The sequence below is a fragment of the Gordionus sp. m RMFG-2023 genome, chromosome 2 (genome assembly GCF_954871325.1).
Source record: "Gordionus sp. m RMFG-2023 chromosome 2, tfGorSpeb1-WG-v2, whole genome shotgun sequence".
Taxonomy (NCBI): domain Eukaryota; kingdom Metazoa; phylum Nematomorpha; class Gordioida; order Chordodea; family Parachordodidae; genus Gordionus; species Gordionus sp. m RMFG-2023.
Window position 1 is genome coordinate 52,906,323 of NC_088776.1, and position 72,089 is coordinate 52,978,411.

Sequence of the window (72,089 nt, forward strand, 5' to 3'; positions counted from 1 at the left end):
ACTAAGACTAAAATAATTAATTTTATTATATTTATTTTATATAATTTTAATAAATATACAAAATATTAGATTTGGTGCCAGCCAGGCGCTAAAAATAAACAAATATAATAAAAAATAAAGTTATAAGCAAATCCACGAAATTAGTGGATTAATTTAATCGCTAAAGTTTTTAGTCGATTTCCACGATTACGACTATTAGTCATAGTCGGAAGAAGTCGACTAATTAACACAACTTTTCACTATGAATCCAGACTTATAAAGTTGTGTCGATATATCTCTTCGAATTATAGTTATTTATTATCTAAATAACTATACCTCAATGATACTTATATAATACTCATCCTATTCCCCTTTCATAAATAAATATTTCGACTTTACATATAAAAAACATTTCGTGTAAATATAAAATTGTTCAATAATGGAATGCAGTTAAGTCAGATTTATCCCGTTTCTATAATAATCCATATTTTATTATTCAAAGGTATACGTATATAATGAATGGTGTATAATATAAATCATAATTTATATTTTAAAAAAATTTAAGTATGTATGATATCAATAAAGATAAAAAAAAGTGATTAATATCAAAATATAAGCTATTTCATTTCGGGTTTTTATATATTTATTCAAATAATTGTTATAATTTAAAAGATACGAATATAAATGAGTGTATTCAATAATGTTGACATAAAAAGATTGAATAATATATATAAATATTTTTTTGAGTTCACAGAGCCACAAATAAGCGATACAAAATTAAGATTTTTTAATTTAGTGAGAAAAAAAGAAATTAAATATGTCTTTATTTTATTACATCTATATATAATTTTATTAGCTAGTACGATTTATAACCACAAAAAAACAAAATTCAGTTTTGTGGCCCTTACAACTTTAAAATCGTTTTTAAAAAAATGTCCGTATACCAAAATTATATTTATTTATATAAAAAGATAATTATTTTAAGTAATTTTAAAATATATGTTTAATTTATTTTAAAACAGACTCAAGCGATTTATCAACGATTATTTATCAAAATATTTAAATTTTTTTAAAAAAATGTGTCTGAATGGAAAAAAAGTATGTATAATTGTAAAAAAAAATTATCCTAAAAGGTGCTAAAAAGTATCAAAAAAACATGATTGTGTGTAATAAAATAATACATCAATGCTCCCAAAAAGAAATATTGTTACAAGTGAAATGTAGGGAAAAATGATTCCGATTAATATTGATATTCTTTGCAGAAACAAAATTTTTAATTTAAAAAAAGGAATGTGTGAAAGAGGCAAAAAGAAATTATTATCTTGGTGCTATTTAATATTGTACGATGTACTTTTATTGTATGTGATGAAGCATCGAATTTAAAATCTTAAAACGACATTAATAAAACCATCATAGTTTTCGATATATCGTACAATAATTTTAGGTAGGTCCATACTTCCATCGATTTTTCATTAATAAAATAGTATTCGATATATTGTACAATAAATAATTTTAGGTAAGTTTCTATACTTATAAAGATATGAATATAGTTGTAAAACCACAAAAACGAACATTTTTTTAAAAAACTTTTCATTTAAAAAAAAGAGGGAGGCACAGATTATAATAAGAATGGGTTTTAAAAATTTTTATTATAAAAGCGTTTTTTACATTGTTTTTTTTCTAACCAAAATTTTAATATCAGCAAAAGCTTTTGTTGGTGATAAGCCCATTGGGCGATTTTATATGGCCATTACAAGCTGCCCCAGGGTTTGGGTTAATTTCTTCCTCGGACCCCTCTTCGAAACTATCGCCCTCGTAACTATTAGAGCCATTTTTGCCTATCCAAGACGATAAATCTTTGCTCTCCTTCGCTACCGTACTGCTCGCCATGGTATCCCCGTTAATGACACTATTGAGAATGGGACTTTTTTTAAGAGGCGAGGAGTATTTGACTCCCTCTAGTCTTAAATTGAAATCATCTTTCACGTCGCCAGGCTCGTTATTTTCGCTGACATCATCGATTTCCGAGTTAAAGGTCTCGTGATAAATATTTTGAATCTCTAATTGGCTCACTTTAACATCTTCGCTCTTATTATCTTTTGGCATTTCGATCTCGTTGTTTTGGTCGAAGCTATCATTCAAAGGCGATTCATAAGTTTTATCTCTCCCGTGAACAATAGAAGCCGGACTGTCTCGAGGGCTAAGATGGTCAGAGGAGCTAGTCGGGGTAGGAGTCTTAGTATCTCTTGTATAAGAATTTGTGCTGCTACCCAAATTGGAAAAATTTGTGGTGGCATTATTTGTGATGTTATTTTGAGAGAATGAGGCAAGAGGAGGTTGGGGCGATACCGGAGAAGCGATGGGGGATGAATGGTTAGAAGACGAACTGTACACTACGCGATGAAGATTCTGAAGACCAGGGCCAGCTAAACGACTGTTAAAATTGCTGACCACGTTGCGATTGGTAACATTACAATTGGGAGGAGAGTTGGAGTGAGAGTTTGAGAAAGAAGTGGGAGAGAACCGGGCTGGGCTAGGACTTTTTCCCTTTTCAACAACTTTAGGAATGAAGGGGGGATTATATTCTTTCAAGGGAGAAGAAGTAGGAGAGAGACGAGGCGATGAATAAGTGGAAACATTTATTTTGACGCATTTTTCATCCTGCTTACTTTCGCAGTCGTTAGAAGCTCCATTGCAATGAATAGTATTTCCTATATTCCCTAGATGGGAGGCCTGTATATTATTGAAATCTCGACCCATGAGACAGGCGAAAACAGTCATAACCATTTTGGGATTAACCTCGACTATGTCGTCGGGGAGGGCGTATATCTTGGCTCCCAACTTGCGGGACATGGATATGGCATATTTAGCGTTCTCTAGTTTTGCCTGCGGATTTTTAAAAAATATTTATGGCATTAATAAATAAAATATTTATAAAAAAAAGGTGAATAATAAAGATTTAAAGGGTACAAAATATAAACGAAAAAACGTGTTAGGTTTGAAATAAAAAGGTCCACAACAAGAGTAGGAGTTTTAACCCGAGGGCCCATTGTTTAAAAAAATTAACCGGCTCGCCCGCCTATAATTGTTGAAAAGGTAATCTGCACTGCTGGGATACATATCTGATGAAATTAAGAAATTTCAAATTTAAAAATCTCTGTCCTTCCAATATGACATATATAGCAATTTAAGAAAAAAAAGAAATAACACAAAAAACATTTGTAAATAAACAATAATGATATTTTACTTCGTCACTTGTTCCATCTTTGACTTGGCTATAATCTATGCTTCCCCTCTTTATAGAGTCTATCAAATCTATGATAACTTTGCCATTCGATATCGAGGAATCTTGGAACGAATTGATTTTTGATGTTTTGTTGTTGGATTTAAGCTTAGCGGAGAAAAATAAATGGAAAATTGTTTAATAACCCTAATAATCATTTCAAACAGGGTCAGTTAATTAACTTTAAGAGTGTAGACTTTGCTTAATTTTGTGCATTAGGTCAATTTGAAAATGATATGCAAATTCAGCTAATTATTAAGGAGGGAATAATCTTATGGGTTGTAATATTTTATTTATAAATGAATAAACTAATAAGTTAAAAATAAAATAATACTATAAATCTCAACCTTTTACATCGATTCAATCAATGTTATAAATGGTAAAAAAATAAACTTAAAACGTTTATTTATATATAAAAAAAACTTGATTCGAAGAAATAAGTATTTTTAATATAAAAATATTTTCAAAATACAATTCTAAAAAATTCAATTATATTTTGAATTTTTTTAAAAATGATTTTGGGATTGGGATGAACGTAAATATAACAAAATCTATATTCATTAAATTATGGCGAATTTCGTTTTATACTGAAATATCAACAAGATAAGATTTTACTTTATAAAATATTTCCTTTTCTTAAAGAAATACATGGTATATTAAATTTTGTAATTTATTAATTTCTAATCCCGGAAAAAATTAGATTGTTTTCAAATTTTATTTTTCATAATTAAGATTTTTATTTGAACTTAAAAATCGACTAAATATATTGACAAAAATATATTTAAAATTAAAAAGACTATTTATATTATGGAGCTGGAAATTTAGTAGGCATCGATTCATGAATAGAAATGTTTGGATCTGCAGATTTATATTTTATGTCCAAGATATGGATTTTCACTTGGGTCGTCCCCCGTGATATTTAATTGTTTGCCTAATATTTTTAAAAATAGGTCGTTTCTTCGAAATTTCCTAGCTATATTTTCTAAAACAGAATGTTTACCGCGTTCAATGTCAGCAGTGGCAATTGATAACCTTTATTAAAATGACGAGCTAGATTGATATCTTCTTTTCCAAATTTGATATAATTAAGATACTCACTGAACAATTTATGATAGTGTAGTTGAGAATATTTTGGTCTCTTCTACACCAATAGTGGGAACATTTCATATATGAGGTATAATAAGATCAAGATAATATAATTATTAAGAGTTATTTGTGAACGTATTGCGTGAAAATGTTTTACCTAATTAAATAAAATGTTATCTTATTACCATTTTTTTTTTCAAGTTATACATCTTGTATATTTGCCCAATAAAAATGAAAGATCAGAAGATAGTAATTTTTAAATGTCCAAAATTTAATAAATGATCATTTTTTGGCATAATATTGTGTGAAAGCAAAAAAAAGGTTAAGCATATCTTTCGATTTGAATCTTGTAAATCTAAGAATGAATTTACCGAATAACGTATTCATCGTTTAATACTCGATTTAACAAAGTAAATGTTTAATTATATCTTTTAAATTATCTGCCTGTAAAAAAAAATATGGGCCTTTTAGAATTATTTGTTAAACCTACATATTTTTAACCGAGTATATTAGTTAACTCAAGCAACATTCAGTTTATTATAAAATATCTACATTTCTCTACTAATTAAAGCAAATTAATTTAAAAAAAACTTAAATTTTTATAAGTTATTTAATTTAATTATATATATAACAAACTATAATAAAAATTAAATTTTACTTCTACAATATAGTCAACTTTATTTAATAGATCTCACTCCTATTAACACCGAAAATTACTTATCGTATTCTAAAAGAATTATATTTATCTAAGCTAGCTAAAAAAGAACAGAATGAATTTCATATCTGCTTATTTTTTTTCATTATTAGTTTATTGAGAATTAAGTTTTTTCCCCACTGGGATATTTTTTTTCCAAAAGGCTCTTTCCCAATATTAATTAAAAAAACACAAGAAATAAGCAAATACTTTATTGTTGACCCAATCGATGATTTCACGTTCAATCTTAGGGGTCCCACTGTGATTATTACTTGTCAGATTGCAGAGCAGGCTAAGAGTATAGGCCCTCATCAATTGCCACACCAGAGCTGAGAAAAAATGTTTATTATGTAAATTAATATAAATATATATTTTTTATAAATTTTGAGAATATTTTAGGCGTTTAGTATGTTTTTCACCTTTCCTTAGACCTCATTTATAGTAAATGCGCACTTCATATATATAAATTATACTAATTTATTCTTGATTATAAATAACGCACCGCGTGAACATAACGTTTACTATAAATGAGATCCTAGCGATGCCACTGGATTAACATTGAGAAATTACGTAATCATTCTTTTTTGTGTTATACTAAAGAAGGCTTATGATTGGAATGGAAGTACTATTATATACTTTAAAAAAAAAGATTATTAAAACTTTCATATTTATCTAATAAAAAGAATAAACCTTCATAAATTGATTTTATTTAATTTAGCGTATATATTTTATTGGAATAAGAGTATCACCTCTGATGGCGATACTCTGAGATAAAATTTTGTTAACTTTCTCTTTATATTTTTTTTATTATTATAAAATTAAATGTTTATATAAAATGAAAAAGTGATTTTTACAATTTCGTTAATGTAATAAATATCATCAGTCATTTACATAAAAATTAATACATCTGTTAAAATAAATCACTTTATCAAATAAAATATACATTAAAAAAGTGTACAATACAACAAAAACAATTTCTATTATCGTTCAAATTGTGTTTGATCTATTGACATTATTTGAAGATTTTAATATAGGCGTAACTATGATTTTGCCAAGGAGGGGGTACTATTAGCTGAAGTTTTCTCACAAAAATTTTATTGTATTTTTTTTCTAAAAAATTTTAAAAAATTATCAACTTTTTCTTTTAAATTCTTGTTTATAGGATTGCGTGTATTTTTTTCGTAGGAGGGGGGTGGGGGAGTGTGTAGGGGCATTTTTTTTATTAGTTTAAAATGGACAGGCAAATTTCGGGAGGATTTCCCATTGCCCCCACCATTGGCTATGCATATGGTACCCATAGATACAAATAAAAACATGAACATGGTTGAAAATTAAGAAAGAAAGACACATTTAAAATGAGAATCCTATCATATATAAAAAAAAGTAGTTAGTTAACCTAATGTCAATGTAGTGTTTCCGTCATTAATATCTTGCCCGGCTATACCCACGAGAGAAAACCTGATCTTCTTCCCCAAAAATACGGCGTAATTGCAATTCTCTATCTTTTCCATAAAGGCCTTAAGCTTGGAGAACCGTTTATGAACCTTAGACCATTCCACTATACCCGGCTTTATGATGTCATACAACTTAAATGATTGAATGACAAGGATATATATTTTTTAAATCATTTATTCATAGCATATATTATTTAAACCGAATAAACCACCATTTTTCAAAATGTGCCTGCCTGATCTAGATCTTGTATATATATTTTTTAAAACAAGCGTTTATATCGGCAAATAAAGTGATATGCATACATCTTTGGTGGATTAAACAAAAATTTTCGATCTTTACTTCACGAGCAGATGCTTTTTTAATCTTAATTTTATTAACCCTGTATTCATAGTTATCGCGATTTGGCGGCAAAGTTTATACAAATTATGCTGTGTTTTTAAATACTTGAACATGAATTCGCCCCAACTGTGAATGCAGGGTAAGATAGACCTAATAAGGTTAAAATATCCATAGCATTCATTTTACCGATACAGTTTTTACGATAAAAAAACTATATATTTAGAGTAATGATGTAGTAACGACTAGTTAGTAAAATTTATTCATAAAAATAAATGTAGAATTAAAAAAGTGCTATAATAAATTTGACGGTATTTATGTTTTTAGTTAAAATATATATTCCAAATACTATCAAATCCTGCCCTTTAATTATTTTATTTTTTACAAGATAAAACTATGTTATTTTCCAACTATGTAGGAAATTATTCTTTCTCAAATCATAATAAATTAAACACTCAGGAATGTTTTCCCAAAACATAAGACATTTTCCTTTTATTTAACTTTCAAGTTTTTAAATTGTTGGTGATTTCGATATTTTAACCTTAAGACTTATCAAATAAAAGTAGAAAAAATAACGCAAAAATTATGGATTACTTGTAATATAACGAGGCCATCGCACAGATCGCTGTAAAGCCAGTAAACATGTGGCGATACGCCCATGCTATTCATCCAATTGCGGTAAGCTTTTTATATATAACATTTAATAAAAATAATATTTTTAATATAATTTAAAAGGAGTCTATAACTCTGGATCAATGTTGCGCATTATGCGCTTCCATTCCTTTACTTAGCTAACAAAACTAATAAAACAATAGATTTTCCATTTGATTATTAGTAACTTAAATGAAGAGAGATTCTTCGCTATTATAACTTATCTAGTTTTCCTTTCCATATGTTAACACCACTGAGAAACAGCTTCGCCATCAATTAAGTAATAATATTGCCACCTATTTAACTTAAAACAAAACTCAACCTAATAACATTAAATTAATTTCACATCTAAATTATTTAATTTTTCCTCCCGTATCAGGTCTTTTTGATGGTATGTTAACGTTGCTGTAAGTCAGATTTTAGGTAACAGATATATTAACTAGATCATAATAACTTAACGGTTATATCGACTATCAATTAAAAATTTGGTACAATACCTTCCCCACAAAAAAAAGCTTTAAAAACCACATAACTCTAGTGAAGCTCCAACCTTGTAGAATTTTTTTTTAAAAAAGGCATCGGGCCTCACTCAAAAAAAGTTAATATTTTTTTAAGTCGAAATTTAGATTTTCACGCTCTTACTTCTTTCCTCTCTGGTCTCTTCTATGGCATTAACGTCTTCTTGCAGCTCTAAAGAGGTCAGATCCTTTTCCGCCACCGAGAGGGCTGGGTGAGAATTGAACATGTTAGCGACGAAGGCCACGTTAAGTTTGTAATTTCCGTTAACCACGTCCCTAGGCGAAACAAAGGCCCGACATTTTATTTTATCGGCTTCCTTCAGCATAAGCTCGGCACGACGTTCAAGATCTGACTCCTTTTACAGTAAGACGATATATTTTTTTAAAAAAACATATAAAACAAATATAAGAATATAAGACAACGTAATTTTTTTATTAATGAACACTAAGGCCTAGCCCTATTACAAACCAAACATGTGAAAATAGTTATAACCAGTGCTGTAAATCAGAACCCTCGATATTTTACCCGAACCCTTTTAAAAAATTTCGGATTCAGAAATAGAAAACGTTCATTTATTTAAAAAATATATTAAAAATAACATATATAAAGACTATATTAAAATTAAATATAAAAATATGTATATTATTTAAACCATAATTTTTTATTTTATTTTTCAATTTTTGTGAATGGAATCCTTTTTATTATATTTTAAAGTACTCTATTTTATGTAAAAATTTTACCAGCATATTTTGTAAGTTTTTTTATAATAGATATTGCATAATATAATATATATATTTTATGAATATTTATTGTTTGTTGGAGATTGTTAAATTAAAAGCAAGACCAAAGCAAAGAATAAAATTAAGTTGCAATGCAAAGTTAGGCATAAAAAATCGATATTTTAATTTAACATCTCGATTTTGGAAAATATCATGATATAAAATTTTAAAAAACATATAGAATTATTATTTTTTTAAAATTATATTGTATTATTCTAATTATAATGATAGATTATTTTGTGCTAATTGTAGTAAAATAAATATTTTTTGCTAAATTTTTAAGTCTATATATTACTAATTTTCTGGATCACCTTAACCCCAACGTGGTTAAGAGATATTTCTTTGAACCAGAACCCTTTTCATAGAAGGAGGGTTCACAGCCCTGATTAAGACTAATTGAAGGGGAGGAGGGTTTACGAAAAAAAATTAATAGTTAAGAGATGCGCATAAGGAAACAGAGACATAATTGTTCTAATAAATTAGCGTTAGTTAATCTTCTCAAAATTATAAAGTACTATTTACCCTAAGTGCTAATAGGCTGACGGACTTATCTTTCGGCGCGATTTGGTGGATCAAATATATGTACGGTATAGAATCCTGTATGAAATAAATTGGGAAATAATAGTTTATTTTAAAATTTCAGATTATATATTTTTTTTTATAAGAATCTGTTTGTTAATAGCTTAAAAATTAAAACAAACAGAAGCACGTTTAAATTTATCACTCCCCCCAAAAAATCAAATTAGTGAAGTATTACTACTATATAATTACCATGATATCGGTAGTAAAATTTGATATCTGTTTCTCATAACCGGCATTTGCCAAATGGTAATTGACCCATCTTAAGAGAATAGCTTCGGTGGAAAGCTTCATCATGTCCTCCAACTTTTCTCCGTCCCTCAGAAGATTTATCAGACCAGGACAGTGCTGCAAATCCACCTGGTTAAATAGTCCTATCTGCAAGCCAATTAAAAAAGATATAATAATTACTCATATGCTAGGAATTATAAGGAGTACAAGTATATCTATTTAAATCTACATATTATTATTTTTTAGTGATTATTAAATAATATTTTCTATATTTGTCCTCATCCGTATCTAACAATCTCATTTACTTATTCCAATTAAATTTTAAATTAGGATTTTATAAACCCAATTAAAATAACTACCCAACCCCGAAACAAATAGAAAATGTATATTCATTATCTCCCCTTAATACAATCATCTATTTAAAAACGAATCGAATATTCGATTCGCTTCAATTAATTTCGAATCGAATAGTATCAAATACGTATAAACAATTATTCTATTCAAATAATTCATTTATTCGAATCATTAACATTTATTCTATTCAAATAATTCGTTTATTCGAATCATAAACAATTATTCTATTCAAATAATTCGTTTATTTGAATCATAAACAATTATTCTATTCAAATAATTCGTTTATTTGAATCATAAACAATTTGTATATCTATTGATAACCGGTCAACCTGCCAAGTGATGCGATTAATAGAGGCACATCAACTGCTTGCGAAAAGCTTTTCGCAGTTGTAACTAATTTAAACTAATATGCATCTTAATTTAGTCAATAAATTTAATCTTCATTATAAATTTTTTCTCTTTTAAAAGTTTGAATTTAATATAAATAGTAAACTTTAATATTATTTGAAATGAATTGAATACGAATAATACTATTTTCTATTTGTATTCGAAATAGGCCTGCAATATACCTACCCTTTCCTGCTAGCGCTAGGAATCTTTCCCTTATAACCGCCCTATTGGTAGTTATATTAAACCTCTTTTTTAAAAAAAAAATATATAGCTTAATTATATATTTATTAACCCTGATAATTTGCCAAAGAAGTCCCAGTACCAGATGAGGCTTTCCTTTGGTTAAATCATCAGCACCTATGTTAACAACATTGCAGCCTATGGCCAGGGACGAATTTATGGCCAACACCAGATTCTCGTGCATGGTGTAAACGTTTAGGTTCTTTTTATTGAGGGCTCTTTCATCGATGGTATCGGGACACGAAAAATTCAGGATTTTGCTAGTGAAAAATAAATATTATACATATGCGGAGAAGAGGCTTATGGGAAAGTTAAGTATCTAATTATCTAGGGCTGCGTAATTAGAGCCATACATAAATATGCCCATATTCAGTTGACTTAGAGTCGAATTAGATCAGGAAGGTGGTCCTGTTTTTTTCCTCCTGTCGAATCTTATTTTTAAAAAAAATTTATTTTTCGGGCAGGACTTCTTGCAAAAAAAAATAATATGTGAAATGCCAGGTTTTACAATTGAACATACGAAAATTTATTTTAAAATCTATACTAAATTTGATGATGAAAAAAAAAACAAATTTTAAAATACGAAATTATGATAATAATTAGTGAATTTTTTAAAAAAGAAGATAGAATTGAATAATAAATTTGACAAATATAGTTGTAAAATTTCGTTTAAAAAATTGCACCAACCATAAGAGAATTCCGTCTTTCACCTTATCGTATAAATCCATCCCTTCTTGTTCAATGGGTAGTAGGTGATTTAGATCTTTGTCTCCACCCAAATTCCTTAGATAATATATTAAGAAAAGGTTTTACAAATGGTGATATTTTCCGTGATGTAAATCAATAATATTCACTCTTTAAAAAACAACAATATTATTCTATATAATATAATTAAATAAGATAATATTTTGTGTGCAATTATTCATTCCAGCACTGTTGTAATTCCGACTACTTGGTCAGTATTTACCATAAATGAATACGATATCTATATTTAAAAAAATTAACCCAAATTCTAGATCGATTCATTCAAAATGCGCATTAAGATTAGTGTTTATTTTAAAAAAAAATCGATTTTCCATTTTGTAAGTAATAAAAATAAGAGCTTATGATTTAATAACTAACGTGTTAATCCAGTGGGAAAATGCCACCTGCTCCTCTTGCTTCACGGTATGGGTGGTACCCTCGCTGGACGTTTCAGACATTCCTCCGTGGGTAACCAAATTGTCCTTTTTGGAGACCATGGATTTAAAAGTAGTGGCAAATTCTTTCGATTTCAGGTCGCGGTAGAGCTATATAATAATATTAGCAGCTTATGAATAGTGCAGGTAACATGTAAAATATTATGTTTATATCTGAATGACGCTTAGAAAACAATTGCATTGTGGGTACGGATTTAGCTTAACCATTTCCATTTTGACTTAGTCGGTGCAGGATGGCCAGAAACCCTGGAATGTTTTTAAAGTTGATAATTAAAAATTGTTTCCCTTCTTAAAAAAATAATCAAGGGCCGGACCGAATAACTCAAACAAAATATGACGGGCCGGAAAATCCGATAAAAAATTTCCACGCGGTTCGGGTTCATCTTTATATACATTTGGGAATTATAAAAATTAGAAGAAATAAATAATTCAAAGGCTAATTTTCCAATATATATTGTAGCCTAGTTAAAGTTACTTTTAAAAATGTATCATTTCGAAAGACGATTAATCATCTAAGTGATCATATATTTAACAACCATATATTTTTCGGAATTCTGGACCCAAATTTTCTGGTTTATAAAATTTAAATTGTTTTGTCGCGGGAATTTTGTCAAAATATTTTTTCAGTGTTAGATTTTCCCTCCCCCGGTCCCAGATTACCCCGGGTTTGAGTGTCGGTCCCTGATTGGTCCGAATTCTCAAAATGTCTAACCAGACAATTTATAAACATAAAAAAGAATTCTTTTCTTATCGGCCTTTATAAATTATGTTGTTTTGAATTTACGATCTTCATTATTATATACGTTAACATAAGGGTTGTCAAAAAGTCAGATTAGATGGCAGAAAGGTTTGGACCTCTAGTTGCCAAATCTCGATGTTTACAGCTCAACTTAAAAAATGTTCAATTGAAGGAGATTATTTAATTGGATAAAATATATTTAAAATTAAGCATCCGAAGTAAGGAGTAAAATTAAAGGTTTTAATAATTTGGATTTCAATCAGTTAAAAAAAAATCAGTCCAACCCACCACCATATTTTTTATTTGTAATAGCCCAGGAGTTTGTTTTCAAAAGATACGAGTGGTTAAGGTTATTTATAGGTTTGAGAGATATGGGTTAGGGTTTCGATGAGAATTCAATAGAATTTAATCCTTTTTTTCCCATTAACCTGTCAAACATGACAAGTCATGTGATTATAAAATAAATAGACGAATAGAGATTTAAATGAATCAGCTGTAGTAAAGGAAATTTCCTTGAGTTGGACTATAATCTTGTTTAAAATAACATAAACTAAATAGAATGAAGGTTTTTTTAAAAAAAGAACAGAAATAAAATGGGGGAGAAGGGAAAGTTTGATAAAAAATTTTTTAAACATATAAAAGATATTTTCCATTTTTATTCTATTCAATTTCAAATTATCATTTTTATTTTATATATAATAAAAACAGATATTTATAACAATATGATTTTTTTTAAAAAAAATTTAACAATCAAAAGAAGGGAGAAAAAAAAAATTATATTTGACAAGTAGAAGACAGGCCATGGCTTGGCAAATATTTTAAAATTAATAAAAAAAAAATACAATTAAAATTTTTTGCGTATAAAAAATAGTCATTTTTTTTGTCACAAATGACTTAGTCGTGGTTTGTGTAATATAGTAACCTTGATAACGATAACTATACCAACCGCATAAATCTCTACTAAGCATGGCCGTGATCGTAATTATATTTATAATACAGTACTTTATAGCAATATCATTTCATAATCATAACTCGTAAGAGCGCGAAAGGAGCCGCGATTGGGTAGCCCGTCTTAAGAAAATAGGATAGGATAGGAGGATGGAAAGATTATAACGAATTTATGATAAAATATATAGGCTCAAGATATTAACAGGGATTTCTTACACCCTCCCTCCCATAAGCCCATAAAGTTTTCACCCCCCCCCCCCCCACCCCCTCCCTAACAAATCAAAACTACCCTCCTTAATTTCAATGGCGATCTTGCGTCATATCCCCTCCTCTGCGGGAGGTCGTGTAATGAGATAAACTAGAGCCCGCGCTGACATTCTCTCGGGTACGGTCAAATCTCGAACCTCGATTTAAAATTTTAATAGGGATAGGGTTGATTCCTAAAATAAGAATACCAACTATTTTTTTTAAAAATTATAGATGAGAATTCATTTTAAAATCGTTAATTATTTTTCAATTTTTTTTCGAAAAAAAGTAATTAAAATTTTTTAGTTTCAGGTGACAAAATATTTAAAAATAAGCACATTCATGTTGAAATTTAATAAGCTATTTTGGAATAAATTAATAGAATATTTTATAAAATTTATAAAATCTGAAAAAATATGTATCATCTTTCCCAATCACCATCATAATTTCTCGTTTAATCGCGACTCTCATTTTAAGGAAAAAAAATATATTTCGCAAACAGCGTATTAATGTAAATTTAAACGTTTAGGCTAAACATAATTTTTTTAATTGTGCTGACAGGCGGAAATCAAGTCCATTTTGTTTAGTATGAGTCAGTCCTAAAAGTAAGTAACATGTGTGACGAAATATGGAGATTTTGCGATATGAGTGATAGCGTATTAGAGAGCAATAGGTGCGTTGTCCAGGACTCTAAAGCATGAATTAACCTATTAGGAAGTTCTTATAATGAGAACAACTAGAGCCCGCGCTGACATTCTCCGGGTTCGGTCAAATCATTGAATCTTGATTTAAAATTTTAATTTGGAGAGGGTTGATTCCTAAAATAATTATTTTGCGCTTACAAGTTTTCTGTTTTTGTTGAAATATCGTACTCTTAACAACAGCAACAGATTTAAAAAAATCCATTAGATTGAAACTATGTTTAAGAAATTTCAGACACCATTTTTATATTTTACTAGGATCGGACCGGGCCTGAAAAAAAAATTAATCCGATGAAAGATTAACCATAACTAATAAATTTTTTTTGCCGTATACTTCTTCATTTCCATTCCTTCCTTCCTTCTTTCTTCCTCTCTCCCTCATAAGACCACATAAAAAAATTAATTTAATGTATCATTTTAATATATGAGACACTCCGCTCGGGGAATTACAAAAAAAAATTTATTACATGTGGAATTAATATAATAATGAAATAATGCGAACGGATATAAAATTATCTAATTAAATTAAAATAAATTTTTTATATAATCTAAGTAAATCCTCTTGGCGCGTTTACTCTTAAAAAAGGATGGACGAAGGAATCGCCTAGATTATGAATTGTATAATGAGAATTTTTTTTTAAAAAAAAATCTACATCTTATAATTTATGCTTAATATATAAACAACATATAGACCTATAAGGCGATTATATTAATTGATACAAATAAACGAGTTATCGATTGGGAAATTAGGAGCATCACCACCCTATTCTCTCATTTAAACCAAAAAATATATTTGATAGGTACATTATCGAAGAGAAATTAAGAGGTGGGCAATTAATATATAACACATCCTAAAAATATTATAATCAATTGAATGATTACATTTTACAAAAAAAATAAGGATAATCCTCTTCCTCCCAAAATCATTCTTTTTAAAGCGATTTATGGTAGGGTACATTTGGAATGAAAAGCATGAGCCTTTGTTGTTTTTTTTGGTATATTTTTAATTTAATTTTTTTTTTTTAAAATAACATGACATTTTAAAGTCATTTTTTAAAAAAATATAGGTTATAAAAATAATCATAATGTAAAAATTCAATTTCGTGATCGTTCCAAACAAGCAAATTGCTTTAAAATGACGAATTAACTAAAAACTAACTAAAAGTGTGAATGAATTAACTTTTCAAAACGGTTACCAACTTACTAATTCACACCTAAAATTGTATTTTAATATAAAAGGTATATTTTTATTGGTCCGTAGTTTATGTCCATGTTTAAGTTAACATTTTATTTCTTACTGCACCCAATTTTAAGTAATGGTATTAAAAAAATGGTACATTATTTTATCTGGTTTTCTTAATTTATGGCGAACTATGTTTTTGCAAAGTTTTATATAATAGCTTTGAATGTATATTTATCCAAAGAATTACGTCTTAATATATGATTGAGTATTAAAAGTATTGTACCCATATATATACAAGTTATTCAACCCCCAAAATAAACCAAATATGAGTGGTCGTGACCATTTTTTTCTCGATAGAATATTATTAAGAATTCTATTCGGAATTAAGGACAAAATTAAGAACAGTTAGATACCAACAATTTAAAAATGCTGGATAGCAATACCTCAACTAAGCTCTCGCGTCCTCATATATACGTTCCTGACCTCTAAAAATCAACGAAAAAAGAGTTTCCTCACCATTTTTTCGCAATATAAACTATTACGGATTAAGAACAGCTGGGTCACATCCTAGCTGTTTAAACGTAGTGACTAGCAATAACCCAACCTAGGCAGTAGGCACTGGTGTTATATTTTTTTTCACCTAGGGTTCATTCTTAAAGCTATAAACATAATACTATATCACTTTAATCTACTAATTTACTATATCTCTTTTTTGAAACAAAATCTAACAAGATAGTTACCCTTTTGGGTGTCTAATTAATAATTGTTGTATGGGGGAAATTTTTATAAAATTATTTTCTATCACTATATTTTTTTTAAAAAAATAGCAATTCGGTTTCTCTAAATAAACGAAACATTACCTTTTCGAATTCGCTAAACTGAAGTTTTCCATCCGGGATCTTGCTATTCTTTCGCTCCCAATCTGACGCCATTTTCCTAACTTCATACGGCGGGATTTTGATTCCCACCGCGTTAAATGCATCGCCCAGGTCCTTAAGGCTTATGTAACCTGTTCCTTTGGAGTCCACCTATCAATGATACATTATTAAAATAATTGTAAAAATAGAGTAAAATGTAAATAATTTTGAAAAAAATAGGGGGTCGGGTAAAATGATGTAAAGTGGCTATTTCTATTCGCCAGGATCAACCACATTAAATTAGTTAAGTCTTATTTTTCAAGCCCGGCCAGAATTTTTTTCAAGTCCGGCCCGATCACGAATTTTTTTTCATTTGTCCCAAAACGCCCGAGCCGAAATAAATAAACATTTATCCGTCCGATCTGACCCGAATTTATATCAAATACAGAAGAAATTAATTTTTAAAAAAAATCAATATAGTTTTTATATTTTTACAAAAAAAATAAATAGTTTATGATCATTCTACAAACACATAAAAAAATAATGGCGCCTTGTTTCCCACAAAAATGTTAAAATATATCAATTTTATTCCGAGATTTAAAGCCCGACCCGATCACAAAAAAAAATAAATAGGCTTCCTAATATGAAACCTTTTTATTTTACATGTCCGTAACGTATTATGCTTTCCGCTATGGTCTAAATAAAATGATTAACATATGTGTCAAATCGAGAGATAAAAAAACAAACTCGATAAGTTGTGAAATGTTGAGTCATTTTTAATTTATATGCTGACAATATATCCAAGATATTAATCAGTCAATTCGTATATAATTAGTACTATTGTTAAAAAGCCCAATTTGGATCGCTTAATAAAAACCAGATTAGGATTCTAGCCAAAATAATTTTATGTAAGCATCGAGATTTGGCAATTATATGTCCAAATCATTCTGTTACAATCTTAATTGGGCCATTTTTAAGAATAGAGCCGATTAGGGCTTTTAAACAACACTAATAGTTGGTTTTAATTCCGAATTCACTTCTAAAAATAAAATAAAGTAAAGAGATTACTTAAAATTTAACGCTTAACAAAGCCTAAAAATAAGGGGCAAAAAAACTTAAAATTTATTGATTTTTTTTCTTTCTTTCTTTATTGAGCCCCACTAAAACATAACATCCAAAATTAAAACTAAGTAATAATATGAAAGGTACCAAATTTGTTACTTTTTTTTTATTAGTAGTAATAATAATAAAATATTATTTATATAATAAATATTAAACTATTACCGGGGTATAATTAATAATTATAAGGTTAACGATTTTTGCACCTTCTACTCACCCCCCCCCCCCTTCTTTTAAAATAAATGAACTCAGGTGCATTTGGGAAGAAAAAAAAATGAAATTAAAATAAATGAACGTTTTAAAGCGGGGACAATAATTTCTTATATATAAAAAATGAAAATATTAATTACCATCCCTACATCTTACCCCTCTCATTCATATCATAGTTGGCACAAGTTCGGAGGGAAGAATACAAAAATATGTACTTATTTTGTCTATTTTTGCAAACTTCGCCGCGAATTCGCGCCAACTGAATGAAGGGTTAGGCCTATTCAAAAACGAATACGAATCGAATAGTCGAACAATTTACTATCCGTTTTCGTGGATTTGTATTTCGGTTTTTAAAATATAAAGCAATTTATAGGAAAATTATATCACCTTTTCTCTATTGGCCACGTCTAATATTTAAACAGATAAAATTATTCTAAATAATCTGATAATATTAAAGGAAATTAAAATGCATATTAATAATTTTATAATGCCAAGCCAATTTTTAAGGTAAATAGTTTTTTTTAAAATTTTTTTTCTTCTTTATGTATAAGACATGCAATTTTTTTGCCAACAAATAAGTTTAACCGAGAAAAGCTTTTCACAAGCAGGTGATGTACCTTGTTAATCGCATCACCTGTCATATTGACTGGTTATCAATAGAAATGAAAAACGATCATATTTTATATTAAATTCCAAAATTATTCGTTTTATTCGAATCGAATTATCGTTTATTCGTATTCGAACTACTCGTTACTATCCGATTCGTTTATGAATAGGCCTATCTTAAATAATACTTATTTTCTTTCAAAAATTAATGGTAAGAAAAAGGGAATTGTTATTGTTATATAGAGGAAAAAAACGATTTTCATAGTGCAATTTTAAATATAAGAAATTAAAATTATGCTCCAAACATAATCATGATCAATCAAAAAATGGGATTTAAATGAATGAGAATAGAGAGAAAAATGAAAATATATCCTCAAAAGTTAATTGAGGTAAGCAAAAAATAACTTAATAAATTTTTTTTTATAGAATAATGATGATGATTTGATTTTAATATTCATTCTTATTTGAAAATATCTTGGCGGAATAATACGGAAATTATTATAAGCTTTCTGCAAACTAATTACCATAATTTTTATTTTTTGAGGTGTAATTAGGATATAAAAAAAATTATCGTTATTATGATTATGCTATAATTTTATGTAATTTTCAAAAATTAAAATAAAACAAGAATTTTAAGTAGTACAAGAAAAAATTAGCAAAGCCAATAAAAAAGAATAAATCCAATCAATAATATTAAATCACAAAATTATTAATAGCTTACACAATATCGCTATTTTTTTGAGTTTTACATAATAAATCTAAGCCATCATTTATGTAATTTATGCGATTAATAAAAAGAAAAAATTATTAACAGAGGCATAATTCCATTCTTTATTTCCTTTACCGCAAAACAAATGGTTTTCGATTGAAAATCATTTTTATATTTATAAGAAAAAATTTAGAAATACAGTTATAATATTTATTCTATAAAATTAAACGACCGAACAAAGCCCCCAATAAAATATTGGCCCGTCCCCTTTGTAAATTATAATGATTATATTTTTCTAGACATTTAAATAAATTATACCATTAAAAGAAGAAGAAAAAATATTAAGACCGTGGATGAGAACCCATGAAGACAATATCCCAAACTAAGGACTCCAATTAATTAGTAAGCGAGCGCCGCCTTTGTATCATTTACTACTATTTATTTTGTAATTTAAGGAGCGTGATGCGATAACTATTTTAGTGGAGCTATAAATGAGGCGTGTTTTACTTGAGTGAGATATTTTCTCTATTCAAATTGACAAATTAAATGAGAGACGAGTCTGAGCCTCATGCTGTGCTAGAAATTATTTATTGTATCAAAGGATTCGGACCAAAAACGGGACTCAATGAGAGAGAAAGAAAAAAATTTAGGGAAAGTGAGGAACTCGAAAAAATAAGGAGTGATTTTAAAAGGCGTTCGTTTTGATGAAAAACAATCACAACACTGCATTTTCAAATGTTTCGGGGCTTGCAAAAGTGGATAAAGTAAAACCGGTATTGTAAATACAAATATTAATAATTTAATTAAGATTTTATAATATTTTCAAATTTCCGATAAAGTGAAGTATTAATATATTTTAAACAACTTAATTCATTTACGCCATTTTTAAAATTTATTCTTAAAGATTTCTATTGGAGTGTTAATAAATTTTAAACAATTAAATTCATTTACGCCATTTATTTTTAATTTTTAACTTTTTCCCAAAAATTATCAAATAGAGGAAAATGAAGGTGAACAACTCAAAGTAAAAATTATTATATTGGATATTGTTAATTTAAGGAATTCTCAAAATTTAACTTAAAATTGTTAAACAAGGATTTAGGGCAGTTTTTTTTAAATTTTTGTATTTTTAACTATATTTTGCCTATAAATAAAATAAAAAAATTTATTTTTTATATGTCTAGTTTTTTAATTATAATTTAATCATAGAATTTTTTTTATCAATTCAAAAATTCTTAAACCCTGACCCAAACCCGGATTCAAAAATATTTTCATGAACCGAATTGAGCCCACCTATAAACCGAACCGAACACGGAAAAATAAGATATTAACGCGATTTGACTGTAACATGTAATCTATTTGTTATAGTTAAAAAAGAGAAACTTTCAAAAAAAAAAATAAAGAATGGGAAAAATAGAAAGAAAGAAAAATAACAATAAAGGAAGAGAGAAAAGATAAATTAATTATAAGAATAATTTAAAAGTAGTAAAGAATCTTATTTTTTTATAGCGGGGAGGAAAAAAAGGTTTAAAATTAATTTCCTCTCGTATTATATATATTTTTTTGAAATAAAATTAATTACGAATTTTTTATTTTTAAAAAAGGGAATATGGAGATTTTTCTTAATTAAACAACATATGGGAAGAAATATTCTGAAGAGTTTGTTAATTTTTAAATTTATTATTTTGTATTAATTTAATTTTTATTTTACTGGTAGATTCAGATCACAAAATATCGTAGGCTATAATAACTGTGAAAAATATCTGAATAACGTTGTAGAAATGAAAAAAAAACCCATTTGTATTTACGTAGTGTTGTTAAACAACTTGATTTTTTATAAGGGCCCCAATATTTTAGCCAAAAATATTTGGTAAGCCTGGAGATTTGCCTCATAAAAGATAGAAAAGTTTGAACATCTATGAGATCTCGAGGCCTGTGGAATATTTTTGGCCGAAAATATTGGGTTAGCCATTTTCAAGAGCCGTTTAACAACGCTACATATATGAGTAGACAAAATATGTGCAAAGGATTTTAAATTTGAAAAACCTGACCCAAATATTTATAAATAATTTTTCAAATGAAATCTAAAATATGAGAATGGAGGTTAAAATTAGTCATGTTATAAAGCCCCATTTAGGTCGATTTTTTTTAAAAAGGGCCCGATTAAGATTTTAGCTAAAAATAATATTATGTAAAGCATGGGAGATTTTGCTCATAGATGGTAGAAATTGACATCTATTTGCCAAATCTCGAGGCTTAAATAATATTATTTTGGCTTAAATCGTAATCTTGCCGTTTTTAAAAATATACCAAAATTAGCGTTTAAATAACACATGGTAAATGGTCAATCAAATGATCCTTCAACTGGTAAATAGATAAATATTTAGAAACCAATAAAATTTATGGCGGAACACAACACCCCAACTAATAGTGTCTTAATATTTTATCAAATATTAATCTCCCTAGGAATAATTTCAAAATATTAATAAATCCAATAAGGTAATGTAATGAGGTCGAAATAACAAAATTATTATCATTATTTATATACTTTCTTCCCTTATTCATTTCTTGAAGGAAACCGTATGAGAACAGGGTCTTTGGATTAAAGAAAATCCAGGATTTAAAATTTTTTTTGAAAAAACGGGCAAATAATCTTTTAATAACTCGCACGCACGCGTTTTTATATTAAATCAGATAACGAAATTATAAGTAAACATGAATAAATTTTAGAGAGTGAAAAGCAAACGGTTTATTATGGAAAATGATAATATTAAAATCTTAAGTCATGGGAAAAGGGGGGATATCCTTGTTTTTTTACATTATAATAAAAGTTGATTTAAAATGATAAACGTGATTTTAAATATTTTTTAATTAGCATTTTTTTTAAAATGTAATGATCGGAACAGAATCTTTTAGAAACAATAATTTTATAACGAAAATTTAAATATTTATGTGCTGGAAAATAATTTGCGTCAATGTCAAATGAGTGAATGGGAAAGGCTAACCCTAGTTTTTATCCCAAAAAATTTTAATCTCTATCTCTAAGTTGGGACTTAAAATTTGAAAGGGCTAAAAACTTGGAGCGTATTTATTTAAAACATTAAGGGTGTGTCAATCGTCCGATTTTAGACCAGCCTATTCAGATTTTGAACTATTTCGTTTTGTTTTAGGTGTGTACTTAAATAAACCCTTTCTTTTTATTCTGTTTAGAAGTTATGCAGATGGCTAAACAGACTTCTGCTTAGAAGCGGTTAAGGGGAAGAGGGTTCATTTTCATGAATCGAATAGAAAGAATAAACAAAGCTCAATTGCATATGAATTCCCCAGTAAGAAAATATAAAAGTGCTCACCAAAATAATTTTACGTAAGCCTCGAGATATCGTTAATAGAGTCCAAACCTTTCTGTCATCTATGAACCAAATCAACAGGCTTGCATAAATTCCATGGCTAAAATATTGGGTTAACCGTAGAGCCGTTTAACAACACTATACGATGTAATCAAATATTAAGAAATTTAGGTTCAAATAATTAAAGATCCGATTCTCCAAAAAAATATGTTGAACAAAGAGGGCCTAGTTTCGCGTAAAAACTTATTTACAAGTGAACTCAGCTTTCGCGTTAAATAGATATCAAAAATCAAGTCAAATCAATAGGAAAAGCCATGCAATGCAAGTGAAAATATCAAAAAATGAAGCTTTAAAAATGAAAAAAAATATATAAGCCCTTTCAAAATTATTCTTTCAGGCAACTTTTGAATCGTTAATAGGTGTAAATAATCTCATTTTCAATTTAGGTAATAAAGATTTCTAAAACGTTTTTAAAATCTCATAAAATAAAAATAAAAGTTAACAAAGAGAAAGAAAAAGACGTGATGAAAAACTAATAAAAAAAACTTTCGAAACGAAAGTTTGAATATTGATACTGTGTATATTAATTCCATTCACCAGCCCAAATCTTTATTATTCCATTAAATAATAAAAAATTAATGCCTTTTTTTATAAAAAAAAATAATTTTATGCTCAGAAAATTATCGTAAATTTTTGCGCATAACAACATATGAATTATGAAACAGAACTCTCTCGGAGAGATCTGGCCTAAGTTTATTTTTCAACAAAAAATATATTTAAATTTAAAAATTATTATGAATTAGGGCTGTGCCGATATTTTTAAAAAACTGATCCGATATTTTTATTGTATACATAATTTCATAATATATTAATTAAAGGGCACCAAAATTCAATTTATTTGTATGGTTTAAAAAAAAATTGAATTATTTTAAAAGATAATGGTAGCTAAAAATTAGATATTATTTTTTGTTTTTAAATTTTCTTTATCTAGTTCCTGTTTAAAAAAGGTCCGAATCCCTCCATCACTCGAATTACTCCTAGTGAATGCCATTTTCAAAATCTAATCTCCTTTCTCGAATTCCTCCACGTTTTCGGTATCCTTCTTTATAAACCCCTAATTTTTTTTCCATTTCCAGGTGTCCATCCCTCATTATCATTTTCTATACTCGCAATCCCTAGATATACTTTCACAAAACTCTTTTTTAATCAGCTTAACATCCATCTCCTCTAATTTTCTGGCACCTACCATCCCGATCGACATAACAAAGCCAGACCTAGAATAATTTTATTAGATTACTAAACTTCAATTTAAGGAGATGATCATTTATCAGCCGCCAAAACTTCATTTGTCTCCCTTTGTTTCATCTCACAAAAAGGGGAAGTGTTAACAAAAAAACTGAGAAATTACAAAATTAAGATGTGAGGGGCCAGAAATAATACATCATTTAAACTCTGGTTTTTTTTCTAGGTTACTCTTTAGCGATGCCATATAAATGATAATGGGTATTTCTAAATAAATAAGCATATGTTATATACCAATTTTACCCCTACCCCGACTTGCAAAACTTTTTATACTAATAAATAGGCCTTAATGTTTCGGCTTCAGGTTCAGTGTAGAGATTTGAATCAATTTTTTACAACTAAAAGATTAACACTTTAATGCCTAACTGTGAAAGTTTGTGTAGGAGTTAGGTTATTTAAAAAATAAATCTAATTGCGATACGAAAATATCTGAAGGGATCCTCACTTACATAATTTTGAGTAAATGTATTGGGTCCCTGCCTCCCCAGCGGCCCTATGTTTCGCGCGGAATCGTGAAATTTTTCCTACAAAATTTGTATCACATTTTTATAATAAAATATTCATATATACACACAAAATATTATTTGATGCATAAAATTTAAAACAAAAAAAAATAACAATTTATTTTAAAAAAATTAGGCCAAATAACGAGATTCGTGAATTTTATTTTTAAAAAATAGAAAAGTTTATATTTATTCAATAAATCTTTAAAAAATATATATATGATTAACTATAAGATCGAATATCAAATCTCTTTTTTTTGAGATCAGAATCTTCCGATTATTCCCTATCATAAAAATAAATTTTGATTTATTAGCAAAAAAGGATAAATGCCGCAAAATTTTTTCAAGCTTTTTTTTAAATTATCGATTTGATTGAATAATTTTATTTGAATTAGGAGGGTTTTTTATTTCTTCATTTTTGTTTTTCTATGTTGATAATATATTTTTTTTAAAAAACTGAAAATTAATAACCTAATTAGGCGTGGTAATAAACAAAATTTGTTTCGTTTATTAAAAAGGAGCAAAGCATACAAAAGAAAAATATAAGAATGATGAATGATAAATAATGAATTTGATAATCCTTTTTGAAGGAGAATTTAAGTGTTATTTTGTGTGCGACTTTGATCTAATCGTCAATTTTGCTAATCATCTTTTTTATAAAACTACTTCAACCGAAAGTTTTATCATAACTAAATTATCTTGCAAAAAAAGATACAAGTTAAATTTGATGCCACTTAAGTTTGGTCGTGAGAACCAGGTTCTTCGATCTAACGGGTAGAAGTACGAATTAATCGCGTAATTAAATATCGCGTCTTCATAGTTAACATACATAGTCGTAATTCATTTTAATAATCTTCTAGGGGCTTTGGAGTTATTGGCTTAAGAGGTGGTGTCTAGAGGGCTATGGCCAGAACTCTTCAGTATCTTACGATTCTAATCAAATTTTTTTTTAACCATAATATACGCCTTTAAATAAATGGTCTAACCCTAGCCTCTTCTTTTTTTTTAAGCTTGGATCTTCCTAAGCATCAATAAATTTCGAGACTAATAAGTTATATGACATTGTCTGATTTGATAGGAATGGTAGGGGGGAAAATAAATAATTCCCCGGAATTATTTTCGATAAAAAAAATTTCGTGATTCAGTTGAAAGACCATTTTAAAAAATAATAATTATTACTAAATGAATGAATGCCAGCAATTTATTTTATCTACGACCCTAATTTTTAAACATTAGTAGTGGATCCTTTATCAGATATAGCACACACTAGTTATCATCATGTCTTATCCAACCATTTTACTCGAAAAATAAAATTATAGATTTTTTTAAACACTTTCAATATAGAATAGAAAAAAAATATAAAGATGGTATTTTTATAGAAAAATAACTAGCTTGAAACAGGGACAAATCCAGTATATCGATTCTTATTCTCTTACAAAATATAGGAATCGGATGCCATTTTTAAAAAAATATGAGTGAACATTGTTTAAAACATTTGTAATTTTTTTTTAAAAAAATTTCGCTCAAAAATAAAATCTTTAAAAAATCATAAAATTGAATTCTCTTTCTTTCTATGTTAATTTAATCAAGAAAAAAGTTTTACTTATAAAAGATTTAGAATTTCAGGTAAAATTAGATCCAAAAATTCTAGTATGAGCATTTTCAAAAATCTCTGAAGGATTTATTTTTTTTTATTTAGAAGAGCATTTCATCTGGTTCAAAATGGTGCTCTATTCATTTTTACAAGGTTAATTTCATTGTTAATTTTTGTTTTCATTTATTTGCTGATTAAGAAACGGAAACTTTGGGAATCCATTCAAATTGTAAAAAAACTGAAAATAAAACATAAAAAATGGAAATAGAACCTATGAAAATAGAATCTTAGGAAAAAACTGAAAATGGATATTAGAACCTTATAAAAAACTGAAGATAAAACCTTAAAAAAACTGAAAATAGATTCACATTTTTTGAAACATTTTTAGAGGTCGCTATTTTTTTTTTAAAAAAAAACATCCACAATTTAAAACATTTTTAGAGAGGGGCGGCGCACTTCATTTTTAATTACGAATTTAGCACAGGCTGGTTAAACTCGTGCTAACCCTGTGTTATATGTACTAATATAAGTATAATATAAAATATCCAACAATAACATAAAATACAATAATTATTTATAATAAAAAAAATATTGTTATTTTTTAAAAAAGATTTAAAAACATTATCATTAAGGATAAGATTATAGCATTAATTAAGATGTGATCATAAAAGATATTATATATATTTTTTTATAATTAATATTCAGGTATTTGAGGTATGCGGGCAAAAATAAATATTATTAATAAAGGCAAGAATATTGTTAATAAAAATTGCATTAATAAAACTTTCATTCTTTACTTACCTGCCTTTCTCGTGAATCGAGGTATCAAATATCCCCCCCCCCTTCCACCCCTCAATTTTATTCTAAGAAAAATTGATTGTTTTGAAAAATGTAAGTCAATAGAGTGAAGTTAAACAATACATAACATGCACATAATAATTATAACTTTTCCCTTAACAAGCCTATTATAAATCTACCATAAATACATATAAATTCACTCTATATTTTTATGGTTGGTGTAACATGTATGCGAAAAAATTTTTCGCGATTTTTCGGGTAAAAATTATACGAATTTTTTTTTAAATTGAGAAAGGAGCAACATTATTTATAATATATTTTTTTGCTAATTTTCCTTTTACACGCACTGAAAATGAGTATAAAAACTTTCAATAATAAATAAATAAGTTTTATTATTGTTATTTATTGTATTATTTATCATTATTATCTTATATATATTTTTTCCTAATTCATAATTTCGTAACAAATGAACTTTGATAATATGGAAAAAAAAAATTATATTGCATAGGCACATTAAAAAAATAAAAATTTCACCTGAGTTTTACCTATGGAAAAATTTTAAATAAAATGTGGAATCATAACAAAAAATAAAATATTATAATTGGCAATTCGATTTTTTAAAAAAAATTTTAAACAATAGTTTAAAAAATATATATGATCAATATTGAGAGATAATGATATTATAAATAGGATACATAATTAAATTATATTGGAGAATGAAAATATGTACCTTAAATTAAACTCATACAATGTTTTAGAAGCATTGATTAGGAGAAAAGCGAAATAATTCTTACTTTTCCTATCTATATTCTTTCACTAGTTAATTAATAAGACTTCACAAGAAGCACTTAAGGAACGATTATGCATATCACTATTTGTGAATATTCCAAATTTTAAAAGAAAAAGTTTGACATTTAGGGATGATAAGAATTTATACAATCATTTTTTTTTAAAAAAATTTAAACACATAAAAAACAATAATAAATGTAATATTTTCCGGTATTTTATATTTATTAATTATCTTATATATTAACTTTTATATTTTCTACATTATTTCCCCATAATTAAATTAGTTACTAAAGACCTAAAAGTCAATTGAGAATACTCATCCTTTCCGGCTATTTGCAATGCCGAAGCATAATACATGTAATACAATCTTTCCATGTTGAAAGAGTAAAGTGTAATAAAAATCGAATAGTTTCCCGGAAAACGGATGAGGGCCACTTACCTCGGTTGGCTAAAATAATTCAACCATAAAATGGATGTTGAAAATGTTGTATATTTTATTCATTGACTAAGTAAGAGGGTACCCCCTGAGTTATTTTGGAATTTTAAAATATTATCGGCAATATATTGACGGACTATCGAGTACAACAAATCAGTACTGCTTTACTATATTTTCCGACATAGAGAGATTAAGTCTTAGAGAAAAAGGTGTTAAATAATCAAACTTCACACTTTCTATTTTTAATCACTTATAATTAACTTCAAAATATTATATTCGCTAACTTTTGAAACCTTCGAAAAAGAAGAAATAAGCTTTTTTTTAATATAAAAATAAAAACATGTCCAAAATATAATTCTAAATAATTTCAAAAATTTAACATACGATTTCATTAAAATTTTAAAACTTTTCGAAATTTTCACAAAAGATTTTGGACATAGTCTAAAAGAAAAAATAGTAGCGAGTGTTAGGGCTATTCGCCTTTTGTTTACATAATATATTTGAAAAATATTTATATTTTATCCATTTTTTTTGAAAAAAAATTTATCATTATTACTATATTTTTTTAAGTTAAACAGCCCCCCCCCTTCCATTTTACAACAAAAGAAAGCAAGTTTTATAAAAAAAATAATAGCTCATCGTTTCCATGCCATTATATACATTATTAAGCTACGAAGTGTATCTTTTATAGTTAGCGTGGTAATAGGCCGTCATAGCTTCGCGACTCCTAAATTACAAACATAATAAAGCTGTGTCATGGTTTCGTGATCACAAGCGAGATGCCTATATTAAAAATAATACATCTGTGATATAGTTTAACGATCGAATCGCGAGGCCTAAATTTCAAAATAAATACAGCAGCTGCGTTATTGTTCTTGCGATCGTATCGCGATGTCTAAATTAAATAATATAGCTGCGTCATTGTTTGGCGATCTAATAGCTTTAATCATGATTGCGCTAAAAAAATGATGTAATCATTTAATCAGACTTTCGATAATCCGAGCGCAAAAGAAAAACAAATTAGCAACCAACAGTTATACAAAATGAGCAACTTATTGACTAAAAGTAATTTAAATATCCACGAAGAATTATTGGAACACTCTATAAGAGGTTAATCTGCTGGGCAATGCCCGTAAAAAAAATATTTAATGGGCAGGGATAAATTTTTTTAAAATATAAATTTGATGAATTCTGATATTTCATAATGGAAGTGATCATCCCTAAAGTACTGTGTTTTTTTAATTTAAAAAACTCCCCAAGATTATAAATATTTGCTTATGTTTCAGCAGCATATATTTTGGTTTAGGCCTTGTATATAAAAAATTACAATTAAAAAACTAGCCGGTTAATCTTAGTAAAAAATTGATACAGGGCCGGATTGAGTAAAAAAAATTCGGGACAGGGCTTGGCATGCCATTTACAGAACTATCCAAATTTTAGGATATGTAGGGTTATTATTTCCTCGCATCCGCCGCATAGTGGTGAAGAATGCAAAAATACAGCATATTTTTTATATTTCGCCGCGAATTCGCGCTAACTATGAATGCAGGGTAATAATTGATAGATTATTGACCACATAATTTTATTATAAAAAAAACAAAAATGGGGAATGGGGGGGGGGGTGGATATGGTGATTGGCCAAGGACGCTTAAAGACAATCGATTTAAATGAAAGATTAAAAAAAAATTATATATATACATAAAATGATTGTGTAAAATGCCTATAAAAAATTTCTTTAATCTTGATATCGAAATGAAAATCAAAAATAAATTATGTCAAACAGCTTAATGAATAAAAATGAAATGAATTGTATCAATAAATTCCATTAATTTGTCATAATATTATCTTTCTTTTTTTGTATATAAAAAAATTTGAATTAAAAATTGAGGTGAGTTTAGCTAATCCGTTCGAATTAAGAATATTATTTCAAAATTTTCAACACAAAATAAAATTTAAAAAAATCGTATAGAAATTGCACACGAAAAAAAAATGATACACCAAAAAAACTTTTTCATTTTATTTTTAAATTTGGAACCTTGGGAGATTAGAATTTGATGCTAAAATAAACGAGATTCATATGACTCACGATACAAAATTTTTTTTCTTGTCCCCAAAGGGGCTGATAACTTTTAAGGTGGTAAATTTTTTTTTAAAGCACAATACATTATGCGATATATTTATTGCAGGTAATGATGTATAACGTTGAACGACATTATTGACTTATTTTTTGTATTTTTTTATTAAAATACTAGACAACGTTATAAATTATCATTATAATATATTTTAAAAAAAATTGTTTTCTAGTTATAGGTCTAGATTGGGGAATCGCTTTTTAAACTCGACTAGTTCGAAAGATAGGATCGGTTTTTTTCGAAGCCAATCTACATGTTTGCCTCAGGGTATGACGTATACCGGAAGTGACCCCATAATTACGTTAATATATAGTTAAATAAAAATGGGACACAGCATTTTAATAAAATGATGACTGACAGCACATATCATTACCCAGAGTCCTTCTTCGGGTCGAGCAGGACCTCAGTAAAAATTTAAATTATTTTGTTATAAATGCCTTTATAAATATTCTTTCCCTTAAGGATTTATATACAATATTTCCGCTTTCTTAGAAAAAAATAAATAATTGGATTCAGGTCAGATCCATTTATGATAAATAATAAAACGGACCTGACCGGATATTTAAATCGGTCATATAAAAATATTCTTTTAAAACCGGAAAGAAGCGCGAAAACTGCATTGTAGCAGCCCCATACCAGCCGATTTAAACAATCCTTTTTTAAGGCTAAGTTCAAAATTAAAAAAACGATAGGAAAACTTTGGAAACTTACAAAAAAATATATAGGCTTTTTTCTAATATAAAAATAAACATGCTATAAGTATAATTCCAGAAAATTTAACATATAATTTCATTCAAATTTTAAAACTTCCTAAGTTTTAAAACAATTATTTTTTTAAAAGAGATTTTTGGATTTAATAAAAAAAAAAATTTAAGTTAAATTTAGTAAATAATAATTTTATCCTTTTTTTTTACAAATTTGAACAAAGAATTCTCTAATCATACAAACCGCGAGAAACCGATATTATTACAATTATTTTTTAAAAAATATAATCTTTTAGAAAATCAAATTTATATTTATAAAATTTTTTGCATCAAATAAATCTATTAATAAGATTTTAAAAGAAGGGGGAGGGGAGGGGGGTAAATATATTTTTCATCGTTTAGGAATGTGTTGCATTCCATTTATTAATCCTTTTGGTAAAAAAAAACAGTTTGGGAATAGGTAAAAGAGCTGTTTCGAAATAAATTGCCAAGGCTAAGGTGATTAATGTTGTTAAATGGCCTCGATTTAAGCCGATTTTTAAAAATAATTAACTCAATAATTTTAGCCAGAAAAAAATTGCCTAATCCTCGAAATCTCGCTAACAGATGTCCAAACTAGTGATCTGCATCGGGCTTAATTTTCAAGCCCGGCCCGGCCCGAAATTTTTTTTATAAAGTTTTGCCCGTCCCTAATTTATTTAAATATAGAAATTAATTCTTGTAATTACTCAAAATAAACGATATATGTCATATGGCGTTTATTTTCTATAAATAAAATGACATTTTTATTTTACATAAACATAAAATTGATAAATTTAGATATATTTAAAAAAAATTTAAAACCCGACCCGGCCCGAATTTTCTTACGGGCCTACTTTTGCAGATCTCTAGTCGAAACCTTTGTGCCATCTATGAGCAAAATCTTCAGTCCTGCGTAATATTCTTCCGAATAAAATATTAAGTTTGCCCATTTTTAAAATCGGCTCAAATCAAGCCGTTTAATAACACTAGAGGATTGCTTTGAGCTAAAAAAAACGAAGTTTAAATATTAGGTTTAACAGTTTCTCAGTAGGCCAAAATGAATGGATTTACAATAAAATTATTAAGAGAGTAACCAAAAGAAATAAAATCAAAATAGGATAAAATAGAGAAAGTAATCATTTTGGGCAGTTGCGTTGTTAAAAAACCCGATTGAGTCGATTTTTAAAAACGGCCTGAATAGTATTTTAGCCTAATCAATATTATGTAGCCTAGAGAGTTAGCAAATAAATGTCCAAACCTTTCTGCCATCTATGATCAAATTCTCCAAGCTAACATAATATTATTTTGGCAAATCGCATTTTTTAACATGACTATTGGACACCATGTTTTTTTTATTTATAGGGTTCGGGCCAGCAAAGCGAAAAAAAAATCGATTTTTCCATTAAAAAAATATCTTTGCTATTTTTTTTATTGAAATTTTTTTTTTGGGACATAATATAAAATATATTATTTACTGTTTTTAGACTTAAATTTAAATTGAGTAAATAAAAACATTTTGGCGTTATTTCCTTAAAAAAGGGGGGGGGGGGGCTTATTATATATGACGTTAGCCCACTTGCTAAACAAGGACCAAAATTTAAAATGCAATAAGATGCATATACATTATAGTATGTATTAATGAAATCATCTGGTCGAGTTCGATCTATTATATAGTCCTTTTAAGGATGGAGCTCCATAGTTGACTTTAGAAAAAAAGCATAATCCTTACTGGATTCGAGTCCAGAACTATCGGATTGTGATATAGACACTGAACCGACTAGACCACAGACACACAACTCAAAAGCGTCAATTTTTTTTGCACATAAGGATAAAAGTATAACGCTATCTAATATTTCAATAAAATAAATAAAAATCAATAACGTTTAATGCTACACATCATTACCCCAAAAAAATAAAAAATTTGCATATTTGGCAAGTTCCATTTTTTTTGGAAAACATGTGTCTGTGTCCAATTAATGCTTTTGTTTGTATTTAATTTAGTTAAAAATAACTAAATAATTGAAATTATATAATTGTATTTCATAAGTATTTTTTTTCTTTTTTTATATTTTATATATGAGTCATAATAAAAATATTTGAACAAATTTTTATTAAAAAAAAAATTTCAAAAAATAATCAATAAAAAATTTATGTAAAGAAAAGTTAAGTGAGGGTTTTAGATCTAAAGAAAAATTATAAAATAATTTGTAGAAGCATCTATATCAAATTTTTAGCATCTAACCAAACCAATACTAATGATATCAGCTGAACGCCAAAAATAATAGAGTATGTTAAAATTCATACCAAATCCACTGAAGATTCCAACCAGATCCCCTTTGATTTTTTAAAATAATTTGTACGATTATAATATACTTTAACTAATAAAAATATTAAATTATAATTTCTAACTTGGCTTACCTTCCTTGATATAAGGGAACCTTTTAAGCATTCTGTTTAATTTTAAATATCTTGACAAATAATTTAGCTAATGATTTAAATTTATTATTTATAAGCATGGAGTTTATATAATCAAACCTTAATTAAATGGAAATGAATACTCATCAATCTCTGAAAAATTTTGCAAATGAAGTTATGTTAATTCATAACCATTATTTTGTAAAAATCAAAAGGGATCATTCAAATTGTGAATGATTTGACATGGAAAGTCCCAGATTAATATCTTTTTATAAATTTATAGCATTATCTTGACTAAATTCTTCTAAATGAATGAAGGTATATTATTTTTATAGTATATTTATAAAATTTAAGGTATTGCCCTATAACCAATTACAAGGGGCATGACTAAAATACACCCCCCCCAAAACTACGTGCCGCCTATCAAAGAAGCTTAATTTAAATTATATTAATACAGAATCTTATTTAGTTTCATAAGATGAATTAGAAAATGTTTTTTTTTATTTTAAAAAAATGGCAACATAGTAAAAATTTTAAAAAAATTTAGTCAAAAAAGAAGAAATTAAGTAAATTTTCAAAATCTCAATAAGTTATAAATAATTTATAAACTTAGTACTAACATTTTTTGATTCCTTTTAATAAGTTATATATGATTCTGCATTTATTTTTTATATATTAAGCTACTTTGATCGGGAGCGCATAGTTTAGTCATGTAGAAAAATAATTTTTTAAAAATTTTTTATTATGTTAAAAAAACATTTTCTAACTCATCTTATGAAGCTAAATACGATTCTGCAATAATATAATTTAAATTAAGCTTCTTTGATAGGGGGCGCATAGTTTTTGGGGGTGTGTATTTAAGTCATGCCCACTTACAAGTATTGGTATCTGTGAATCTCCAATTTAAATCTAAAAAATTAATATAGTGCCAGATAATAATTACTTATGCAAAAATATAAACTATCAAGAATAATGTATAAGAAAATATTAATATTTATCATTACTCATAACTTTGCTTTTGATATTTTTATAATTTATATTAAAGAATACTTATTAAGTTATACAAACATTTTTATAAAAATATATCTAAAAGGGAATTTATCATAGCAATTTTTATACTAAGAAATATATGAACATCCAATTTTTAGGAACTTTGGGAATATTTATTACACCCTTTTAATTAATTTAAAATATTTTATTATAGATTAAGATATACATAAATAATTGATAGCATTAATATTGATACATATAACATTAATATTGTAATGCAAAAATAACATTATTAATATTATCGTTTGTAGAAAATTTCAGTTAATATTTTAATATCTTTAAAAAAAATTAATGTAGACTATATTATAAAAATTCCAGTTAATCCATGCTTAAAAATTTAGTAAATTTAATATAATTTTCTAACCGTTTTTAGGACATGAGATAATTCTTCCTTTTGTTCATGGTTAAGGCGAATATATTCTTTTTTAAAATCTCCCATCGTGAATGTTAAAAAGAAAATTTTAAAATATATCACGTGGTATTGGATAAGTGATATTCATGTGATATTAAAAATAAGAAAGTAATTAAAAAATATCAGGAGTTAGTTGTAAATATTTATAATCATTTTAGAATAAACTAATTATCAACATTAAATCACGAAAGATATTGCCAAATATTAAATTTAATGTAGATAAAATAAATATTTAAATTTAAAATTTCTTTCCTAAATTTTTTAAAATTTTGGTAAAATTTTTATATATTATTAAATGTTTATATAAACATTTTTAGAAGTATATGCCGAATTTTATTCTTACAATTTAAATGTTTATACTATTATTTATGGATCAATTCTAAAATATTGGTTATTATAAGGATAAATAAATTTTTATAGTAAAATAATAAAAGGAAAATTTTGTTTATAACTGTTGTTTCTTGACTCGAAAAATTAATGAACGAATTAATAAATACTACAGGCATTACACATTAACGCATACAGATATTTAGTGCTTCTATAATTTTTGTTCTAGTATGATGATGCCGATCATAGGCAGCTATTTTCTTATTTTTTCTATAATAAGTTTTTCTTTAAACTATCTATCAATCCGGCTGTTTAACTAAAATATACTTAATATGGATTAAGTTTGTTTCAGAGTTAAATTCCTGAAGTTTTGGTGACTTCACATGGCATGATATTAAAACTTCTATTTATCTTATTCCATTATCTTCCTGTAGCTATTTTCTTAAAAGTTATACATTAAATAACAACAAACTATTATTTATAACTTTTATATTATCCATTCTGGCCAGATATCAAATTAATATATTAAAATGTACTAAAAGCTTAGGCTTGGTATTAGTTTAGTGTTTTCAACTGATTGGCTTACTTCGCAAAAGTGTGAGTCTTTTTATAATTTCAATTTGCAAAACTGATTGAAAAATAAATAATTTCATATATTTAGTTTTCTATATCCTCAGTTTTTCTTATTCTGCTAATAACTTAATTTTTTTTTACTTTCTATAGTAATATCATATATTTATCATTTTGTATATTGTTTTGCCTCTATAAGTTAGAATAATGGAAAATTTATATATTAACTTTCTTTTTGTTAAATAATAATATACACTAAATTGATTTAATATAATTTATTTTAATGTTGAAATAATATTCAATGTTTTTTATATTTAATTAACTTTCCTAATATCTATATTTATATTTATATTTATATTTATATTTATATGTATATTTATATTTATATTTATATTTATATTTATATTTATATTAATATTTATATTAATATTTATATTTATTTTTTTATTTATATTAAAATTTATATTTATATTTATATGTATATTTATATGTATATTTATATGTATATTTATATGTATATTTATATGTATATTTATATTTATATTTATATTTGTATTTATATTTATATTTATATTTATATTTATATTTATATTTATATTTATATTTATATTTATATTTATATTTATATGTATATTTATATTTATATTAATATTTATATTTATTTTTTTATTTATATTAAAATTTATATTTATATTTATATTTATATGTATATTTATATGTATATTTATATTTATATTTATATTTATATTTGTATTTATATTTGTATTTATATTTGTATTTATATTTATATTTATATTTATATTTATATTTATATTTATATGTATATTTATATTTATATTTTATTTTATTTATATTTATATTTATATTTATATTTATATTTATATTTATATTTATATTTATATTTATATTTATATTTATATTTATATTTATATTTATATTTATATTTATATGTATATTTATATTTATATTTATATTTTTATTTATATTAAAATTTATATTTATAAAGATATTTATATTTATATTTATATTTATATTTATATTTATATTAATATTTTTATTTATATTAAAATTTATATTTATAAAGATATTTATATTTATATTTATATTAATATTTATATTTTTATTTATATTAAAATTTATATTTATAAAGATATTTATATTTATATTTATATTTTTATATTTATATTTATATTTATATGTATATTTATATTTATATTTATATGTATATTTATATTTATATTTATATTTATATTTATATTTATATTTATATTTATATTTATATTTATATTTATATTTATATTTATATTTATATTTATATTTATATTTATATTTATATTTATATTTATATTTATATTTATATTTATATTTATATTTATATTTATATTTATATTTATATTTATATTTATATTTATATTTGTATTTATATTTATATTTATATTTATATTTATATTAATATTTATATTTTTATTTATATTAAAATTTATATTTATAAAGATATTTATATTTATTTATATATATATATAGTATACTTATAAATTGTGACAAAGATCATTATTTTATTCCCATCTAAATAAATATCTTTAATTCTTATCTACTACTATCTTAAAATCCCTATATTATCTTCCAAACAGAATAATATAATATACAATTAATCAACACCAGGGCAGTAGCCACGGGGAATTTTTGGCCCCCAAACCTGGCCCCCAGAAAAATCTTTGGCCCCCAAAAGTGGCCCCCAATAATTTTTCTGGCCCCCCAAAATTTGAAATTTTTTTTTAGAATTGATTATTTTTATACATGTCTATTTAGAATTGATTATTTTTATATTTTTAAAATAAATTTTGAATATTTATTCTACAAACATGTCTACTTTGTAAATTTTTTTCTATCCAGTTTTATTTTTATTTTTACCCAATATTAAATTATCATTCATTCATTTTTTTTTCATTTGTTTTTGTTGTGTATAACATTCTCTATAGGTATCACATTTATATTATAATATATAACCAGTTATTTTATTTAACAGCGTTTATTTTAAAATTATGAAGAAACAATCAGTTATTAACTCTTATTTTAAGTTAAAGTTAAACAAGCAACATCACCTCTACAAACTACTAGTAATACTACATCAGAAATTTCAGAAACTGATTAGACCGATTTACAGAAGATGATTTTAATCTTTTTTCATCTTTTAAAACATTGCCCCCCCCCCCTTGACCCTGATTATTTTTTATCAGATAAAATGGCCCCATTGGAAACACTGCATCATGAAATGAAGATAGCAAAAGGATTGCTAGCTTCGGAAGCTAAAGAAAACCATAATTTTGATAATATCTTACATATTATGTATAAAAAAAAATATAATCATGCATTTAAAGAATTATATAAATGCTACTCAGCAGCAATAAACGGCTTCTTGTGAGGCCTCGTTCTCTACATTAAAGAGAGTTTTATCGAGCAGTAGAGAGTCTATGAAGGATAAACGTAAACAAAATTTAGTATTAATGGCGTATGAAAAAAGAATAAAGCAGAATTTATCTTTTAGTTCATTTATATTAAAATTTAAAAATAAAAATCGCCGTATTCTATTATAATAATATTTTGTTTTGTGTATGCATATTATAGTATTATTTTGTTTTGTATATTCATATTATAGTATTATTTTGTTATTAAATTTTTAATAAAAATGGGAAAAAATTTATATGAATGCGCAATTATTTGTTTGATTTTAAAAAAATAGTGCCCCTCCCAGTAAGCATTTGGCCCCCCTAAGTGAAAATTCCTGGCTACGGCCCTGATCAACACTGATAAACATCTTCAAAATAAATAGCTATATTTGTAATCGTAAGGTTGGCAAGTCTCTACATGACAGAATATTGACTATGGACAACTCCCCCCACCCATTAAAAACCTATACCTACCCCTTAAAATAATTTCCGCCCCATACAAGTTTTTAATTAAAATGGTTTTAAAAAGATAACTTAAATTTTGAATACACTCGACTGCATACTATTAAAAAAATAAAATTGTGAATATAAAAGTATTTTTTGGAAGAATTAAAATAGAAACCTTTTATTTACAGTCAAGGCATTATTATAGCATATTGTTTGGCATAAATATGAGTTTGCTGACAGAATGTATAACCCTTAATTATAATATAGCTGAATTTTATCCAGAAATAAGTTTTTAAAAAATAATAACTATTATTATAGACAATATAGATTTGGACAATGTTTAGCAATAAGTATATATTTTATTAGATATAATAAGAGTATTAAATAAATTTACAGCAATATAATTTTCCCTATTTCTTCTAAAAATTTAATTGAAAACCCTCCAATAAATTTACTCTACTGGTAGCTTATCCCCCTTTAAAAATATCTAGGTACTACTACTCCCCCCCCCTCCCCACATCTTAGGTAGATTTGGATTGGCCAACGGGAACCTAATCAAAGTTTTTCAGAGGTGTGTTAGTTATGAACAAGGCTTTTTAAAGTAACTATAACTAATTACTTTTTAAAAATAACGTTACAAACATTATTATTGATATCCAAATATCATTATTTATGATCATCGATTATGCATCCTAATCATATTCTACCTTGCATGGCTTTCCATTAAGCCAGAAATTAATTAATTGCTCTCCGCGGTGGCACTAGCACATTAGTCGTGAAAATGTTTGATTTGTTATTCGTACACAACATCTTACAAAATGTTTAACTATTATATGCAATTATCTCATTTACAATTTTTAGTTGGGTATTTGTAATAATTTCGTTCATGGTTCCAAATCCTATCAAGGAGAAAACAATTAAAATAGCGAAAACTATTTTATTAACTATGATCTAAAAAAATAATATCGATATTTTTCTATTTTAATTATATTCCCCAACACTTTGTATGCATTAGAATAATTCGATATTTTTTTTATCCATAATTTTATAATTACCTCATAACTCTAAAGCCAGAACCAGGGTTTCGAACCGTTTTGTATAACGGTTCGGTTCGTTCCGGTTTTTAGTTTAAAATTTTATAAAGGTTTTGTTCCATTTCGGTTTTTTAAAAAAAAATCATATCGGTTCGGTTCGGTTTATAATTTATAACGGTTCTTTTCGGTTTGTTCCGGTTTTTATAAATTTAATTTTAAAAAAAATTAATCATTAACCATGTATATATTAATTTTAGAGAAAAATCTTTTTAGTTTATAATTTCTTATTTAATTTATCCATGATAATCTAATAGATATTTTTATTAAATTTAGGAAATATAAATTAGACAAATTAGTTTTTTTTTATTTCATAAATAAATAAGATAAAAACAAACATGCGTAAATACAATAATGAATAAAATAATATGTATACTATACTATTTAGGTTTAAAAAGAGAATTCGAACGGATAACTAAATATTTTCTAATATTTCAGGATTTAATTTAGTTCTCTGCGCAGAGAGTATAAACTTAAGGCTTGAAAATGCTCTTTATACGGAGACCTGCATAGCTGGAACTGCTAGCACAGTTATAGCTAACTTATAAAGTTCTGGCATACTATTTTTTACATTTTCCCAATAATTCAAAAGATTAGTATCTTTTTCTAATATCTCTATATTATCAAATGACCGAATTATATATTCTATTTCTATACATTTATTATAATTTTCGATGCCCTGAGAATTATTCTTATTAAGACTTTCATGCGACTTTAATAAATCTTCAAAATCATCATCTAAATTATCCTTCGAATACGAACACGTAGGCATAGTATTTAGAATTTCAATATTCTGATTATTTAGATTTTGTATCAAGTTCCAAGTTTTACAAAGATGTTTTCTGGCGATCTCTCTTTCTTCAAAAGTTAAAAATACATTATATCTAGGGTCGAGATAAATAGCAGAGCAAAAAACTTCATTTTTGAAATTTATTTCTCGTGCTTTCATCGTAGAAACTAAAAGTCTGGCAAATGGAGTGTCTACTTTACTCGTTTGCATGAGACATTTGATCCACGCAGCATAAAAATCGCCCATTGTCAATTGTTCACTTTGTAAATATTTTGTCAAAACATAAGCTGGATATAAAGCTTTTAATATGTCACTAATTATTTTAAGATATCTTATTTAATTAACAGATAAATTGTCTAATCTATATAAATTAAGTATTTAAAGAAAAAACAACAAACCTGGTATTATTTGATATATAATGTTGATAATATAAAAATATTTTATTTGATATATAATGTTGATAATATAGAAATATTTAATTTGAAAAGAAATCACCAATTTAAAAAATGCCCCCAAGGAAAATTAAAATTTTAAATTTAGGTTAATAATTTAAAATTAATTATTTTTAAAACCGTTTTGAACCGGTTTAAACCGGTTCAAAATATTTATAACGGTTCGGTTCGCTCTTTTAATATTTTCTTCATAACGGTTCGGTTAAGGTTACGGTTCAGAAAATCATAACGGTTCATTCCGGTTTTGAGGTTCGGTTCGGTTCGGTTCGAACCCCTGGCCAGAACCTTTATTTGTTGCAAAAATGATTGTGTAAATATGTAATCATTGCCAAAATCTTATATTGTTAAAATGTTTAGCTTATATTAAGCATCGGCTAAATTTTTAATTTCATTTTGTTTTCATAAATTTAAGATGCATTCATATTTCGATTATTTTTATAAAAATATAACATAACCAAAGGCCTATAATAAATCGATCTAAAGACATCTAATAAATTTATGGAGAGAAAACTTGCTTAATAGTGCCTTGCCTTCATATAAAAATCTTGGGTTCACCTATTGGAGACCCATTTATTCTAGAAGAGTTAAATATTTCCCCTAAGTATTCGATTTTTTTCCCATTATTTTATGTCATGTGCCATTTTTGGCTTTAATCTAAATTCTGAATATTATCAAGTTTCTATATTTTTTGACCGTTCTCCATATTCTTATCCTCCATTCTATCACCAAATCTCTTAATTTTTATCATAAAACCGCTCTGGGCCTTTTTCTCATGTGTTTAAAATACTGTAATCTGTTCCTTATTTTCTTTTTATATTCATAACTCACTATATTTTCAGGAATTTCATAGTTTCTACTATGGTCCCTCGATTTACCTCACTCCCACTTCTTTATTTTCTGCATAATTTAACATTCCCATCTTTATAAATTTGCTGGTCTTTAAATCCTACCATAAACTCTAGATTTTATTGTAAGAGACGTTTATCCAATAAAAATTTTATTTCTGCCTCCATTTAATCTGGGATATATTCGCTCACTTATTTAAGTTACCATCTATTTTACCATTGCTCTAAAACTTATGTTCCTATTCCTAAATTCCTGAATACATTTGCCTGACCAATTTTTTCATATTCAATTTGTAAACCTTTTTACTACTCACCAAATTTCGTAATATTTTGTCCTATGTTTAGTCACCGCTCACAATTAATATTCGCTGCTCCCTGATAAAAATCCAATTTAACCTGGCATTGTCAGTCACTCATGTTTTGTTCCTAACTAGTGACACATTTAGATTACTTTTCACCTTATTAATGCCATATTAAGTCTTTACATCATTGGTTTTTTTTAAATTATATTCAAATCCTTAAAATATTTTAAAAAAATGTAATACCACTGTTTCTATTACGATTTGCTACCCAAAAAGGCAGTAGTGTCACTAGGGGATAGCGTACAGGGATTCGAGCCTCCTGAAAGATTTGAAGAGCCCTTCAAAAATTCTGAATAATTATTTAACCCACTCAGATATAAAAAAGCATAATAAGTGCTGCGTTTTTTTTTAAATTTATCAAAGAGACTCTGCCATTATGGATAGACGGTTGGAGTGCGTTTAGTCTAAAGATATTTTGTTTATAGCTTTTTGCCTAAGAAGCGTCAATAAACGCTAATAAGGGCCAATTAACTATTTCTCCTATAGACCCTTTGTCTATATCTTTGTTCAAGCAGTGCTAATAAATGCTAATGCCAATAAGTACCTATTTTACCTATAGCTTTTTCGTCTAAGATTTTTTCATCTATAGTTTTATCGCCTATAGCTTTTTCGTCTAAGAGGTACCGCGCCAATGGCTAATAAGTGCCAATGAGCGACAATGAGTAATAATAAGCGCCAATAAATACTAATAAAGGTCGATGAATAATGCCAATAATATATATATTTTTTTAATAATTCTCTATTTAATTGTATACAAAATTAAAGGCAATGAAATTTGAAAAAATGTATTTTATAATTAAATTAAAATTTTGATTATTTACATTTCACAAACAAGAGTCGTAGAATTTTCATCATCCTCCTCAAACAATTACTTTATTTTTGATCTGTAATAAAATAATTAACTAAATTGTTCAAAATTTACCAGTATATATTATATAAGTAATATAACATACCGACATTAGTTTTGTTTAGAAATATCAAGCTTGTATAGAAAAGCTGTTAAAGCGACTTAAAGTTCACTATAACGAGGTCAAGTGATAGAAAAAGTAAAAGGGCTAAGAAAATAACCTTATTTTCTTCTTATTAAAAAAGAAATGAAAATATAGGCGAAGGGAAGATAGAAAAAAAAAGAATGTTTCAGCGTAGTGTGTAATCAAAATTGCAAATGGAGAAGAATTGATCCAACGTATATATATAAAGCATTGACTTATTTTAGGGGGGTGTTCATCCAGAATTGTTAAAGCGCGATATATCTTAGTTGGTGGCTACAGCTAATGCTGGTTACTTTTTTTAAAAATAGACATCGAGTTAGCGCGTTACTTTCTAAAAATATAACTCTAAACACGAAAATTAAAATATAATTTCATTATGAAATATAATTTTATCATTTAATTTTGGAATTTAATTTTTATTTTCGAAATTCGTAATATAAAATGAAGTGGAAACACAAGAAATAAAAATAGAGTTTTTGAAAACTTTAATAAATTTCCATTTCCAAAAATTTCAAAAGTATTTTAAAATGTATGAAAAATCAAATTCGGGTTATTGCATATGTTCAGTAAAAAAAGTAATATCTTCTAAATTCGAGCAGTTATAACCTTAAAAAATATCTAAAAACAGCATTCATTTTTAAATTCTAATCATATTTTAATTTTTTAAGAATGTTCATGCAGATTGTTTCGAAGAGATTGAAAGATTGAAAAATACCACAATAATTTTAGTTAAATTTATCAATTTTGATCTTTTTACATTATAATAAAAAAGATTTATGTAAAATTTATTTTAAAAAAAATAGTAGCGGTAGGTAATAGAGTGTGCTACCTGGTTTTGACAGGTTAAAGTAATGTTAGCGCGCTCCTTTTAAAAGTGGCTTTTAACAACACTCAACCGAACATTTAACCTTCTCCTTACCGAAATAATATTTTTTTAATTTATAAATGGGATTTTAACACTATGTAAAACAACAAAATGTACAACGATTTTATTTTTTTGTAAAACTTTTCTTTCCTATATTTAATATAAAAATCTAATATCATTCAGTCTAAAAACATTTATTAAAATCTGTTGTCCTCAAAATTATGAATATACTAGTTATTAGTATAATTTAACTCCTAATATTTTTAGAAAAATTTGACCCCCCCCCCCATCCCCACTTCAAAATAAAATCTTGGATACGCCACTGATACAAGGTTTCGGAATGGTTATATATGTGAATTGTGCAAAGAAATAAATCCTATTATAGCTGTGCATGCTGCCTAGATCGAGTTTTCGTTTGTAATTTAATGCAATTCCTTCCATAAATCGTCAATTTTTATTCAATAAAATTTTAGATGTGTTTTTAATATGTTTGCTATATTATGCACATATATGCCTTGCCATCTAACAGAAAGAAAGAAAGACTAGAACCCAAATATTTGCAAGTTTATACCACCAAAATTATCATTTATATATATAGTATAGGGTATAAAAATAATATCGGATTAAAATTATAATTTAGCATTATATTAAATATATTTTATATCTTATAAGTTATTCAATTCAATATTATATAATATACCGACAATTCATTTTAAAACAAAAAAAATAATATACCTTTTACACTTTTAACCCATCAAGTCTAACCCCGAAAATTTAAAATCAATATTTTGATTTTCAAAATAAATAAATAATTAGACTAATCTTATTAATTATGACATTATACAACAAGTTACATAATATATAAAAGGTGAACGGAAATTGTATATAATTAATAATTAATAAAATTATATATATATAAATTCTTTTCAAAACACCTTATTTCCGTTTTTTTTTAAAAAAAAATATTTTAAATTAAAAAATCCCGACCAATACAACTTCAAATTAGGAGGATGTTAGAATAGTAAAAATAAATAAATAATACATTATAAAGTAAGTGGATTCATGTTTTGTGACAATTTTTAGTTGAGTTAGTTTTGAAAATAATATCACATTTCACATATTTGATCTTTGGTTAATTTTTTATTTGTTTTTTTTGTTTTTTTTAAATTTTTAATAAATAATATTGATATATGCTTCTTAGTAGGGCCATATTTTAAAGTTTTGAATGTGTTAATATTATATTATATGTCCTATTAAAAAAAATTGTTTTTTAGACAATTATAACTATACTATACATAAATTATATGTATAAAATTTTATTATGCGGGTTTTCTTCACTCAGTAACATGTGCCTCCTTTTATTTTTAATTATAAGCATCATGTAATCTACATATTTTTTTTAAAACAAAATAAATGTGCTAATATGCGGAGAGGGTAAGAGAAGCATTTGGCAAAACATTTTGTTATATAAGATAATTTACGAATAAAGACCACATGCATTTATCCACCTAATAACATTCGTTGTGCTGCAATAGTTGTTTTTATGTTTTTTTTTAAGAATAAATTTTAAAAAAAATCAAAAACAAAGCCAATTTTACTAAATAATAAACTAATCCATACTTTAATTATAACAAGAATATATATGGTTTTATTTTTAATATAACTTCTTATATTTTCGAAATATATATGCATGCTTTTCAATTCTATACAAACAGAGACAGGTTTCATAATTCAATAATAAAACTATTATTAACACGGAAAAACTTATAGTTTTAAAAGTAAATAAGAACCAAACCACTAATTTGTAAACCATCGAGTAGGGATTTTGGGAATTAAAATCTTTCAAAGACACGCAAAGGCTACATTTTAGGGCAGCCGGAAGATCCGAAGTAAAGTGAAATATTGATTGATGCCCTGTTTGGTAGATTAAAAATTTTATTATGAGCAAAATAAGAGCTATATTCTTTAAAATAAAATTGTATAAAGAGAGTTAGGGGTTGGGGCTTCTTTTTAGAAGTTGAAACGAGCCATTTACAAGCCACTTTTATAATTCATTATGAGACGGAAATCAGAGTTTAAAAAAAGGTTTAAAAAATTCTTTGACCAATAATCTCTTAAGAATTTTTTTTTTTTAAATTTGTGATTTTTCACCTTGAAAGACTTTTAATGTACGAAAATGATAAAATGTTTACATATAAAAGTTATTTTTACAAATGAAATATTTGTCATTTTTAGGTAAAATTTGATCAAAAATAATTTTTCTTCTTGAGAGCTCTTGACGAAACAATAAATTTTAAAACTAATTGAATCCCTTATAAATTAATATAATATGATTTTTATATTCAAAGTTTTTGATCCACATTCCCTGGTATGGCTCACCCTTCCCCGAAATATATTTTTTCGATAAAATTAATATTGTATTGAAAAGGAAAATATATAATATTCCATCCTTATTTAATTAATATTTTTATAGAATGTAAAAGCAAGTGATATATTAATTGGAATTACTGAGTTTCCCTTTTGCTTTTTAGGCGCTTTTATTTATATGTGTTTATTATATTAAAATGTTTATAACCCTTATTTCTTTTCAAGATTCTGAATAGTTGTATAAATAGTGATTTTTTAGAAATTAATAAAATGGGAATAAGTTACACTTTTAAGCATATTTTAATAATATCAATACCTCTTATCTAAAAATCTATATATCTTAAACAAAAGGCAAACATAGTATCCAGGCTGTTTTTCCTAATATATTTCAGAAGTAAGAAACAAAATTAAGACGAAGTAGGAAGTTACATAGTAGTGATCTGCATAGGGCCTAATTTTTCAATCCTGGCCACAAATTTAAAAAAAAAGGTTCTGCTAGCTAGGCCCAAACCCAAAATAATTTGCCGGCCCTGCCCGAATTTATTTAAATATAGAAATTATTTTTTTTTAAAATTATAATTTAAATTTTTTAAAAATTATCAAAAATTAAAGATATATGTTATATTGCGTCTAGTTTCCATAAATAAAATCAATATTTTTATTTTACATAAAAAATTCTAAAATTTACAAATTCAGATATATTTAAAAAAGTTTCCAAGGCCCGACTCTACCCGGCCAGAATTTTTTTTATAAAATATTAGGCCCGGCCTGGCCTGAAGCCCCTTTGGGCCGGGCTAGGTTCACACCGGACCTACTTTTGCTGATTGCTAATACATAGCCTTAAGATTGTTTTAATTACTCAATTTCAAACCAAAAATTTGTCAGTAAATAGTCACTATGTAAAGCCACAATGCGTATTGCAGTCCTAAATGTGATTAGAGCACATCTGACATATTTTTACCTTTTATATAGTATTATACACTGTATAAAAAACATGAGAAGGCTATTTATTTTGAAAACAATCAGAATAAAATGGCCCACACTTATTTTAATTGAGCTCTGAAGTTGAAACCATAATTTAATGAAAGATTTTGGACATTTGTAATTTTATAAAATTATAAAAATATATAAATTTTTAGGGTTTAAAAAATATATTTAGGTCATACCCGAAAACAGGCGCGTGACCAAGGGGGGAAATGGTAAATCCCCCACCCCACATATAGCAAATTTCCTATACTCGTAAATATCATTTTAAGATAATAAAAATTTCTCTCTTACACCCTTCTCTACCCTCCTCTCCCCCAAAAAATGTATACAATATATCACTATAAGGAAGAATTTGAAAGAAAAATCAGTAAAAGTTAACGACAAAAATTCAAAATTTTTATGAAAAAAAACATTTTAATATATAAAAAAAGTGAAACCTCTAAATTATTTTTAAAATAATATAATATAGCCAAAGGGTCTACAATAAGTGAACCTATAGATCTCCAATAAAACGTAAAGGGAAAAAATTCATCTAATAGTGCGTCCTCTTTATGAAAATATTGGCTACGCCTATGGCCTAAAGTATAATGCGAAAAATGAATTTTTATTTAGTTATATAACGGTATTTTGGAGCTTGGGATCGCAAATGTCCCTCGCTAGGGTTCTTAAAAAGCCCGATTCGGATCGATTATTAAAAATGACCCGATTAAGATTTTAGTCAAAATAATATTATGTATAAGCCTGGGAGATTTTGCTCATAGATGGTGAGAAAGGTTTGGACCTCTACAAATCTCGAATCTTGAATTATTATTATGGCTAATCGGGCTCTTAACAACCCTACTCACCTATAATCATGCGAGAAACTTTTGTTCCAACTGTTTTTAGTATATTAATATATTGGTGCCATTTTAAAATAATTTTTTTTCAGTTTTTTTTTGTGATTCTTTTGGCAAAAGTTGTCATTAAAATTTAAAAAATAACAACTATATCTTGAAATAACAAAGCCACTAAATTAGATAATTATTTAAAATGTATTTAAAATATGGAAACTACGAATTATTTCGGTCCCAAAGATAGAGCGTATATAAATTAAGGTCCAGGGAAGGGGGCCCCTTCTACTCTCTAATTTTTTCGTCCATTTATTTTATTATATAGAGTAATAAAACCTTCAAAAATTTTAGACAAAAAATATTTATTAGTTGACAGATCAACCATATCGTTATTTGGTTTTATTGGAATGTCGATCGTTTAGATGGGCGTTGTCCTATATTTCATTATTTTTATTTTTTTTTCCAACTTAAAATCAATTATGGACAGCTATTTTTTAAATTTTTTTTTAAAAAAATCTGAAATTGTAGAAAATGTATAAATCAATATGTGTAGAATACCTAACCTTATAAATTTCAATTTTTAATATATATATTTTTAAGAAAAACAATATTTAGTAAATTTTATGAAAAAAAAAATTAATTTGTGAATTAATATTATTTGAAATTTATAGCATAGGTATATTCTACACATATTGTAACACTTTCCCGCCAAAATTAGTTTTTTAAGTGAAAAATAAACCGGATCAATAAGAGATTTTTTTTTTACCAAACTATCTCATTAATCTTTCTTGATTTGGCGGACTTAATTAATGGTATATTTTGTCCAATAAAATATAAATACTCTGCAACATAACCTAAATGATTAGAGACCACTGGTGATGATCGTTTTCAGTGCTTTTAAACTCTCTCCCTCTAATTCCAACTGTCGAGGAACTTAATTTCTACCAAAAAAAATTTTTTTTTCATTATTATTAAATATAACATTCATTCCCCCGTCAATTAAAATCTACGATTGACATTTATTTTGTATAAAGGATAGCCTAATAAAAATAATTGATAATAATTTATTATTACATGTTTTATATTTAATCAATAATTATGAGGTAAAAAAAATGATTCTTAATTCTTGTAGATTAACAAGTTTTCAGGAAAAAAATTACGTAACGAAAAAAAATACATAAGTGTTTACTTGACACATGGGTTAATTATTTTTACTCCGGTAATAAAAAAAAAATAGAAAATAAAAACACAATTTATAATGATATTACATATTATAAATCTATTATCTCTTTTGAAACTCCTTTTATTTTATTTTTCAGATTCCGTTTTTTATTATTATTATTATTATAAAAAACAAAAATATTGCAGAAAATCATATTAAATTTATTGTCATTCAGTTTGGGGTTTGGACAAAAAATTTTTTTTTTACCTCAAAAGAAAATATTAAATAAAAAATTATTTAAAACAGTATGTGTTTTTCTTCTTGTACCGATCTTGACCAAAGGTATATAAAGTCTTAAAAATTAAAGAAAAAATTTATAAATCAATTTTAAAAATTTATTATTAAAAAAAAATTTTAATTTCGTATTTTATTTTATTTAATTTTAAAAAAAAATTATAATTTTTTTGCATAATATTTTATATAAAACGAAGTAACATATAATGATAATTCAAATTCCTACTATGCACTGTTACGATGCTACCTCTGCAGGAACAGGGCTTCAACTGTTCGAAAATGAAAGAAGCTTTAGCCATTCAACAGAAGATACAAATATAAACGATGAGATCCAGTCCTCGATTGCATCTATATTACCCCAAAGCGCTTCTATCTCGAAAGGTGGGGCTAAACGAGTCAAGAAAGACAAAATTACCACCAAAATGATGCCCTCTCCACAAAACTTCAAATTTCGAAACAACGCGCGGGAGCGAAAAAGGACAGCGATGATGGGCGAGGCATTCACACGGCTCAACAGTATGGTGCCCAGCGAGCCGAAAAGGTTTACTCGCATGAATACTCTCAAGGGAGCCATAGAATACATCAATTTTCTCAAGGATATCTTAGGTTCCGATCAAACACTCAAATCTCAAAATGAAAACCAACCCAACGGTCACACCGATTCGGTCAATGTTAAAAGAGATGATGATGAACTGAATTTGGAGGAGCTATTAATGGTAAAGGATGGAGAGAACACAGATGTGTATGACCTGAACAACGTAAACTTCGATATTACCAATTTTAGCGGGCCATCGAACAATAATTTCAATTGTTCTTTCGATTATTATGGTTTGGATACAGATATTGAGGATATCTTGATGGGATGTATTAAGCAGGAAGGAAATGACTTTCTTTTTTAGTGACCTGTTTCTCCTAGTATATCATTTATATTACAAAACGTTTCGAAGCAACTTAAAAATAGGTATAATGAATAAATGTGATTTTTTTAAATAAAATAAAATATTCATTATTTTTTTGAAGAGACAGGCGAATATATTTATATTATAATTTTTAATCTTTATTTTTATTAAATTTAGTCTTCTTCTAGTGATCGGAAAGAAATGGCCCGAATATGCAGAATCATTACGAAATATTTTATGTTTATAATTTATACCTTAAAAATAAAAATAAATTGCAATATAATTATATAAATGTCAAATTTTATTTTTTTACATATTAAAATTAGAATATGTTTATTTTTTAAATAGTATGTGTATATATAATATCTATTATTAAAAAAAAATTGTTTCATATATATATATTTATTTATTAATATTTATAAAGGCTGACACGTGCAATCAATTATTGATTATTGAAATTTTTTTTTGTAAATTTTATTTATCAAAGTCGAATATAATAAAAATCTATTATTTATAAACTAAATATAGAGTTTAGTATTTAAAGCCATTTTTCGAAGTAAAAATGACCACCTCCCTCCTTTTTCAAAAATTTACCTGACTATATAATTTTAACCTATTTTTTTTTAATTAAAGAAACTTTCATTTAAGTGTGATTTTTTTATATTGAAAAAAAATGATGAAATTTTGAGAGAGTCAAGATACTAATAAATTTAAAATTTTAATATACTTAACCCCAAATATCCTTAGGATAGATTCTTCCTCTAACTAGCAAAAAATTGGTATATAGGGTAAGAGATTATACTTGAAAATTTTTAAATGCTTATAATAACCATACCTGGATGTTTTTCGTTAATATAATTACTTAGGCATGTCCAAATAACGTATATATATTTTTTGCTATATATAAGAATCAAATCTAACTTTCTTTGTTTTCCCCTTTAATTAGATGGCAATGCAATCCAATTAATTCAAACACCCACCAAGTCATTATATATTTTTTTAAATTTAATATAATGGGAAAAAAATATTAAAACCATGTTTAAATTTAGTTTTGGTATAATCAAAGATTTTATACTTAAATTTTATTTTCAAAATAAAATAAAACGGATGAGAAAATAGGGATTTTTTTTTTCAATTTAATCCTTGCAATATAAGTTTCCTGTCAGTAAAATGATAATTCACAATAAAAAAAATCAGTTATAATATAAGAATTACAATATGGCTTTTAGTCTTATATTTTGAAAATTCGCTTGACTTTTATTTAATACATATTATTCTTGGTGCCAAATAAATTCCTTAATTCACATTCCGCCAATCACAAATATTTTATATAATATGATAGACACATTTTGAACAAATTTTTAATTTTTGAAATCTTATTTTTTTTTAAAAAAAAAATAGGTTTGATTTATTTTTTATTCTCTTCATTTTAAAAATTTAAATGGAAAATTCTTTCGAAAATAATTACGATTTCAAAAAGAGAGAAATCATCTTTAAGGCCGAAAGTGTGGTAAATATTCCCAAACATTGCAAGAAATCCCACAAGAAACGGCAGCACAAAGAGACCATTGCCATCAACCGCGTCGCGAATACTCCTAATGTCGCCACGAGAGAAAGTAAGAAAAAACGCAATAATAACTCTTACTACGCGAATTGCAATCAATCTAACGCTAACGGGCCTTCCCCCTTGATACCACGTATCGATTACAATTTATCTCCCAGTTTTAATTGCCCTTTACCCGATCTGATTTTAGAAAAATCTAAAAATTTGAAAGAAAAAAAACATGTATATAGTATAGTTGGTGATTTAGGAATGAGGATAGAACCCGCAAATGAAAAGATATCTTCCTTAGAAGAATTTCAAAATCAGAGAATCATGGCTAACGTCCGAGAACGTCAAAGAACCCATTCTCTCAACCAAGCTTTCTCAACTCTCCGGCGCATCATTCCCACTTTACCTTCCGACAAGCTCAGCAAAATACAAACACTCAAGTTGGCCACTAGGTATATAGCCTTCCTGTATTACGTTTTAGAGGACGACGAAGAGAAAGAGTCAAGCCGTGCGGCATGCAACGATAATTGCACTTCTGAGTTTTTAAGAAGGAGGAAGGATCTAGAACCGAAAACGAGTTACGAACTCAACTATTATACTTCCGGCATGTCGTCAGAGATTGCTAAAAGAGATGAAGAAGAAGGATTCGACAAAGTTACCAGTAATAACAGAAGATTCGTATCGAGTATGGGGTTAAGTACCTTGAGCGATGCTACCTTGGATATCAGTAACGATTTGGGTTACTGTTTTGCGCTGTGGCGGATGGAAGGATCAAAACATATATCGAACTCACGACCCTCACATGATAATATTCAAGCAATTATGTATGAGTGATAGAAATATATTTATTTAAGGTTTGAGTATTTATTTATTTAGATCTGATATTTATTATACCGTTATACATAATATTAAATTATAATGATATAATTATAGAGCTGTAATAAAATTAATTATGTGTTTATTATAGAAGAAAAAAACAACTTAAAAAACACAATATACCCATTACACATTTCCTGTTCAATTTAGTTTCAATATCTTATGTTAGAAATTTTTTTAATTTTCCACTAATTGTTACTGAACCATTAGAGCAATATTTTGATTGACCTATAATAAACTTATAACATTCCAAACCCTCCACATTTTCAAGAAAAAAATATTATGAAAAATCTGGATTTACAGATGAGACAATTTTTACATTATTAGAAATCATAATATATATTTTTTTTATTTTAACCCTCAGTGGGGTGACAAGCGTTTTAGAATTAATATTACATAAGAACGGTTAATTATTATGATCTAGAATCTTCAGTAGCTATATTAAATTTATCTTGGAATAAATACTCCAAATTTTATTGATTTTTGTTCAGTAGTTTTTTGCTTGCTCAAATTAGATTTAGTATACTATACGAATACATTAGAATTCTAATTTTTGGGGTCGTTAATATAAGCGGCTATAAAAAAAAATAGGTTCTAGAAGATTATACAGACCTCTATAAGTCATGGAATTTGATGAGTGGAAAATTTTTTCCCCAAAAATAAAAATTTTAATTACTCTTAAACATGTTCGAGCGACACCTAATAATTTATAAAAAAAAACTCATGAATTTATTTATTTTTTTTAAAAAGAATAAATTAGACATTTATTATAATCTTTGTAATAAAAAAGTAACAAATATGTACTTTATTTTATATAAAATAAACCAAGGAATATATGTGGAAATCGAAATATTATTTTAAGTTCACTAAAAAGTATATTAGGTTAGGAATGTGCACCTTTGAATCTCGTAATGATTTAGTTTTCACTCACCAGGAAACAGGGAGATGTGCCATAAATGGCCATGTTTGAAGATGACCACCACCCTTTAACTTTTTTTATTTATTAGATCAATTTTTCTCCAAAATTCGTCAAAATATATATATATTTATGCTATGTAACTTACTTAATTTCATTTATTATATAGACCAATCGAATAAAAAAAAATATATTTTAAATAAACTGTTTTTAGTATACCTCTTTCCAGAAAAATCACATTACACATTTTTTTATGGGGCAAAAATCACTAATTTAGCTTATACTGATATTATATAATGCCTATTATTCTTAGGCATTTAGCATCATTCACATATAAAAAAATAAAGCTTGCAAGTTTTATATAATAGACATATAAAGGCCCGGAATAATAATAGACAAGTGAATATTGACCGGCCATCTTTCATGCATTCATATTGGAATGAAAAGCTCTCACAAAACAAAGGGTAATTTTATATTGAAATAAGAATGTTTAACAAAAAGAGAGTTAAGATATTAATTTATAAAATATTACCATTCAATATTTGATGATAAATTGAGATGTTTTACTAATTAAATTAGGGTATTATAATTTAAAATTGATCGGCCAGAAAAAACAACTCCACATAACCTCATCTAGCTCATAAACCATCATAGATAGAGCTATGGTTCAAATTTTATTTTAAAGATTATGAAATGGGCTACACATTCACATAAAATTTATTTGGTTAAACCCAAATCTTAATGCATATTTTTGAAAAAAGCAAAAAACATGGCCATTTATGGCACATCTCCACTACATGATGAGCTTCTTGTGAAGGTAAGGCAGGATCGCGATGATTATTCTCAAGTCCGGAGATGGAACGGGAAGAGAATGTTTTAAAACCGGAAACATTTATGATACGAGAGGAAACAGGAACACGATTTGAAAGAAAAACATTTTGGAACTTTCCGGTGATTTAAAAAAAACACTTAAACTCAATAAAATCGCTTAGTAAAAGCAAAATATAATAATAAATCGATGTTGTTAAACGACTCGATTTAAGCCGATTTTTTTTAAAAGAGCCTACTTAATATTCTATCCAGAAAAACGTTACACAAGCCTGAAGATTTTGCTCATAAATGGCAGAAAAGTTTAGACATCTATTAGACAAATCGCGAGACTTGGGCAATATTTTCCTGACAAAAATATTGAGTTAACAGTTTTCAGAAAAAATCGGCCCAAATCCGTTTAACAAAACTTCCAAAGAACACACTTTTTAATTTAAAAAAAATCTATCACTTAAAACACAAAACAATCAATCTTAAAATGTCTACCAAATTCCTGATCCAAGTTTTCTCATTATGCTGATATTGGCCAAGGGTCGGGACCCTGACAATATAGCTATTCTCTGACAGTACCAGAACGTTCCGAAAAATTATGTATGATCATTGGAAAAGAAAATCTTTAAATTTAAAACCTGAATCTACGAAAGAAAATACAATTCATATAAATTTTATTTTTTTAAACATTCGTAAAATTGATAAATATATAGCATTTATTTATATCATATCTCACTATAACGCAGTGTAAAATTAGCGTCACTAAAAAATGAGGTGGGAGAATTTTTAAGTAAAATAAGTGGGAGCGATACCTTTTTGGAATATTGTTTTCATCAGAATAATATAATTTAGTCAAAAAATGGGAGCAAAGACGTCGTTATTTTTGTAAAATAATACATGACATCCAATTCCAGTACAATAAAGAATGATATAATAATATGACAAAATTTGCTGTAACTCATCTTATTCAGTAATTTTTATATATATGGTGAGTGATAATTATATTTAAACTATAAATATTTGAAGATAAGGCTTACACTTGAATCCGTCATAATGACGTTCTATAAATACCACGATCATATTCAACAATATTTAATACGGAATTAAATTTACAATATTAGAATTCTTTCAAATCATCGGGGACATTTATTGACCTCCCATTCAAATCCATATATTATTTCCTCATCATTTCATACAAGATTCGCTTTATGCAAATATGATCCATACAGATAGGATAGCTAAATAGATAAGATCGCGTAAATTTAATATGCAATATTTGTAATCATATAGGAATAGGCATCTATTAACCTATTACGATTTTCTAATAGGTAAGGAGTTAATTCTCGTTGATTTTGTGTCTCTCATTTTTCCTTCAATATTTTATTAAACCAAATTTATTTAATTTCCCTAATGTTTTGAGCAATTTCCATATTTAAACATTCATGTGGAAATTATAAAAAGTATTATAGCATCTATATTAACCAAGGATATCCGCAAACGACTGTAAAGAATCGTTTTCCTAATTGAATTTCCAGCTTTAGGCAAACTTATTGTTATTGTGTTTGAAGCCTTAAATGATTAGTTTATAGAAATAGAACCTCTCATATCAAGGATAGGATTTAAAAAAATATTTTTTACAGATTTCATGGGTACAAAGTTTTATAACCATTAGTGCCATCGCTGAAAAAATCTCTTCTTTAACATAAGATAGAACTCTAGAAGCCTGAAGGATTAAGGGATCTTTTAAACTATAAATATAAAATATGCACCTGCTGCATTTAAAAAAACTTATAACCAGTTTATAAAAATATTTTTGACAGATCAAAGAATTTAATAAATTAATATATATTATATTCAGACAAGCTAAACTTGATCCCTGGTTCTTTAGTTTAAAAAATGATAGATAATATATCTATCGCAGATGATTAGATGTAGCCTTATGGTCACCCCAAGCGACGAGAAGAAGTTATAACTTACAAACTGTACTCAATGAAGCCATATAATTTTGCCACGCGACTTTACAATTCAAATCTACATCTAAGCTACCTAAAGAATTTCAAGTATATAATCCCATTTTTAAAATTCTTGTGAGGTGTTCATATTCCACAAATGAGCTCTTGAGGGTTAAGATATATAATTTAATTTTAAATAAAAATATTACTAAAAATGGAAAGATAGATGTTCAATTTATTTTGTTTATATATTCCATTGCTATCTTTATAAATAACCGATTTTGAACTTAATATTTTTTTTAAAACTACTTAAAATTTTTTTTTTATTACTCCTTTATATTTATAATTCTTACTTTTTATTCCTATCAAATATATTTATATTAATTTAACCATATTGAGTATTTAGTGGTTTTTTTTTAAAAAGTTTTGTTTTGATACAAGCAATTTTTACCGCAAAACGTTTTTTAAAAAATATATTTAGATATTAATACCTTTTCTTTCTTTAAAGAGAAAAGGGTCTTCTTCATTAATAACATAATTTTATTCTTATTTTTAAACTCTTTTTGAACTTTTTTATAATCTCTCTTTCCCAATTCTTGTAATTAAACTTGGCCGGATAATAAAATTACAAAGAAGGAGCAAAAGTGTTTTTATTTAATTTCATATTAGAAAAATAATTTTTTTTTTAATTTTTAAATCAAAACATAAATCCCTTCTTTCTTTTTTTTTGCGTTTTAAAATAATTTCCGGTATTAAAAAAAAGGATTTAAAACAACAGACCAGTCGACGGGCCATGAAAACTATCTTAAAATGTGTTTTAGTAGGCCTAGGTTTAATAAATTAGTATCGCTACGCCCCTAGTTCAGAATTAGGTACGAACCTTATGGCCGGATTTGTTGAATTCGTTGCTATTTTTTTAAACACAAATTGATTTTTTTTCTAATTTTAGAAATGTATCTTTGGACAAATACATTTGATTAGTTCCTAAATTCGGTAAGATTGAGCTATGATGAGATATTTAGTATACTCTTTTAGATAATCGTTTTTGTTTAAAGGGGGGGAGGGGAGGGATATCACAAAGAAACTTCTGTTTGTCCTGCCTATTTTGAAGTCAAAATAGACAAAATCGTCAATTTACAGTTTTTATATAGTGTGTACAATTGCTATAATTGGGTAATTGCTAAGCTAATTCGGCTCAATCTGCAGGCGCTTCCGTTAACATTAAGGTGTTAATTTTTATTAGTTTCTTCCAAATTTGAGCTTCTATCTTTTTTTAAAAAAACCCTAAGATAAAGTAATAGTTTTCGGCTAAAAAACTTTGTTTAGCCTGTTTTTTTAACCCGGCTAAAAATTGACTTAAACGGTTAAAAGTATAATAATTACTCATTAATTGCAGGTAGCGGGAGGAAATAATATATTATACAATAGACAACACTCTCGTTGGAAACAGTTATAATTATAAATTTGATGGAAATTTTTTTTTATTTTCTTTTTTTTAAATTTCGGAAGAAAAGGAAGCTTTTCAACAAATTTTAAATTTTTTTTTTTACAGTTTAAAAAATAAAAAACACATTTGTTTTCAATTATAATGTTAAAAACTCGTATATCAAAAAATATTCGTAATACCATCATCGCATTCGTATTATTATAATTATATATAAATATAATATAACCATATTAAAACTGAAAGCAGAATGTAAAATATAATAATCAAATCAAACAACACATACTTAAAACAATAATACATAAACATAACTACATAATAATCTTATAGTAGAGTTGAAATTTATTTCATTGATTTCCTTTCCTATAAAGTTTTAAATTATAAAGTATAAAATATAAATATCAATAATTTAAGAATTTCGAAATATTGACCAAAATATCTAAATTTTTAGCTGTAAGGGAATAAAGATTGTTCACAATTATGCTTTTCAATTTAAGAAATATTTGGAATGGCCATCCAAACCTTTTAAAATAATTCTAGGAATGTATTGCAAGTTCCAATCCCAGGGGAATATTCTTAAGCCGTTAATTTGATAGGGTATTGGTATTTTGATGGATACATTTTCCACGTTATGAAAAATCTTGATGTATAAATATATTTATTTTAATGAATGGTAAATACAAATCAATTATCAGCTAAGCCTAACGTCAATGAAAAAATTAATATATAAATCAGCCTATCCTCAACAATAATGGTTAAAATGGTGCTGAACTTAGATGGATGTCTTATTTGGTCTTCGCGGTTCGACCTGTCAAAACCATGTGGGCATTAACAATTTTAGAAAAATATATGTAGGGGAGATATGCCATAAATGGCCACGTTTCATGACTGGCCACCACCCTTTAACTTTTTATCTATTAGACATTTCTCTCAAAATTGGTCAAAATGTGTATATTTATGATATGTACTGTAACAAGTTTATTTATTGAATTGAACAATAATAAAACAAATATTTCAAATAAACTGTTTTTAGTACCTCTTTCTAGAAAAATCACGTTGCAAAATTTTTTGTTTGGTAAAAAAAAAATTAATAATTTAGATTACTGATATTTTATATAAATATTATTCTTAGGCATTTAGCATTATTCACACAAAAAAATTAATGCTTACAAGTTTTATTTAATAGACTTATAAAGGCGATGAATAATAATTGACAGATGAGTATTATCTGGCCATGTATTGACTGGCTACAATTCACAATTCATATTGAAACGAAAAACTCGTCCAAAACAATTTGGTGAAATTTTAAATGATGAACAAACTTAAGAATATTTAACAAGATAATTAAGATATTAATTTATAATATTTATTATTAAATAGATGATGATAAATTGATATGTTAATACTAATTAAATTAGTGCATAATTAATTTTTTATATGCCTAAAAAGTGTAGAAATATTAACATAGGTCTTTTACAAGTATTTCAAATTTTAATATTATAATAAAATTCTTAAATAATACATTTTATCCAGAAATTTCTTTTTTACATAACCCCATCTAGCTCATAACTTATATATAGAGCTTTGATTCAAATTTTAAAGATTAGGAATTGGGCTACACATTGATATAAAATTTGTTTGGTTAAACCTAAATCTTAATACCATTTTTTGAAAAAAGCAAAAACATGGCCATTTATGTCACATCTCCCCTACATTCAAAAATCCCTGCACATAAACCTACTAGTCCTGGACAGGGTTGCTAGGTAAAAATTATTAGATTGTGGAAGATTTATGTAATAAAAAAATTTAGGAGGGGCTTTGCCTTTAAACAAAAAGAAAACTAATTTCTCACCTAAAATAATACTAATTAAGGATTTCTTTTTTAAATATCTATAAAAAATATAGGAGAGAATTTATTCCTAAAAAAAATTATTTTAATGATGTTTGTTTTACCATTTTAAAATTCATATAAATTAGATAATATGGTATAGCCGCTAAGAAATCCACTCCTTTTATTGGTTATATTAGATAAAATTTAACAAATTTAATAAAACAAATCCATATAGAAAAAAGGGTATAATAAATTTTTTGATTTTGAAATCTATTTTTTGGGTGTATAAATAATTTTTGGAAAAAAAAAATAGAATGTGAGAGATTTTGTAGACCTTTTTGTGAGCATTTTTGTGGTATATTTCAGAAATTTTAAAAATGTAATAGTTGAGTAAAAAAAATAATTGTGGTTGGCCTACTAGTAAATTTGGCAGACCTGGCAAGCCTGGACCGATATTTTTATTTGGGAATCTAGGCATATCTTTTTTAAACCCCGTTGCCAAGTCCCTGTTCTTTATAGTTAATTCCGAGCAGGATCAATGGCAGGTCTTCAAAAAATTAGTTATCATTATAACTTCCTTCTTTTCGTGTTTTAATTTTCTATCTATTATCCTTCCCCCAATAGGATTGACAGGTCTACCACACTCAATCCAAGTTACCACAATTCTAACACACTTTTAAAATTTCCAAAATTTACCTTAAAAACTACGATAAGATCTCCCACATTCTAATTTTCAAAAATCGTGTTTCTGAAAAATTTTTTATTTAAAATATCATGTGTTTATGTTATACCCAAAAGAAAATTCAAAATCAAAAAAAAAATGTAATTATATTCTATTGGATCCCTTCTTTCTTAAATTTGATATGTTTTATCTGATAACCAATAGAAGGGTTTTTATATATAATTAGCGTATTGGATCCCTTCTTAAATTTGATATGTTTTATCTGATAACCAATAGAAGGACAGGATTTTATATAATTAGCGTATTGGATCCCTTCTTTCTTAAATTTGCTATGATTTATCTGATAACCAATAAGAGGACGGGATTTTTTATAATTAGCAGCCTATACCTTATTTGTTAAAAATTTAAAATGATAAAACAATCATTAAAATAAAAAAAAATCCTTCCCCCCGTTATGCTACTAATTAGTTACCCTTTTAACCGTGTTGGAGGAGGGTAAAAAAGGAATTTGGGGGGGGGGGGGTGCCACCCAGATATTTTTACAAAATTTATCACAATCGATTAATTTTTACCTAATTAACCCCCCCCCCCCCAAACCCACCGCATTTTCGTTTTTCTTCTCTTCTTTTTTTATATACACTTAAACAATCATGTGAATCAACTTGTAGATTGTCATTCTGATCATTGAAAAAATTCCATTCCGTCATATTCTTCCAATCGTAGTTGTAAGAGATAATAAATTGCGAGGTATATTCAAGAGAGATGTTTAGTTTAACCCTATTTCCGATAGAACAATTGTGACAGGCCTCGATTTTAGGTGTCAATTTAAAAATAAAAATATATACATTTTCATAATAATTTTGTAACGTAATATAGGTAACAGTTCTTCGTTTTAAAATAGTGTGTTTAAATAAAAACATTACAACTAGAAGGGAGAGAAGGGGGAGGGATTAGCACCCTTAATTTAAGATGAGCGCTCTTACATTTAAATCAAGAATTTTAAATGAATTAAAGTTGCGAAAACAGTTATTAAGCCTTGTACTGGTTTGTCTTATTTCCAAAACACTGTCTGTTCAGCTGGCTACATCGCTTTCCCTAAACAGCCTAAAAAGGAAGAGGCTGTTTAGATTTACGTAGGTATAGTGTCTTTGAATAAAAATAAGGTATCTTTGTTATAAAATTTTATGGGTCCTTCTCCTTCCCCAGTATTTTTTTTAAAAATTTTAGGCACCTCCCTAAATAAAAAAAAGTCAATGATACCTCTGATTGAAAAGAATGTCTGTCAATGTTTAATGACGAGAAAATTAGAGAAGTTGCAATATTTGGAGAGGAAGTTTCCAGAATAAAAACATTGCTATTCTAGCTAAATACTTTTCCAAAAAAAATAGTAAGAGGGACCCAATAGTAAAAAAATTTAAAAGGTCATACAACACGATAACATATAATGCTTATACATAAAGATAAACTAAAGATCCATTTTGAAACTTGGTTGAATTCAAATCAGCTGGTGACACGCCAAATTAGTTTCTCGTTTATTTTTCATAGAAATAAATGAAACTCTGAAATTTCTTTTTAAAGTTTTTCATAAAATTTTATAATATAAACCATTTATCTGCAGCTCCGGCTCAACCCTAAGTTAGACCGGGGCAATCGGATCGGAATTTTAATTTTTTTAAATATTCCCTGGTCGAACTAACGTTAAAAATATACCCGGACTAAGTCTAGTCAAAAAATCCGAGCAGGGTCATGCAAATGGTACTTCTAGGAAATTAAAAGGTCGTTGCCACCAGTTATTTTGTATTTGATGCACATTTAAAAGAATAAATCGTTATTCCAAGTAATAATATGTGTAATAAAGCAACACACCTATCAATTTAATTTAATCTATAAAAAAAAATTAACCTACCCCGTGCCCCACCCTTAGGAATTAAAATATAAAAATAGATATATATAAATTTGCCCTATCCCATAAAAATTAAAATGAACACTTTTTATATTTGGCAGACAAAATGTATTGTAACAAAATTTATTTTAATATAAATGAAAAATTGGTCCTCGTTTATAGTAACCACGAAAATAGCGTGACAAAACGCCGCTTCAGAATACCTAATGTCAAATAATAAAACTATGACAATAATGATATCGCTTAGCCAGAGATTACATGCACTTGGTTATCATATTTGTGTCCTTAATTTTGCAAAAAAATATTTAACATGAACTTTCTCAATTAAAAATTAATAGTCTAGAAGACACCATATTTTCAAGTCATCAATTTATCATCAATTTTTCAAATATAATTAAAATTACTTGCATAGTCAAGGCACTTATAGTTAGGGGTTCAGAAAAATTCATCTCTAAAGCGAATCTCGTGTTCCGCTTCTTGTATAAACTCGTGCAGCCTACTATATAAATTCCTGGATCATCCATCTCCGCTTTTCCGTTCAGCCATACGAGCTGATCTTTGAATGTTCTCGTACGTTTATACCTGGTATTATTTTGGGTATCTACAACATAAACGTCATATACAAGACCATGGTTTTCATCCAACAAATTATGACCAGGTCGCTTGCTATCAGTATCCGCTCTTGTTGTCAGGGGAATGTTTAGAATTTTCAAATGGTTGGGTGACTTTGCAAGTTTACTAAAAGACGTAATAGTAATTGTGGTGTTTAATGTTAAACTGGGACGAAAAGATATGTGTTTGGATATAACACTGGTTTTAGTGATGTTAGAATCTTTAGCCTCTAAGGCAAGGTTACTCGTAGAGTTTGAGGTGGAGGGCATAGTAACACTATTGTTTGTAGAAATTGAACCATTTTGAGTGATGTTATTTGTTGAACTGTTTATGGGTATAACTTGATCATTCAAAGTGAAGTAAATAGAGGAGTTATTGGTAATAGTCAAAAATGGAATAGTAAAATTTGAAACCTTTGTCGAATTAAAATCAGTTAAGCTTACGCTCATCAAAATTGGTAAAACAGTCGTAACATTAGAATCGTTGGAATCAGAAAGGATTCTATTAGAGACCGGTAAGTGCAACTTTTTACCCACAAATCTTCTCAAAGACAATCTACTTTTACATTGTCTAAGTTTTTTTACGCAATTATTTCTGTTATGTAGAGAATACGGAGTTGATATCCGACGCCTTGCTTTAATTTTAGAAATTTTTTTCATATTTTTGCGTAGTTTTCGCTCGATTCTATGTAGCTTTCTCAAGCGTTGTAGCAACACTTTATTGCGAGACATGTGTTTGAGAAGGATATTAAAATTGTAAATTTTGTCACCTCTACTATAGGGTGGTTCGGTATTGATGTAATTTTCTATTGACCTTTTAATAGTTACATCAATTAAGTATGCGGGTGTGGAATGAGAATGTGTGGTAGTATTTACCTCCTCAATTTTCACTATTGAGGGAATAGTTACAGCAAATGTTAAGGTGTGAGCCTTGATAACATGATCTAAGAATCCAGACGAAATCAAATTTAGGTAATTTGCAGAGGTCTTAACGTTTATATGCTGTTGAAACTCGTTATCAGTTTTTTCCTCTTTGAGGGCCATAGTGGAATCTATGATGTTTATAGGGCTAATTTTGTATTTGACATGATTCTTGGGGAAATTTTTTAAAATATGATTTAGATTGAGCGGAAAGCGAATTTTCTTTTTATCAGCGTCATCGTTTCCTCGATAGTTCAACTCATGGTAAGTATGTATTTTTTTCTTGATAGAATCGGCAAATTTTTTTAACTTAATTTTGGTGTCTTTACTGGCAGACAAAAATGGGTTGGATAAGTCATGGGAGTGGCCGGTTTCATTGTTCATACGATATTGTAAATTATTTGGTCTCATCAATTTTTTAATTTTATATGCCCTCGAATAATTGTAAGGGGGGACCATGTTATTTATGCAAGTTATAACAAACGAACTCTCCGGGAAAGTTGTTAGCGGCAAGGCTCTGTTGATATACGACTCGGTAGTAAGAATGCTATTGTTTCCTGATCGATATTTTTTTAAAAATAAAATATATTATGTTTGTCGTAGTAGGTGCTTAAAGAAAATTAGGGCTATGCCAAAATAGACTCCGGGTTTTTAGCATATTTTAGGGAAACTTGAAACATGTATAGTGCGTATATTTTTATAAAAAAATTTCTAAGAACCAGATTATTCCTGAATCGCATTCCAGGATAGGGTACTGCAAATTTTAAAACAATTTCGCCATAAATTTTTTGTTTATTTCTTTTTTTAATTTATGCGAAAAAATAATAATATTGAAGTAAGAAAAATTAATATAGTTCGAAAGTTCAAGGCAAAATTGTTCTCATACTAACAGGGTAAGCTTCACGCCCATTGGAATATTATTCCAGCAATAATTAAGTCTTTCAAAAAATTTAAAAAAAAACGTAAGGTGTAAATATATGCGCAACTCCTAGGACGGACATATATCATCGGTCTGGATTTGGAGTCTCCACTTGACATTTTTAAGATTCTAGATTTAGGAGTGGATTAATAATTGATTAATTTCCACTAAATTTATAGATAAAAAACTAGATGATATTGATTTTTGGCCACGTTAAAGCATTCTCAATTTTGGATCATCGTAATTTTGGCTATATTATAAACTATCTATGATATTTATCATATTTTATAATCACCCGTTATGCAAATTTTTTGAAATTTTATAAAATAAATTATCCCAAACTATGTATGGAAAACATTATCAGTTAAATATTGATATAATTAAACGAAATTAATTATTTCTATAAATAAATTAGAATTGAATAAAGATTGCATATGTCTACACAATAAGTATTGCTAAACAGTTCGATTTGAGCCTATTTTTAAAAAAATGGATAACTCATTATTTCGCTAATAGATGTCCATACCTTTTGTACCATCTATGAGCAAAATCTTCAGGCTTATGTTATATTTTTCTGGATAAAATATTGTGTGAACCGTTTTTTTTTAAAAATCAATTGAAACTTGTAACAACACTTGTCTAAGTTATAAATTTGATGATACATCATAGTTACCTCTGTTTATTTTTCTTTTATTTAATAAATTCTTCATAAATATAATTAAAAATTCTCCCTAAATTGGAGAATATAAAGCTACCACAAATAAACTAAACTTTCCGATGACCAAACTTACACAATTTAAAAAAATTAATTAGTTAGTTATATACCTAATGCAATTTACCTTCATCCCCCATCTCCATCAATATAAAAGCATCAATCAAATTCGAGGGCACCATATTCTCAAACAATTGTTTATTATGATCTGAAGAATTTCCACCCGCATTTCCAGAATCAAACGACGATATCACTTTGTTCACATCCTTTGTATCTAAAAAATGTCCATATTTTGCTTTGAGTACCTCTCTACTGGGCCTCGTCGAACGCGGGAAAGCAAAATAGGTATCGAATAACGCGTTTACCAGATTCGAATTCATGCCCAAAAACTTTTGGTATAAACTGTCATCTTCATCCTTCGTGTTTATGACATTAGACCAGTTCTTATTCACGATCAAGATTAGAAGTATGATTAATAGCCTGAATAATTCATTTATCTTTGTTGTTGTTACACTATCGTTCGAGTTGAATTCGAATGAAACCATATAATATTATACAAAAGATTTATCATAAAAATCATGCCTTTAAAAAAAAAGAAATACCAATTATAATAGGCTTTAAACCATAATAATTTTTTTTTTAATATGTGCCACTTTGCTTTTTTTTTCGAAAATCGATTTCTAAATATTTAAAAAATGTTTAATTATTAATTAAAAATATTTATATACCATTTAAATTATAAGGCAAGGTTTATTCTGAAATATTAGCGTTTGATAAGATTATGTATGTTACTGTTAGTGTTAAATGTAAGTTAGGAAAAGCGCTTAGGGTAGAAAGGATGAGCCAAACGTTTAGAAAGCTGAACCCCCCTCTCCCCCCCCCCAAAAAAAACAGTTCCTTGTAGGTTTTGGAATATATTAAGAAAGGCAAGATAAATTTGTATAGCTATTGTAATTCTTATGTTGATTTTATTTTTATTCATAGTGTTGCGTATTTGACCGTTAATTAAGTTTTATGAATTTTCTTAAAAATATAAAAGGTTGACCTTATAGGTAATATAGTAAATGTTACAGTGGCGTATCCAGGATTTTCCTATAGGGGGAGAATTTTTTTGGGGCCTTTGCCCACAAACCCCCTTTGGCCAGCTTTTTTCCTACCTTCGGCCGGGTCATATCTTTGAGCTATTCTTTTAAATTATTCATAATTCAATAATATAATATTTTTAACTTTTATTTGAATTTTGGTTCCTTTTATAAATTAATTATTTAAGAAATTTTTTTTTTAAAAAATTTTTAAATTTAGCATTTATTAATAATATAATAGACAAATTAAATCTGACAAAATGATAGTATAAAAATAAAATCATGTCCAAAACATATTCTAGAAAATTCAAAAAATTTAACAAACAAGGACTTCATAATACAAAGTATAATAATAGATATAATGGAAATATAATTAATGCAAATTATTATATGAGGAAGAAGGGGGAGGGGGGAATTTTAAATAATTTAGGGAAGAGAAAGAAAATCTAGATTAATCGGGCTCCTCGGGGAATGAACCTATGAACCTATGAAGCATGTGAAATTAGATTTTATAATCTGAATTCCTATGCGTTGACGTAAGTAGACGCTTTCTTTTGGGTATCCTGATTTATTTACTAATTCACGCTTATGAATATAAGAAGAAATAAAGGTTATAACACAATTTTTATTTTAAGTTAGGTATATTATAAATAAATTTTTTTAAAAAAATATAAAATTGAAATAAATTTTGTTTTTATGAAATTTGCTTTAAAAACTAGCCTCAGAATTCCCATATAATATAAATATAAATTTTTTTTTATTGAAAATATTAATCGTAGTGTGTATAAAATATTGACTAGAAAATTTTTTAAAGAACAAGTTTTTATATTTTATTATTAAATACTAGAATTATAATGCGATTTTTAATTTTCGTGGGAAATTTGCCAATTCATCAAGAATTTTCTTTGTCGTTGGAATTAAATCTATGTGGATATTAAACAGAGCTAACCCATTTAGCCGAGAAGTAGTATTTTGTAAATAAGTTTTCAACCATCTCAATTTTAATCCTTTCATTCGTATATGTTGTAATAGGCAAGCGCAAGAATATTAAATACCTTCAAAATATTTGGAAATTAAGCCAAGGTTTCCTTATACCGATTGAGCGCATCAATAGCATGCTCAGGTAAAATATTAAACGTAGTAAATATTTATACCACAATTCGAATTCACTGATTAAATTGATTTCAGTATCCATATCATAGGAATAAAATTTTTCTAAATATTTAATTTTACCAATAATGGCATCAGGAAACGAAGAATAGTCTTTAGGTAATAAAATTTGAAGATTACCAAAGACTTGTTTTTTGTCTAAAAACCCTACTTTAATTTGCGATAAAAAAGAATCTAAGAATGAAATGAAATTGGATATTTTATAATATTCTATAAGATATATAAATATTATGAAATATCTACATTCATTCTTCCTGTCCACATTTTCCTCCAAATCAATAACTTGAACCAAATCGAAATTTGGTTTTTGTAAATTTCTACGTAGTAGTGAGCTATCGGAAAATAATTTATTAATGCAACTAGCAGTTAGGATAAACTATGCATGATATTGAAAAATTTTGACGAAGCAGGGGGCGGGGTCGGGGGTAAAATTTTTATTAGCTTAAAATGATATTTAGAATAACAGTCAAATTTGCTACGGGGGGGGGGTGAAATCCCCCCCCCCCCCATTAGTTACGCGCCTGAAATGTTATATTTTATTTTTAAGTTGTATAAATTTGATTATCAACTAATTTTAATTTATAATATGGAAATGATGATATATTCATATAGAGGATATAAGTAGGCAGATTTTTCTTGTATTAAAATCTACCTTTTAATGTAATTTTTTTTACAAATTTAATTATTATTTTAGGTGGAGTCCATGTCCCATTATTTTGACCTTGATCTATAATACCTTCGTGGACCTATTAGGCATTTACAAATGGCCACCATGGTTTAATCTAATCCTTGGGATTTCACATTTAGTACGAATTCGCTGCAAAGAACACAAAAATACAGCATAAACAATAATTATTAGAATTTAAATAAAAATATACTTCAAAAAAAAATATAGTTGAATATTAATAACGAATGTTAAAAAAATTTATTTTAAATATTAAATAAATATTTAGTAAAAATGCCTACAAAATATTTTCAAAATTTTTTTTAAAAATAATATACAAATATTTTGATCAATACTTTTTTAGAAAAAGATTCTTGTAGTATACCAATAAGAATTTTCAAAAATTATGTTAATAATAATATCCTATCGAAAAATTTGCGACTTATCAACTAAATTATAGATGCCGAAACGAGTTATTATTTTCGCTTTCATAATTACTATTTATAGATGCAAGTTTTCACCATTTCTCCATCTTTGTACCAAATTTAATATAAAAAAAATACATATTAAAATATAGAAAGTCTTAGTCATTTTAATGGTATAAATCCCTAATATTCACGCCCTTCTCACTGCCCCTCATTCACTTATATAAGTGTATTTTAAATGACATTGATAATCACCTTAATATTTAAAAAAAGAAAACTCCGACGTGTTAAAATTTTTTTACGAAACACTGCCGAGGCCGATTCAAGAAAATAAATCATATAATGGAGTGTTTTATTCATTTATTACGTTTATATTCAAATTCCTTAGAATAAGAGGCAAAATTTTTTGAAATAACAATAATCTCATATATTATTCCTTGCTGTCTGCCAATGAGTCTTGCTCTCTGTGCAACAACGGAATGCAGTGCAGCGCTCGAGGGTTTTTTTTGTTTTAATAATATATCACAGTGGAACAGAATTATGATAAAACATAAGTTTTTCCTTTATTATTGACCTTGAAAGATATTTTGAAGGACCTTCCATAAGATTTAAATGATACATCTATGCTAAAAATTATCTTATGAACATTATTTTAACTTAGTGGAACTGGAATCTAGTTATCTATATGATAATCAAAAAAAATTATTTATTCACTTTCAAGTGGGTACGTTACTAATTTTAATAATATAAATAAACAAATAAGATATTTATTACGTTTCCCTAACTTGAATAACAAAATCGATATTATGAATAAGTGGATTTTACATTTATAATTAAATTTATATTAATAATATAATATACAATAAAAAAAAACTAAAAGTATCTTATTTATTTTAAATCATAATAAATATCATTTTATAATTTTCATTTAAAATACAAATACTAACTACTCTCAATTATTTAAATAAATACTAAATACAATTACAAGAAAATATCTGTATTAGGATTTAATACGAGTATCTGCGCCTCTACCCAACTCTAGCAATAATGGACTCAATCTTTTGAAATCTGTGCTAATTAGGTTAAAAAATATATATAACCTAAGCTCGATGGCTAACCGATGTCTTAATATTATCTAATAATAACCAACGGTGACTCAATAGCAGTCGGAAAATTAAAATTTTCTAATTTTTGCCTATTATAACTTTCTAAAATTCTTATCAACTTCCAATATCAAATCATCATTTAATCTTATCTGTTCAGATCAGCCTACCATTAACCCTTAAAACAACCACAACATATGGCTGAAATTTATAATTCAGTATATTTACCAACATTTATGAAATAATCATGTTTACTAATTGAAAGAATTGGTTAATAATTTAATTTATTGTGTTTATAGTTTATGACAATGCAAAAAAAATCATAAATTTTGAATTAAAATACTATAATATTGATCAATATTAAGATTTTTAAAGTGATTAAATGATTTATTATATTTGAATAAATGTAATTTATTTATTATTTTAATGCAAATCTGGGTTGAATAGCTCCCAATGTTGTAGTGGTTGCTTGTTCAACGGTCCCTTTATAAAGTAAAATAAAAAAATTAAAATCTTATTATATTTGATAGAAGGTAATTATCCATATTCTAATAATCTTTTTCATAAGGGAATAAAACTTTCTGTATCATGGTCAGTTCATTTACTATTCATAACAATTTTCCTGTTAACCTCCAGTATAATTTTATTTAGAATAAAATAATTTATCATGTAAGTTAATTGACTAATTCTATATTTTTTCAAGTTTGTAGTGGATTTTTGCCCAGTGAAAAGAGATAAATTTAGAATTTTATCATGTAATTTTAAAGAAATATTTTTGGATTTATGGGCCCTACCCGGGTTTAATTATTTTTATTTTAACTGTTGCCAGCACAGATAAAAATCATAACATCAAACCCTGATTTTTATTTAAAATATTCTTAATACATTAAATTTGGTAGGAATTCATACGTTACATCGGAATTGCATAAATAGGCAATAAGTGTGATCCCTTACAAAACTGCCTGAAATTTATCCGGTAAAATAAGATTTTTTAACCTTGTTGAGCACGTCTTAAAATTTTAAAATTCTAATTCCGAAAATGTACTGCATATACGTGTTTAATACCTTACCTAATCATAACTAAATTTCATAACACTTTGATCATAAACTTTTGAATTAACTTATATATTGGCGATACAAAGATCGACTGGAATCTAAATCAAATTGCCTGATTGCGCATCTTACCGGCAATATATTATTAGAGACCTTCATGGACCTTAATTTTTTGTATCCAAAAATTTAATTTAATATAAAATTAACAATATTTAAGTGTATTTAGGAAATCATTTTGTTTACAATACTGAGATTTATTATTATTAGAAGAAAAAATGGCAAATTTATTTTGATTAGCAGCTAAATTTAAATTTAATTTTTAGACCAAGCCCAGTCTATCCCATTAAACCTAGGCCCACCGGCCCAGGCCCAGCCCGCTAGAAAATATTATATTACGGCTCATGGGCTGGGTATAGACTTGTGGGGGTCTCTGATATTATTAAACATATTATATTTCTTATTAAATATACTTCTACGTGCTCCATCACTTGACGTAACTATAAAAATATTATGTAGTAAATTAATTATTCATTCAATAATCCATACCTAATAATATCGTTATCACCAATATCTATATTATTTATATAAGAATATTATAATAAAATATGTTAATTTAAATAGGCATTTACCCAGTTAAAAAGGAGGATAAGTATATTTCTCATGATACTTAAATTTAATGTTCTTGGCTTTTATAATATACTAATTTTAAAAAATAAATTATATAAATTAGAAATTATTCGAATTATTAGATCAAAAATATGTATTTATAATGTATTTTTTTAAATATATCTAAAATAAATTTGGCCATTATTTCCAAAACAAATATCAAATTTGACAATCAAGGTGATATTTAATTACACATTTAAATAGATTATGACAAACATTTAAAAGTAAAGCTTTAATCATTTATGAAATTGGCTTTATTTTAATCGTAAATAAGAATCGCATAAAGGTGTCAAGGCTAAAGATAATATTTTCGATAATTTTCTGCAAAACGGATAAAATGCTACCGAAATCATGTCAAAATAATTTGAATTGGCGACTAACAAATTCAAAAAATATATAAAATTATTTTTTTGGCCACGTTTTTTAGTCCTTGAAACTTAAATCAATTAACATTGTGGAGTGTGT

General features: G+C 26.7%; 3 protein-coding genes and 1 long non-coding RNA gene across 4 annotated transcripts; 1 reads left to right on the forward strand and 3 right to left on the reverse strand.

Annotated features, from left to right (window-relative positions):
* Nucleotides 1-468: 468 nt before the first annotated feature.
* On the reverse strand, nucleotides 469-34,679 carry LOC135925201 (plastin-1-like). The gene is made up of 13 exons (XM_065460417.1): nucleotides 34,549-34,679; nucleotides 16,453-16,620; nucleotides 11,699-11,865; nucleotides 11,264-11,359; nucleotides 10,629-10,836; nucleotides 9,554-9,739; nucleotides 9,305-9,379; nucleotides 8,127-8,358; nucleotides 7,428-7,516; nucleotides 6,439-6,628; nucleotides 5,253-5,371; nucleotides 3,227-3,370; nucleotides 469-2,865 (listed from the first exon to the last, which is right to left on the reverse strand). Exons 1-13 carry the CDS (start codon nucleotides 34,621-34,623, stop codon nucleotides 1,678-1,680), a joined length of 2,937 nt encoding a protein of 978 aa, XP_065316489.1. The 5' UTR covers nucleotides 34,624-34,679; the 3' UTR covers nucleotides 469-1,677.
* Nucleotides 34,680-49,630: 14,951 nt separating this feature from the next.
* LOC135924455 (uncharacterized) lies at nucleotides 49,631-50,323 on the forward strand. Its single transcript, XM_065459512.1, has one exon. It carries the CDS (start codon nucleotides 49,631-49,633, stop codon nucleotides 50,321-50,323), a length of 693 nt encoding a protein of 230 aa, XP_065315584.1.
* Nucleotides 50,324-58,251: 7,928 nt separating this feature from the next.
* LOC135924456 (uncharacterized) lies at nucleotides 58,252-66,006 on the reverse strand. The gene is made up of 4 exons (XM_065459513.1): nucleotides 65,589-66,006; nucleotides 62,703-64,387; nucleotides 61,058-61,201; nucleotides 58,252-58,522 (listed from the first exon to the last, which is right to left on the reverse strand). Exons 1-4 carry the CDS (start codon nucleotides 66,004-66,006, stop codon nucleotides 58,370-58,372), a joined length of 2,400 nt encoding a protein of 799 aa, XP_065315585.1. The 3' UTR covers nucleotides 58,252-58,369.
* Nucleotides 66,007-70,172: 4,166 nt separating this feature from the next.
* On the reverse strand, nucleotides 70,173-71,716 carry LOC135923349 (uncharacterized). Its single transcript, XR_010571195.1, has 4 exons — nucleotides 71,588-71,716; nucleotides 71,505-71,529; nucleotides 71,429-71,455; nucleotides 70,173-70,388 (listed from the first exon to the last, which is right to left on the reverse strand). It is a non-coding gene; the product is annotated as an uncharacterized LOC135923349 (long non-coding RNA).
* Between the last annotated feature and the right edge of the window lie 373 nt (nucleotides 71,717-72,089).

Coding starts and splice junctions, on each gene's coding strand:
- LOC135925201 (XM_065460417.1), bottom strand. CDS start 34,623: ATGGGAGATTTTAAAAAAGAATATATTCGCCTTAACCATGAACAAAAG. Junction 10,837..11,263: donor AAAGACGGAATTCTCTTATG/GTTGGTGCAATT, acceptor ATTTTTCACTAG/CAAAATCCTGAATTTTTCGT. Junction 5,372..6,438: donor AAACACTACATTGACATTAG/GTTAACTAACTA, acceptor ATTTTTTCTCAG/CTCTGGTGTGGCAATTGATG.
- LOC135924456 (XM_065459513.1), bottom strand. CDS start 66,006: ATGGTTTCATTCGAATTCAACTCGAACGATAGTGTAACAACAACAAAG. Junction 64,388..65,588: donor GATGGAGATGGGGGATGAAG/GTAAATTGCATT, acceptor AATATCGATCAG/GAAACAATAGCATTCTTACT. Junction 58,523..61,057: donor ATCAGAATGACAATCTACAA/GTTGATTCACAT, acceptor TTATACATCAAG/ATTTTTCATAACGTGGAAAA.
- LOC135924455 (XM_065459512.1), top strand. CDS start 49,631: ATGATAATTCAAATTCCTACTATGCACTGTTACGATGCTACCTCTGCA.